The sequence below is a fragment of the Protopterus annectens genome, chromosome 13.part0 (genome assembly GCF_019279795.1).
Source record: "Protopterus annectens isolate FY-2018-M chromosome 13.part0, PAN1.0, whole genome shotgun sequence".
Taxonomy (NCBI): domain Eukaryota; kingdom Metazoa; phylum Chordata; order Ceratodontiformes; family Protopteridae; genus Protopterus; species Protopterus annectens.
Genome location: NC_056747.1, coordinates 811027687 through 811099775, shown reverse-complemented (window position 1 = coordinate 811099775; position 72089 = coordinate 811027687).

Genomic DNA, 72089 nt, shown 5'->3' with positions numbered 1-72089 from the left:
TGGGAAAAGCCAAAAGACAAACAAACAAACATAGGAAGAAAGGGATATCCTGTAGACAGAAAGATTTTCTTTAATTTATATTTTGTTGTTTTACCTCTAGGGGGCTAATCATCTATAAGTTCACACAGACTGTAGACAGGACAATACAGAGCTTATCTGAAATGATCCTGTATGATCCTGTATTGATCTGTGATTTATTGATCTTTCCTGTCGTAATGAGGTGTGACTACGAACAATTTAAAGGGAATCCATTTTTTGTTTGACTGGCACAGCTGTTATGGTAGGTCAAAGTGACAACTTAACTGTACTTAATTAAATATTTAGTTGTATATTGTTTGTGTGATTTTTCTTATAGAAGTGACTTAAAAGCTTTTTGAAATCTGTGGTAACTGATTTTTATTATCCTTTTCTTTTAGAATTCTTTATTCATTTGTAGCTGAAAATAGATTACTTAAATGAGTATGCCCATCAGTGATTTGCTAAAGCACAAATATCTTGTGTTATTTAAAGGTAACATGTGATAACACTGGTGAAGTGAATTACATAGCAAAGCATTCTCCTTTTTAGTATGGTGACTGCAGTTATGCAAAATAAAGTTAAGATTTGGATAGGGCCTACAGGATCTCAACAAATGGAACCAGAATTAGCACTGCTCATTAAAGACTGTTAAAATGTGGTTGCCATGACACTCAATGTAAAGATCATGATGGTAGTGAACTCGGCCACACCTCTCAACCTCTTAGAGCAAAAAATCTGGACAAAGCCATAAATAATGGGAGGACAAAGGCCCCAAAAATAGAGACAATTTTTAAATATTCCTCTTAAAAAATTAGAAAGTTGATAGAATAACAGGTTTTCCATTTGCATGAATTTTTTGAAGGGTACTAAGTCTGAAACTCAAATGCCTGTCATTATTTTCTGACTTCTATTTTCAATGATTTGCAAGAAAATCAAAATTTTATGAGGAACAGACTAAAATTATGAGACAAAAATCTGGACACTCTGCTGAAGTCTGGACAACTGAGAGGTATGAACTCAGCCATACCAAAGATGGATGATTTCCTTAGCATTATTAGTAGTAAATATAGACTAAATGATTCTTATTGCATTTGTGTAATTGGCACAGCTTGGACAATTTTTGTTACATATATTAATAACTGGAGTGATGAGATAAATAATATTAAGCATAGTGCAAAAAGAACACATTTAGGAAAGGAAGTGTCTATTGTCAGAAACGATCAGTCAACCTATATTAAGCATAATACTACCAATAACAACTTTGGAATTCAGGATGCAAGTATTCAGAAATCTGAGGATTCATATAGAAGAAAATAAAAACAGAAAGAAAGGAAAAAGTTCACAACAAAAGGAATAAAAATAAACTGATTAATGTCTATAATGCAAAGAGAATGAATACTAAAAAGGACACTGCTTTGTTATGTAACACACAGATTACAGGGAATCATAACATTATACTATTGGAAACCTGTCATCAGAAAAAGGCATACTTTTTCCAAAAGAAAGGGCAAAAAAAAGAGGCAAGGGACAAATGAAAAGGAAGAAATCAAAAACTGAACTTGGAAGGATTGAAGAACATTAGTATAAGAAAAAAAAGAGGAGAAAGACCAAAGTTGACAACATGGCTCAAGCTGTGGAAGTACAAAGTCAGCTGGATGATAACTGTATGCCTGTAAATGTAATAAGCAATGAAAACAGCAGGATTACTATGACTAATGGTGATGAGGATCATTCCTTTGTAACAACTGATAGAGCAGATATTACTGAATTAGAAGATGGAGATTCTTCTGATCTGGTCAGAAGTGATACACTTATAATTGGACATTCAATTATTAGATGAACTAATACTTACATTTACAGAGAAAATAAGGAATATAAAATAGTGTTATGCTTGCCAGGAGCAAAAATACAGTATGTGAGAAAGGCCTTAGAACACCTTAATGTAGGAAAGTATGGAGCTGTTTTTATTCATGTTGATACAAATGATCTCATCTGCAAGGAGTCGTTGACTGTTAGGAGGGAATTTACATCCTTCTTAGACAGCATAGCTTGTGCAAGTATTAGGACGTATTTTTCACAAACCACATATAGAAAGAAGTTTCAAGTCACTGTGAATGAAAATATTTTGGGGTAAATACATGAAAAAAATGGCCCTTTTAACAATGGAAATGTGTTGAGCACTCAAGCCTAATTTTGGGCACAAGTGTTTAGAAAGGATGAAATGCACATGTCAAGATCAGGGAAGAGATTTTTTGATATATTGCAATATTTGACAAAGACAAGACAGGAATATTGCCAGGTTGAAAATTTAACCATTCACAGGTAGCAAAATTTGATGCAACTCTGATGGTTGTTAATGCCAAGGACATTACTAATACATTTTATTTATTGAAAAAAAAAACGCTGCATTCTCACAAGATTGATATTGTTATTGTTTGTGAAACTTGGTTAAAGAACGATGACTGGAAACCAGTCCCGTCAAGATATAAATGTTTTTACTGTAACATGCATTCTAACAACAACAAAAAAAAAATAGGTGGAGGTGTTATAATATGGATTAAAGATTGTTACGAGACCTGTGGTTATTACATGTTCAGTGATGTGACAGCTAATGTAGATTGTGTAACTGTAACAATAAAGACAACGTTGGAACAATTGTTGGAGTGTACAGACCACCAAAGTCAAATGCTGATGACCTAGAGGAATTCATACATTTCTTGTATGAAATGCAGGAGGGAAGAATAATAACATCTGGGGACTTAAATTTACCAGAAACAGACTGGAATAATACTGATTAACAGCATTACTAATGAAATTATTTACAATGTATGTTCAGGAACAACAATTGCTTCAGACTGTCAAACAATGACAAAAAATGTCTGTTATTTCATATCAAGTTTTACTACCATTGATGTGCAGTGATCAAAGGGTTATAAAGGTTATTGCTAGATAATTCTGTCAAACTGAAATCTCAACCAATGTACAGAAGATTAATAACAGATTATATGGAAGCACTATATGAAACTAACTGGAGTGTTGCTTTCAGTGGAAAAAAACTGCAGAAGGAATGCAGCAAGTTTTGAGAGAAAAGTTATTTGAATGCAAAAAACATGTTTAACATCAGGATCTAGAAACACAAAGTCAACAGGATAGATTTCCTTAAGAACAAGATATCTGATTAAGGTGAGAGGCAAAAAAAATGTAAGAAATGGAAAATAGGTCAAATTATAAGTTAAATAATGTGAGATAAGATCAAGAAAAAATTGAAGAAAATGCATATAAAGAGATTGAGCATAATAGGGAACTATTTTATACATATATTGTAGACTTAGAGAAAGCATATGACAGGGTGCCTAGAGAGGAGTTGTGGTATTGTATGAGGAAGTCAGGAGTGCAGAAAAGTATGTAAGAGTGGTACAGGATATGTACGAGGGTAGTGTGACAGCGGTGAGGTCTGTGGTGGGAGTGACGGATGAGTTTAAGGTGGAGGTGGGGTTACATAAAGGATCAGCTCTGAGCCCTTTCTTGTTTGCAATGGTGATGGACAGGTTGACAGACAAGATCAGACAGGAGTCCCCGTGGACTATGATGTTTGCAGATGACATTGTGATCTGTAGTGAGAGTAGGGAACAGGTGGAGGAGACCCTGGAGAGATGGAGATATGCTCTAGAGAGAAGAGGAATGAAGGTCAGCAGGACTAAGACAGAATATATGTGAGTGAATGAGAGGGAGGATAGAGGAATGGTGAGGATGCAAGGAGTAGAGGTGGCAAAGGTGGATGAGTTTAAATACCTGGGGTCAATAGTTCAGAGTAATGGTGAGTATGGAAGAGAGGTGAAGAAGAGAGTACAGGCAGGATGGAGTGGGTGGAGAAGAGTGTCAGGAGTGATTTGTGACAGATGAGTACCTGTAAGAGTGAAAGGAAAGGTCTACAAGAGGGTAGTGAGACCAGCTATGTTATATGGGTTGGAGACAGTGGCATTGACATAAAGGCAGGAGTTTGAGCTGGATGTGGCAGAATTAAAGATGTTAAGATTTGCACTGGGTGTGACGAGGGTGGACAGGATTAGGAATATGTATATTAGACGGTCAGCCCAGGTTGGAAGGTTTGGAGACAAAGCCAGAGAGGCACGATTACGTTGGTTTGGACATGTGCTGAGGAGGGATGCTGAGTATATTTGGAAAAAGATGCTAAGGATGAAGCTACCAGGTAACAGGAAAAGAGGAAGGCCTAAGATAAGGTTTATGGATCTGGTAAGAGAGGACATGCAGGTGGTTGGTGTGACAGAGCAAGATGCAGAGGACAGGAATAAATGGAAACAGGTGATCTGCTGTGGCGACCCCTAATGGGAACAGCCGAAAGAAGATGATAATGATGATGATGATGGTAAGATGTAGTAGGAGTAAAGACATGCAAATTGCTAAAGTGTGTTGATTCTAAAATTTATTCTCAGACACAATAGATTATAGATATCTTTACAAAATCTTATGCAAAGCAGTTTAGTTTCATAAAGGGGTGATAATTTGTCATAGTAACACCCAAGTAACATCATATACTGAAATCAAAATTAGATTATATTGAAAAAATAACTATGCAAACTGGACCCAAACAAAGCACAGGGAGAAGACGGAATTAATAATGACCTGAGAACACTTCAGCATGAATTTACAGTATCATTATATCAGTTTATCACTAGGTCATTTAAATATGGAGAGATTCCTCAAGATTGGACACATGCACTTGTTAGAGCTATCTTAAGGGAAATGTGAGTAAGACAAACCCAGAATCACATAGTCATACATGTTTATATTTATGTTGTGGAAAAAATAATGGAAAAGGTTACTTTGAATAAATTATTGTCAAAACTAGAAAGACTGAAACCATGTATCATAGGATCATAGGTGGTTACTAGGCCAATGGCCCTTACAAGCCTAGCCAAGAGATTATCCCCAAAAAAGAAACCTCAGTCAGCACCTGTTGTCGCTGTCAATGAGGGACATAGGTGGAACCCCTGGGTCAAATTTGTGGTTTCCCATCCACTCATCAAGGTTGCACTTGAAGCGGGTCAGTGAGGTACTCTGTTTGACATGTATGGGAAGTCTATTCCAGAGATGGGGCAGCCTCTGGGAGACAAACCTGTCTCTCCAGCAGGTTTTGTTGATGTCGCATATTAGATTTAGGCCTATTGAGTGGGTAATGTGTGAGGAGTTAGACTTAAGGATATGGAGCTTTGTAGGCGAGTCACAGGTCACCTCTGAGCAATCGATATGATACCGAGTAGAGTGATAATGATTTCAGCCTGTCCACATAGGACAGATGTTGGAGGCCATGGATTCTCTTTGTTAGGTATTTCTGTGGCCTTTCCAGTTGGTGCAGGTGTTTGGAGAGGTACATACCAAATGAGGCATTATATTCAATTATAGGTCTAATGGGGGAGGAATACAGAAAGGTAATAACCTCCTTTTTTGTATGCGATCCCTTTACATATGAGATGAACCAAGTAAAAGGCTTTTCTGACTACTGCTGCCACATGATGGTCGAATGTGAGATTGTTGTCAACCTCAGTACCTAAGTCTCTCACCACAGGTTGAATGCTTAGGGGGTTGCTGTTGATGTGGTAATCAGCAGGGGCAGTGTTTTTGCCGAATGGTATTATAATAGATAATACATTTTTCTGCGTTTAACTTAAGGCCATGATTTTGACACCAGTTATTTGTAGCTGTGAGACCCTCTTGCAGTATGTTAACATCATTTGGGGAATCAATGACAACACCCAACTTACATTCATCTGCAAACATGGTCAGCCACAGGCTCTTTGTGTTTGTCTGGACCTCTGAAAAGTAGATGCCAAACAGTAAGGGTCCCAGGACAGATCCCTGGGGACCACCACTAGTGACAGGTCTGCTGTCATGGTGGTGGCACCTATTTTGACCTTGTGGGTCCTATCTGTTAGTCAGTTGGCCACTCATCTGATGAGATAGGGATTAACACAAAGTTGTGTTCGCTTTTTGATAATGCCCAAGTGGGGGATTGTGTCAAATGCCTTGGCCAGATCAAGGTAAGCTGTATGTACTGGCTTTCCCTAATCCAGGGCCTTGGTGACAGTCTCAAAGAAGTCAACTAGGTTCAATAGTCAAGATCTGTCCCTGACAAATCTGAACTGGGTGGGGTCAAGTGCTTGGAGATTGCCTACGTCCTTGTTTATGAGATCCACAATAATACGCTCCATGGCTTTACAGATCAGACTTGTCAAGCTAATGGGGTGATAATTTCCCGGGTCAGTAGTGGCACCATCTTTGTGGAAGGGGATGACAATGGCGGTTCTCCACTCTGTTGGAATGAGGCTTGTAATTAGGCTGTGGTTAAACAGGGAACTCAATGGTGAAGCTAGTTCTAGCTGGAGATGGTGCAGAATACAGCCTGGGATACTTTCAGGTCCCATGGAAGCTGTGTTCTTTGCCTTGGATAGGGCCTTTAATAGTTGATCTATGGAGATGTGAAGTGTGGGATAACTATCCAGGATGTCAACTGGGCCTTTGAGGGGTTGATAGGCGGTGAATTTTGTGCTGACCCTATCAGCTCACAGGTTGGCTAAGTCAACAGGATCAGTGTACGTGGTACCAATAAGTACTAATTCGGAACAAACTCGGACTTTGGTATGGAGGTTCCTAATGTAACTGAATAAGGACTTGTGGTTTCTCTTTGTTTTAGAGGCTAGTCTTGACTCATAATTGGCTTTGGAGGTTTTCACTAGTGATCTAATTTGCTTGTTGAGGCAGAGGAAGGAGTTTTTCCAATTTGAAATTTGCTCTTATTTACCCTTGGACAACAGTTTCTTCCTTTTGTTGTAAAGCCTGTTGATTGAGGATGTCCACCAGACAGGTTTGTGTTTCCTTAAGGAACAGGTTTTAGTTCTGTTGGGTATGGCTGAGTCCATGCAGTTGTATAGGTGCTTGTACACTGCACTGGCATACTGTTCAGCATAGTTGTTTGCATCCTCTGAGGGGGGTGATGGTATGAAGCTGCAGATACCCTCCCTTAGGAGGTTGTAGTCAACTTTTGAGAAGCTTTTTAGCCTGGTTATGGCTGGGTAGGGGCTGGGTGTGATAGAAACTTTGAATAAGACTGACTGATTATCTGATCTCACCAGGTAAGAACATACTATGGGAATGGTGCAGTGGTTGCTCATGTTGATGAGAACCAAGTCCAGTATGTTATCTCTCCTTGCAGGGGATGAGACCAGCTGCTCTAGTGAAATAGATTGATGAACTCAAGGAATCATTGGGTGACTGCATTAGTGCAGGAATAGTTCGCCCAGTCTATGGTGGGGTAGTTGAAGTGACCAAGGTCAGGGTGTTAGGGGGTACCTTGATGGAGTCAAGTAGGTCCAGGTAGGAGGAGTATGTGTCGAGTCATGAAGGGGGGGGTCTATAGCTGGCTATAACTTGGATGGGTTCCTTGCCAACTGTCAGTTGCACCTGGAGTAATTCCAGTGCATCATGCTGGTAAACCACTCTGGAGGTGTGCCTGTCCTTAATGAAGATAAAGACTATCACCTTGCATATTTTGAAAATAGTTCTATAACTACCTGTGACATGATGTTTTATAAAAATATAATAACAGCTATAAATGAAAAATTGTGGTGTGATGTAATTTATGTATACTTCACTTCAGTATTTAATAACATGATTCACAAAATACTGATCATTAAATTACAATAACTGGGTACTGATGTACTCTTGGTAAAATGGATAGTTGCATGAATTACAAATAGGACATAGCAAGTATCATACAGCAATTGGACTGGTGAAATTCTAGGTTACAGTCAGGGTGCTCCAAAGGGGCTCTTTCCTAGGCCCATACTTGTTTAGGTTGTATCTTTCATCTATCTTTTTCATCTGTGGTGTTCTACATTCTGTACTCAGTGAGTAACCTGATTATATATGTTACAAATAGGGCATGTGTGCAAAAGAACTTGACTAAGTTGACCATTTGGTCACGGAAGAATAATATACTGATAAATACATTAAAACTAAGCATATGAGATTTGGGAGAGCTAAACTGAAAGGTGAATATTTAATACAGCACACAATGATTATAACTAGATTAATTTAAGGACCTGGATATATGGGTAGACCCAACTTTGAGTTTTTATAATCATATCAACCAATTGGTTAATAGTTATGGGACTAAGGTTGTACAAAAAGATTTATAAGGTACCAAACTTGAGTATGAAATAACAATATGGAAACCTTATAAGAAAACAAGCATGAGTAAATTGTAAACAGTACAGCAGAACTATACCAAGGGCACCCATGGATGTTTAAATTTAAGTTATTGTGAAAGACTAAAATATCTGAACTTGTACAATGTCTAATATAGACATTTAAGAGGTGACCTTATTCAGGTATATTGGGCATTTAGAGACAACTACCTCTGGGAATGTTTGGGATTATCAAAAAGTAGCAGAGGATCTTTAGGCAACCTATTTAGAAGATTATATAAGCACAAGAGGTGTACTAATTGGTTCTCTGAGAGATGAGGCTAATGCATGGAATACACTATCAAATATACTAAAGCAAGCACTACTTTAGATATTTTTAAGAACAACCTCGATACTTATTATGGGAATAACTGTTTTGGTATATTGCAGGATAAAAGGCTTAAGCAAGATAAAGTCAGGATTTGCATAGGGCCTACACGATCTCAACAAATCAATCCAGAGAAAGCACTACTCATTATAGACTACTAAAAAGTGGCTGCCATGATGCTCAGTGTAAAGTTCTTTCAGTATCCAATGCAAATCAGGATTTTTTGGCAAATTAACCAAATGAGGCATGCTGTAATTTGTGCACTTTTAATACGCCCTGAACTAAGTATAGGTTTCTTTAACTACCTTTTGAGATTTTGTCAGCTGTAGAAGTACTTCAGCATGTGCTGCAGCCAACTGAGGGGCAGGAAGGTGTTGTAAATATTCTTGATGACATTCTAATTTGGAAGTGCCATAAAACAAGAGCATCAGAATGGATTGAGTAATCTGATACTCAGACTATGCTCATAAGGTTGGAAGCTAAGGACCCCAGTGTCATAATGAAACTGCAAATTTGACATACATGGGTCATCTACTTACTCCTGATAGGATACAGAGAGATGCTGACAAAGTACATTCTATAGCAAGCATGCAAATATCTATTGACAAACTCTCAGTAATGCTGTTCTTGGGGATGGTACAACAGCCCAAGTTTATATTACATTTGTCAGATATGTAACTGTAAACCTAAGTAAGCTGCTTTGTATGGAATTGGTTTGACAATCAAGTTAGAAGTTTTGAAATGCTAAAGATGATAGTAACAACAACTACTATGATATAGCTTTGCCAAGTACATTAAAGGACTAGGAGAAACGATACTGAGAGAAAGCAAACCTGTTACCTCTGTACTGAGTACTTTAACAGATGTATAGATCCAATGCTGGCATATAGAGAAAGAGATGCTGCCATTTCAGGGTGGGGGGAACCGCTGAACATGAACATGGTGAGGGGGGACAACCAGACACCAGGGCTTACTTTTAAAGTGCCATAATGGGCTCAACAGCAAAATAGGAATTTGCAGGGTGGGGGGGATGGGGGTTACAGTAGACCACCAAGCATACAGCTGTAGAGTGCCATACCAGCATCAACATTATTATAGGGACCAGGGGTGGGGGATACACTAAATCACCAGGGCTTACTTTACTTACCAAGATGGCACCAACATTACCACATGGGGATCAAGGTTGGTGGGAGGAACCACCTGACACCAGGGAATGCTTTGACTGCCATAATGGCAGCAACATTACAATGGGGATTAGAGAGGCAGGGAGGACCACAGGACACCAGAGAATGCTTTAAGTGTCATGGTGGTACCAATGTAACTATGAGGATCAGCAGGGTTGGAAACCAGCAGACACCATGGAATGCATCAAGTGCTGTGATGGCACCAAAGTTACTATGGGGGACACGGAAGCATGAGGGGAACCACCAGACACCAGGGAATATTTTAAGTGCCATGATGGCACCAACATTACTATGAGACTGGAGTGTGGGGGGATACACTACACTCCAGGGAGGGATTACTCCATAAAGTACCGTAAGGCACAAAACAAACAAAAAAGACTGGTGGGAACTACTGCACACACACTAAAGTTATGTAATGGCACTAATGGTAGTACAGGCATCAGGTGGTAGGGGGCTCTACTGGAAACCAAGGATAAAGTGAAGTGTTGTAATGGCACAGATTTCATAAGGGTGATGGTAGGTTGGGGGAACCATGGTGAGGGGGAACAACCAGACACCAGGGCTTACCTTTAAAGTGCCATAATGGACTCAACAACAAAATAGGAATTTGCAGGATGGGATAGGTGGGGATTATAGTAGACCACCAAGCATACATCTGTAGAGTGCCATACCAGCACCAACATTATTAAAGGGACCAGGGGCGGGGGGTACACTAAATCACCAGGGCTTACTTTACTTACCATGATGGCACCAACATTACCACATGGCGATCGAGGTTGGTGGGAGGAACCACCTGGCACCAGGGAATGCTTTGACTGCCGTAATGGCAGCAACATTACAACGGGGATTGGAGAGGCAGGGAGGACCACAGGACACCAGAGAATGCTTTAAGTGTCATGATGGCACCAACATTACTATGAGACTGTGGTGTGGGGGGATAAAGTACACACCAGGGAGGATTACTCCATAAAGTACTATAAAGCACACAACAAAAGAAAGAAACTGGGGGGAACTACAGTACACACTCTGGCACCAATTGTAGTACAGGGATCAGGTGGTGGGGGGCTCTACTGGACATCAGGGATAAAGTGAAGTGCTGTAATGGCACAGATTTCACAAGGGTGATGGCAGGTTGGGGGAACCATTAGTCCACTAAGGCCTAATGCATATGTTCCATAATCACACTTAAGTATTATGGGTTTGTGGGAACCACAGGAGGGTAGGAACAGGTACAGGGACTCAGATGTGTATGTGCATGCATGCATACATTTGTTCATGGTTATATAAGTGGGTGTGAGAGAGTGACTGGAGGGGGGATTCCACTGCCTACATAAACAGTAGGTTACTACCACAACAGGCAGATCATCCATGAACTGCAATACACAACAGTAACTATGATTCAGAAAAATATGAAAATTAGATAATAAGGTCTTACCTCATCATGGCCAGCATGACTCTGAATCGCAAAAAAGCCTGTCATGCTGGAAGGGACTTTCTAGCCTGATCCATATGACTCATGCTAGGAACATTGATGAATTTGCAGGTGTGTTTGTGGGAAACATAACTAAGGAGAAGCAGATTATAAACACAATGTATCTTCAGGAAATCATTTCAAAATGTGCCAACTAGACTACAGAGAATGCTACTGACTCTTCAAAAGTACAATGTGGAAGGGTAATAAAAACTTAGACAGTAGAAGCACGTTGCTGAGAAGGCCTGCCTCAGAGAATAATCTGGAGGATTTTTAAAATCATCTTTATTGCATCTATCAGATAACAGCAACAAAAAACTCTCATACAGTTATCTTGTCATGACTTGGCCAATATTACACAAAGGAAAGAAAATTCCTCATTACAGTGGTATTTAATTCAATTAATTACTACTTAATATGAAATTTATTTCAGAAAGCTGAAGAAAGCAGGTCCTTTTATCATTAACAAATCTCTTACCGAACACAGTAGTCCTAAAAATCTATCTGGAGTTCTTTAACCTAATACTATTAAATCAACCTTATTATCTTTTATACTCTTTGATAAAATTGATAAATACTTGACTATTAATATGCAAAGTGCCTTATTAGAAATTGATCTCATTCCCATTTAGAGCAATATAGAAATAATTGACTGCCCTACTGTGCTTTGACTCATTAGTATCATTAGAAATTATGCAAAAGGTAAGCACAACATAAGATTCAACAACTTTGCCAGAAAATAACTATAAACTTCCCTTATCTAACCATCATCATCATCATCACTGTCATCACCCTTTTTCCTATCTTTTCTACACGGGGTTGGAGTGTCGCATCAATCAATGCCATCTCTCTCTCTTTCTCTCTCTCGATGCAGAGCCACAGTACTACCTTCTATGATATTCATGTCCAACTATCGCATATCTTCTCTTACACAATCCATCCATCTCCTGGACATCTTCATTTTATGTTGCCTTCTTCTTGCCTCTTGCAAGTTTTCATCACCATATTATTTTCTGCTTCCCTGCATGTGTCTAAACCACCAAAACCTGTACCCTTTAAACTTTTCAGCAGTCGGAGCTACTTTGGTTTGTGCTCTGCTGTCATTTCTTCATCTGTCACACAGAGTGCATCCTACCACCCATCTCAGACACCTCACCTCCATCACCTCTAACTTCCTTGCCTGCCCTTCACTGCCCAGGTTTCTGTGTCATACAGTAGTACTGTTTGCACCACTGTTTTGAGAACTTACTTTTCAGCTTCTGTGTTATTATTCTGTCACATGGTACCCCTGACACTTTGTGCCAGTTAGCTGCAGCACCTCTCATTCTAGCTTTGACCTCTCCATTCAGACTTCAGATACTTGAAGCTGTTAACCTGCTCCACTGCTTTCTCCTCCATCTCAGTTTTTAGCTTCTTTTGATTTCCCCATTTGCTGCCATACCAACTGACTCTTCCTACGTGGCTTCAATTTTGTATTACAGTTGCATATTATTTACTGAAGTTCCTGTTCAGAGTCTACTTGTAGTGCCACAGTGTCTGCATGCAGAAGCTCTGTGGATCTATTTCTTCCAACATGTTTGCTAATGAAGTTTATAACCAGTATGAAAAGCAGTGGGCTCATTGCAGAACCCTGATGCTAATTCACTCCAACTGGGAACCTCTCTGTGAGTCCCAGCACTGTTCATACTTTTATCATTGGGTTCTTGTACATAGCCTGCACTAATTCTATCAATGTTTCTGGGATTTTGAACCATCACAGAAATGCCCATATCAGATTTCTTTGGACTTATCACATGCTTTCTCCAAATCTAGAAATGCCCAGTAGGATTTATTCCTCATCTCCAACTTCTTTTCTACTATCTGTCTCACAGCAAATAGCAGGTCAGTTGTGCTGCATCTTGGATCTGAATCTAAACTGCTCATTTCCTGTACTTTCTACTACCCTCAGTATCCACTGTTCAATTACCCTCTCCAGTACTTTTATGCAGTAAGAAAGGAGTCTGATACCTCTTCAATGCCGACAGTTGCAAATGTCCCTTTGTTCTTGTATACTGGCAATGGAATGTTTATTCTCCAGTCATCTGGGATATGTCTTCTTCTTTATATAGCTATGAGGCACATCAGAAGCAATTAATCCCCTAACTCATCCAACATCTTGATCAATGATTTCATCTGAGCCTGCTGGTTTCCCTAACTTCATTTTCATTAGTGCTTTTCTTACTTCCTCTACAGTGGGTTCTTCTTCTTTCATTGCCAGCTATACATAGGACAAGACAGTAGCACTTCTGTGATGTTTTCTTCATTCAAAAGCTGCTGGAAGCATTCCTTCCATTTACTTTTGATGTCCCATGGACTGGTGAACAAATTGCTGCTGGCATCCTTTATGAAGGTTGACTGATGGCTATCTACCTTAATTTTCTATCGTTTTGTTTCCTTGTTTTGTCATTACAACTGCCCTCTTAGTCTCTTTATTAGATAACCAGTATTCCTTCTTAACCTGTCTCATCTTTTCTATCTTCCACTTTTTCCGTCATGCCCACTTTCTTTTGATAACTTCCTGGACTTCTGAATTCCACCACCATCTTTCATTATGTACCTTATATCCATGACTGTAACCACCTGTGGTTAATGCTGTAGGCTGACAGTTTCACTGGGAATGACTCTGATTCTACACTAATTTAATTTCCTTTCCTTTCCTGGTGGAAGTTTACCTGTTTTGCATGTTGAACATTCTTGTATCTGATTTTGTGACTGTCTTTTTAGTGAAACAAATCCAATGAGCCAGCAAACTGTGACCTAGAAACTTGGTTTATTGTAGAAACATGAAAAACAACAAATAAATCCATGACTCTCATGACAACAGTTTGGGACAGCACCTACAGACCACCTTGACGGGTGAACCATTGACTGGTTGCTTTCCTTGTGGTCACTGCACCAATTGTGACAAAGTAAGTAAATCTAAACAATTTTCTAGTAAGAATTGTGCCACGGTCTATGATCTTCACTTCTTTGCCAATTGTAGTACTACTGACTGGCTGGTCTATCTGGCTACCTGCACTTGTGGATCCTTTTACATAGGACAAACTTCACGTCCCCTAAGACTACGAATATCTGAACATATAAGCAATATTAAAAACAAAAAAGTGAACGATGCCCTGTACAAACATCATTTGGTACACAAAACAGCTAAATTTTCATTCATGGTTATCGATGTGATAAAACGTAACAGATCCAACAAAACAGGTTGGCACTTTATTTTAAATTCCAAAGAAAATAAGTGGATTGTCAAACTGGGTGGATTGTTTCCACCTGGTTTAAATGAACAATTTTAGAATGAACCAATCACTTTTCAAATGGGTGTATTTAAACAACAACAATTGATCATGTTCTTTTACACTGAGGAAGGCTGTGCTTGTGTCCAGCCGAAACCGGTCTGGTTATTTGTTGTTTTTCATGTTTCTACAATAAACCAAGTTTCTAGGTCACAGTTTGCTGGCTCATTGGATTTGTTTTTGTATGGTTTGGTTTGAGCCGTGCAATTGCTCTCGTGCAGGAGGTTTCATTTGGATGTTTTCGTTTTAGTGAACCATGTCTTGTCTACCACCAAGCTATTTGCTAGAAAGTAGTCTAGAATGGATTCTCATTCTTTATTCTTGTTGCTTCACTAACATGGGCCTAGGCAGTCCTCATATACGTATGACCCAATATGAGTATTCAGGTCCCCCATTATTAACACCATGCAGGTCATCCTGCTTTATCTAGCAGTTCCTGCACTCTTTTTCCTGTCATACCAACCCTGCTGTGAGGCATACTGCTATGTTCTTACACCTGAGTCTGATTGCCATGAGTTTGTCACTAATTCTGAAGACATCTCTCTCTGCCTCCAGAAGACTAACCCTCACTACAGTTCCCCCCTCACTATAATTTTCACACAATTTCTAGTCTGTTCTCTCCCTGATTCTAGATCCCATGTCAAGTGACTTTGCTGCACTGCCCGTCAACCTTATCACCTGGATGCACAGATTGTCCAGTTTCCTCCTTCTTCTGCATTCTGTAAGTAATTCGCATATTCAGTGTAGCGATCTTTAGATAATTTTTGTTAGGTTTGTTAGGTTTGTTGGTTTTATATCAAGCTTTTGCTAAACAGACTTATCTCTGGAACACTAATCAATAGCTTATTGACCCAGGGCTGCTAGGCCTTATAGCAGAGACATACTGGTTACCTGGGGCCAACAGACTCTATCCACTGATAGAATGGGTCCCTGGCATAAGTTAAAATAGATCTAGTGCTCACCCCACTTATCACTGGCAAATACCTATCCCCATTTTTGGCGACATTAGTCAACATAACCAAATCACCAGTTTTGACATCATTAAGTGGCTTGCCCTGGCACAGCACACAGTCTGTGATCCATGTTCTCCAATCTACAGGATACTGTGCACCACAGTTGATGCCTGAAGCTATTGGTCTACACCACTCTTTCCTTCATGGGCACCACCTAGAGCCTGGGCTGCTGGTTCTGAATCCATTCAATTTTGGGTGCAGTCTGTTGGCATACCACTCGAGTTCAACTTTGAGGTAGCAGCAATCAACATTTTATTGGGAAGTGAGAGGAACCCCCCACAGACACAGGGCGAACATACAAACTCGACACAGAGGGTGGCTGGAGGCTTTGGAGGCAAAGACTATAACGACTATGCCAACCTTGTCTTGGGAAGTAATGTGTAAATTCTCTGTCAGTTCCTGTTGCATGGAATGTAAATAGCCTTACAGGTATAAATAAAAAGCAAACAGCATTGAATTATATTAAGAGGTGTTGGGTGCAAACAGCAACATTACAGAAATGCATTATATTAGAAATGATCATGTGAATTTGACAAAGAATGAATTTCAGGATGGACGTTCAGCAGAATATTATGGGCAAAGAAAAAGGGACAAATAATACTAATTGTGAGGGGAGCTTCAATAGTGAAAGAAGAGGAAAAAAGACACTAAAGGAAGGAGTTATTGGCAAAGAGGAAGGCTTATACTAGCATATATTTATATTCCACCTCAAACTACTAGTATGAAGTTTAGGGGAATTTGGAAGGGAAATAATAAGATTTTAGCAGGGAATATTATTTATGGGTACGGATTTGAACCTAATTTGCAATAGCGAGGATGCATCAGGGGGAGCTAAAGAGAGTAAATTTTTGAAGTACTTGAGAATATTCAGTATGGAACTCGGAGAGAACTTTCAATAGCTGATGTACAATAAAATTACCATATTCTTTTAATATTACAGTCTCCATACGGATTAACCTAGTAACATAGTCTAAAGAACATCGGTTTAATCCTCTGTAAATGATCAACTCACACACTTTTAACATACCTCTCCCTACCTGACCACATCTGGAAGGGTCATTTGCAGGCAAACCCAAAACATCATAAATTCCATTCTGTTATCACACTCAGTGCTCATAAACTGGAGCAATAATAATGATATAATTATTTAAACTGTATTTGTTTTTTGTATTATTTTTAAAGACTGTAAAATTGCTGTTCTTAAAATGTTTTGTAATATTTTGGAGCTTTTCTCCCAGGGCCCCTGCTGAAAATTGACTCCTATCTAGTCATACTTTCTTGGTAATCAAATGTCAATAAATAAATAAATAAATATACCCTTCAAATGATACTACTGTACACACACAGGATACTGCTCAAAAATCGCCTGTTTAATTGATGGCATCACCAATCCACTCCCCCCTCCAAAAAGAAAAATGGGGGACTTAATGGCAAAGTTGATTATTTTACTGTAGAAAACATTATAACTAGCAATACTCAACAAAAATGATGGCAAAGGTTCTCAATTCCACAATACACTGCATCAGGAAAAATTAATATCTGATCCATGGCAAAGGTTCTCAATTCCAAAATACACTGCATCAGGAAAAATTAATATCTGATCCATTGTCGATTAAGAATTCATAAATGTCTGCATTCCGCTCTGAGAAAAACACCTTCAGCACTGCAGGAAACAACAAATTTCACATACTCTTACATGTCTATGACACTCTTTAATGACCTGTGTAAGCTGAGATTTCTGCAACAAATTAGTTTCTCAGAAATCTTGGTCCACGTGCACTGGACAATCTTTAGTTTTGTGCTGTACTCGCCATCTCTTTTTCATTTATCATCTTTTCTATTATCTTTCCCAGAATTTAAAACCAAGAACAGATTCACAATTAATTCTATTTTATAGAAAACATGACTGATTTAACCATCTTGATTTGTATAAAACAGACCAGTTGGCAAAGATACTAACATACCTGTCAACTGGCCAGATTTTTGCCTCATATTTTTTGTCTGTACTCCAATGTTGGTTTAATATTCACTTGAAAGAGTCCTGCATTGTGGCAGGGCAAAAGCGCTTGTGTTTTAAGTCAATAAACACATTTTTTTATCATGAAGCTTGATCCAGTGTGCCCTAACCACTTTATTTTTTATTAGTTTTCCTTTTGCGGTTATTTCTGTTTTTTTTTTTTGTTTTGGTTGTCCCTGGGAGGTGGGTGTACTGGCTCATATGGTAGCACTAAATTCAGAGGAGGGTGTAGTTCAATCGGGCTATATAAATTTGGAGGCGAGAGTGGGTCATTCGGACCTTTTAAGTTTAGAATTTCAACAGTGTGACATGTTTGCAGCAGTTTACGAACTGAGTACAGAGATCAGGAATCTAAAAAGGGACCTCTTGTGATTGGTGGATTTTCTCACGCAGACTGGTGGTTCCCTTCCATGCCGGCAGGGAAGGTTTTCAATAACTAATCGGGTTGTTCAACAGGAGAAAGGAGGTGTGGTGGAGCTGGAAGATGGCTTGCTTCGAGACTTTGTGTCATGTACACAGGGAAACTCAGGAAGCCAGTTGTTCTCTGGGGCTACAAGAGTTTTTTCGAACCACGAGGAGCGGAGAAGGAGCCCTAATACTTCCAGCAGGGCTGATGTTGTTGTATTTACATTTGATGAAAATGGACACCAGCACCCTTTTAATTCAGGTACTGTTGGAGTTTCTATTTCTTCTACCAATGAGCTCACTCATGAGTGAACAGCTTATTCTTTCAATTCCTGTACTTTAAACGATTGGGCTCACAAATTTAACAACAAACGTAATGTTTTTGCTGAAGAAACTGAGATTGATAGGACAGTTAAACAACAAGACCATTCTGTTTCAATGGTTTCACTGCATGCAGGAATTAGGGACTTGGAGGACATGTTATTCAAAATAAAAAATGTCAATTTTGTCCCACAGGGTAACGTGTTTTTACATGATGGTGAAATGATTCAGGAATTTAATCAAATCTTTGATGAATGTGAGTTTAAAATCATGGCACTTATGATTAAATTTGCTAAAAGGAAGGTTGAATTGCTACTGGGGGAAGCGGAGAATTTGAACAGAGCTATTAAAAGTGATTTACTGTTTGAATTTTATAAAGATGTCTACGAACATTCATTTCTACGTATAGACAGAAAGTGTGAGAAAGTCATTTTTAAGGAAGCAGAAGAAAATATCAAGAGACTTGAAACAGTACAGAGACAATAGGGCTTACATTTTTAAAGGGAAAATAATTAGGAAAAGGACATATGATGTAGTATAAGCCACTATGGAAAACACAACTACAACTGAGCATAATACTGGTCAAGTCAGGGAAAGGACAGAAAATAACAGCAATGGTAGTGACATGGGAATAACAGAAGGAATGGAGGAAAATAATTCTGAGGTTAACGCATGCATTGGACTGAACACCCCTAACCCCATGGACCCCAAAGTTGGTCTTGATTTCATTGAACCCTCAGATGTAGGTGGGGAAGGGGATGTGAGTGATCAGGATTTTTCAAATGGCAGGGGGAAAGGGAAAAATCCGTCCAAAATGAAAAAGAAAGGAAAGGTATAGTTGTTGGGAACGATGGAGTGACTTACACCCATAAAGGTTTTCATATTTTCAACCTGAGTAGGATAGAGATAAATACAGAACACTTCCAACTCTTTGAGCATTTAAAATTTGTACCTTCTGATGTTTTTGATGTCTGTGACACTCTTACAGAATTGAAAATGTTTATTAGAAAAGTTAATTTAGCTTTATTATTCAATCAACAAACCCCAAGGTTAGACACACCCTTTAGACAATTAAGTACATACAACCCACCTTTGCACCCAGCCCTACAAGTGTTTGAAGCAGTGTATGTGTCAGATATATATTCCCTTAGTATGGAAAAAAAATACAAGAAAAAGTATGGTAAAAAATACAACTTAGCTAAAAAAGAAAATGAAGCACTGGATGAGTTGGTATGTAATAAAGAGATATGTATTATGAAGCCAGATAAGGAGGGTAGAATGGTCTTGGTTGATGCCACTGATTATTCATACAAAATGTTAGAAATTTTGAATGACACAAAAGTATATGTTCAAGCATCCATGAACAATGTCAATATTTCTTACATAAATATAAACCTCTTTACAGAGGAACTTATATTAGAAAATAGGTTTAGTCCAAAGGTAGGTGAGAGGTTAAAAATTGAGAAAACAAGGTTAACCTCTTTCTTTTGCTCCCCAAGGTTCACAAAAGTACCACAAATCCACCATATAGGCCAATTGTATCTGGAGAAGGTTCTAAGACATATCCAATAGGTACCTTTTTGGATTGGTCTTCACACATATTGTGGGGAAATATCCACACTTAGTAAAGGATTCCTGGGACTTCTTACACAGCTTGACTCCTGAGATCAAACCTAAGAAAAGGAATTGTGCCTGCTGAACTATGATATGTTTAGACTACTTCAAAGGTCCATTCTGCATGCTACCTACCTAAACTGCACACATACCATAGTGCACATGTATTTTTAGCATATGCCCTCACTAATCTGTGTAGTGGTCATATAGTCCTGATAATGTTTCTGGTTATTTTCCTGTTGTAATCATGTCCTATCTTGCAAACTGGTGATGGTTAGCTCACATTATATTAGTGTTTACTGTATTGTTATATATTAAGTATATATTTAAATGGTATTACTACTTAAAAATAAAACGTACACAGTTTTAATTTATTTAAATAGTTTTACTACCTTAAAGAAAAAACTTACAGTTTTTATACCTTAGTTATAATACTTACAGATACTTATTTTAATACATATAATACTTAATTGTGATGTGCCTTTCAAGCTCAGTTGAGTTTTGTACAACTATAGAGAGGTTCTTGTACAACTATTGTGAAAACTGTCTCTATTCTATTTGTTGATGTATTTCCTTTTGTTTTTTTTTCCATGCTAAACTGCTTCTGACCTTACTTCCCCTCTTCTTGCTTTTTAGCCCTTAGTGGACCTTCCCTGCTGCTTCCTCCAGGCCACTGAAAAACAATATCCTTGAGTGTGAAACTGATCCCCTGATGTCCATACTTGGTGTTTTCTACAGTCGAACCACTTGCTCTGCAGCCATATAATTTGTACCCACAAAGAGGTCCTAAGTATGTGTCTGTAGAAACTATTTGAAAGACTTGTGTGTGAACCTTTGAATCTACAAAGTTTTTACCATTGTACAACCTGGGGTAGTGTTTCACCATGAAACAGTCACTGTAATTATTGATTTTTAAGAAATGTGCTAGTTGCTTATGCTGATACTAGCTAGTGGAAAAGAATAAAACCCAAAGACACTGGCAACCCTAACCTGTTTATATACCTCTTTCTTTTTTTCTTGTTTTCACTGTCCTTTTTGTGTCCTCTCTTTACATTTTCTTCCCATTCTCATCACCTGTACTCTCCCTCTGCAAGCAGTCATACTGCGGATATATGTCCCTTACTCTGCTCTAGCATTATGCTAATAGAACTCCTGTACCTTCAATCTGAGCCAATCTGGGCAAACTTTTCTACTACTCCATTCCTGTCTGGCACAACATCCTTTTTCACTGCTTACTTCTCTCTGGCTTTATCTTTCCTGATTGTTTTATGCTTTCTTTGATTGTGAGCTAAACTCAGACCTGGGTGCTAGCCCCGCTCCGTTCCGCCCTCGCTACGCTCGGGCTCCACTTCACTCCCTTACCCTACCCCCATTCCCACACTCCCCCATTACAATTACCTTTATACCATCCTCTCCCACCCCTTCCTTTCCCAAACATCCAATAACAAATAACTTCCAAAACCCCCTGTTTCATCACTTCCCCTATTCAGCTACTTTCATAGCCACTCCTCCTCTACTTTTCACAGCCACCCCTCTTCTCCCCTCCCCTCCCCTCCCACAAACATGAAAGACCTTATAATTATAATTTAATTCCTCCTGATACTCTCCACCCTAACAACTTACCACACCTACTTCTCTCATCCATTACTTCTCTCTCCCAACTCTTCCACTATAAATAGCAACACTTCTTCCTTTTATAATATCTCCTCTACCCTTTTCAGTCTCCCATCTCTTGCTATCATAAACCATATAGACTACAAACACATCCCCCTACTTATAAACCCAAACTAAAGCTGCACAAACTGCATCTGCCCTTGCTTATATCTTCTCAATTCACCAACAACTTACTTGCCTCTGGGAACATCCACCCCAATCCTGGTCCCTCTGCCTCCCCACATAACCTTTCACCTTCCTTAACCACTCCCCACCAGTCAAAAATCTTTCCCTCCCCATTAACTCCCACAAACTCTACCTCCACTAATCACTTATCCATATATTCCCTAAACATCCAAAGTCTATCCCACAAAACTTCTGACATCCATGCATGGGTTGCCCACACAAACCCTCACATTATATAATTATCAGATACATGGTTGAAGCCACATATCTCAAATAATTAAATTCTCCCAACAGGCTATAACATCTATTGCTCAGATAGGCTATCTAAAAAAAGGAGGTGGTGTTGCCATCCTATACAAAGACACTCTCAACCTCTCCCAACTATCCACACCTTTACCTAACTTTCATCCTGCTGAACTCATAGCACTAAACTGCTACCTTGGCCACCATAAGAAACTAGTTATTGCTTCTATCCATAGCCCTCCTGGGAACAACTTAGCAATCCTTGAAACTATCCTATCCTGGTTTTCACTTAACATTCCATACGAAACCCTCATCTTGGGTGATGTCAAGTTGGACTGGTCCAAACTGAAAATAAACTCTCCCCAACTTAGTATTAACCTCCATGGTTTTAAACAACTTATATCATCTCCAACTCACTACCACAAAAACCCACAGTCTAACTCAATAATTGACTGGATACTCAGTAATTCCCCTCAACTATACCTCAACCCTACAACACACCCTGACCAACTTAGCGACCACCTACCCATCTCTGTCCTTCGTGCCCCCTCCCAACTTCTCAAATCCCACATCTATAGAGTCTGCCACAAACTCTCTAACTTCAATCTCATCCAATTTAACTCTATTTTATCTTCCATAGACTGGTCCATCCTCAAACACATCCCTCTAAATGATGCCATACAAAGATTTAATAATATTTTCCTAGACACCCTTAACTCACTGGCCCCCTCTAGAAAGATCAGAATAAAATCCAAGTATGCTCCCTGGCTCTCAAAAGAAACAAAGTCCCTAATGCTAGAAAGAGATAAAGCTTGGAAAGCATGGACAAAATTGAGGGACTTACCCCTACTCCATAGCTATAGACACCTGAGAAATCCTGTCAAAAAGCACACCAACAATGACAAAAGGTCCTACTATAACACTGCCCAACTTAATAACAAAACCAACCCTCAAAAGTTCTGGGCCTCCATTAATAATATTTTTTCCCCTGGCTCCCCTGCAACCCCCCCCCCAAACTCAACATCTCTTGAAACAGCTGTTTTACTCAATAACCATTTCATTGATACTATTAAATCACACATGGCTCCCACCAGTAATCCTACTCCTCTGCCTAACCCTCCTAAACCATCCAAAAACCCACCTTTTTCTTTGCACTCTGTTTCCACTTCAGTTCTCCTGAAACTCAAACCCTGCTCTCCCTCCACTGATAACCTACCTCATTCTTTCCTTAAACTTGCTGCTGATTCTATTGCCCTCCCAGTATCCATACTTATAAACAGATCTATACACGAGGCTACTGTCCCTTTATCTTGGAAATCTTTTTACACCATTCCCTTGCATAAAGGTGGAAACTCAACTGACCCTTCTAACTACAGACCTATAGCCATCTTAACCCCCCTCTCTAAGATTCTTGAAAAATGCATCCACTCTCAACTACTCAACTACCTTTTTGAACACAACCTCCTAACTCCCACCCAGCATGGCTTCCATCCTAAACATAGCCAACTACTGCCCTCCTATCTTTCACTCATACAATTGCTGAAGCCCTTGATAATAACTCTTCCTTGACTTAGCAAAAGCCTCTGATACAGTCTCCCACCCTCTCCTACTATCCAAACTTGCTAACCTCAATATAACTTCCTCCTCCCTTGCCTGGTTCTCTAGCTACTTATCCTGCAGACAGCAATCAGTAAAATGGCTCTCCTCTTCCTCTCCTTTCCTATCTGTCCCAACTGGGGTCCTACAAGGCTCCATCCTAGGGGCCCCTTCTCTTTAATATTTTCACCAATGATCTTTATACAGCTTGCAATACATCTTCTCTCATCCAATATGCAGATGATTCTACTCTCATTACTACCTCAAATAACATACTCCAAGATCTCACACAACAGGTCTTCCTAGATACTGAACATTGGCTATCTAGTAATCTCCTCATCCTTAAAAAAGACCAAACTCCTACTATTCCTCCCTCAATCATTATCCCACCACAAATCTTTCCTTTGCCATTACATCCTCAGATAACACTACTATTCAACCAGAATCCCACACTAAACTCCTAGGGGTCATCATCGATGATGAGCTCAAATTTAATTTACACATTCTGCAATGTATAAAAAAGACAAACCAAAAGCTTGGTCTATTACATCGCCATAAGAAATTCTTAACAACTAATTCCAAACTCACTCTTGCTCAAGCCCTTCTCCTTCCCTCCCTTCTCTATGCTGCTCCCGTACTCACCCATATTCAAATTACTATCTTAAACAAACTACAGCAGACTTATCATAAGATAGCTTGATTTATTACTAACTCTCCCTTTAATACTCATCACTGCCTACCTCTAAACTCTCTCCAATGGCTTGAATTCCCACAGCTATTGTTACTAGCCCAAATGCAAATGTTACACACTATAGTCCATAAACCTCTAGTATGTCCTTCTCTGTCTTCCTTCATTACTAAGTACTCTCCACCCCGTACCCTTAGGACATCAAATCAGCAACTACTGCAAATATACTATCCCAAAAAAGCTGTAGGCAAACTTCTTTACAAGTACTCCATGGCCCAAGCTTGGAACAAACTTCCTAGAGAAATTTGTAGCATTGTTCACCCATCTCACTTCAAGGAGAAACTTAAACTTCATTTACTTAACACCAAAACATGCCCCTGTCAAACCCCAACTTAACTTAACTCCTACTCCTTCATTTATTTCCTTCCACACTAGCTCTCCTTAGCTTAGTATTATGCCTACTTGCACAATATCTGTCTAAACATTTCTGTTGAATATTTTTCTCTGTTGTACATATTGTATATATTTCATGTATTTTTCTCTGTTGTACATATTGTATATATTTCAGGCATTTTACAGTACTTGAATTAGTGTGTCTCATATCTACATATGTCAGTTATTTCAGATGGTAGGTCTACATATGTCAGTTATTACAGATGGTAGGTCTAAATAATATTTCTCCACAAATTGCTTTTTATTAATTTTTTTCTCTGTGGTACATATTGTGCATACTTTGGTACTCTACAGTATTAGAATTAGTTTTTCCTTGACTTTAAGTATTGACTTTTTTTTTGTAATATTCTCCATGTGTCAGCTATTACTTATGGAATTGTAAAACTGTCCTTGCATTTATTTTTAAACTGTTTATTCTAAAATTGTATTTTTATTTCTCTGAGCTTTTCTCCTCTGGTCTCCACAGAAAATGGGCCAGAAACCCAGCTGAACTAACCCGGTTAACAAATGCCAATAAATAAATAAATCTGTACAGGAGAAACTTGTTTCATAGATATCGATGTAGTCGACCTGCTTTCCTGTATCCCAACTGAAAAAGGTTTGGACCTCTTCAGTGAAGTCCTAAACAACACTAACATTTTATCAGATATGGATGTGAATTTTATGTTGAACTTATGAGGACGGTGTTAGAAAATAATTTTGTATATTTCAAAGGGGAGATCTTTAAACAGATAACAGGAGTGGCTATGGGGGCAGCTTGTGCCACCATATATGCCAATTTAGTTATTCTACAATGGGAGAGTATACATATATTTAAAACTGAATTCTGGAGGCATATTAAACTGTACAGGTGATTTCTGGATGATATTTTTGTTGTTTGGAATGGACCAGAACATACTTTGGTATATTTATAGATTACTTGAACACCACTACTAATTTCTTAAGATTTACCGACAAATTTGATAAGACTGGGATTGATTATTTGGACGTGAGAGTGGACCCGGTAAAAGGGCAATTAAAATCTAGGATTCATAGGAAACTCACTTTCAGCCATTCCTATCTACTCTATTCAAGTATACACCTGCTTAAATAGAGGAAAAGTATTGTGAAAGGCCAGATGGTCAGGGCAGCTAGGATGACCTCACAAAAAGTGATTTTTTGGGAGAAATTGAATTTATCTCAAATTTATTTGCAGACAGAGGTTAGCCTAATTGATGACGTGGCATCGGAGATAGTTAATGGATGGGGACAAATTGAGTGATAAAGAGCAGGTCTTTGTATCAAATAAGGAAAATGATAGACAGCGATTTACGAAAGCTCTAGTGTTGGAGTACAATTATGCCTCACAAGGGATTAAAGATTTAGTTAAAAAAAAACTGGAAAATGTTAAAATTCAACACAGATATAGTGGAGAAAATAGGAGAAAACCCTAGGTTTGTGTTTAAGACAGGTATTAATCTAAAAAAAAGTCCTTGGAAGAAACAGGAAGGGGACAAACCCCACAGGGGAGAATGGAACTAGGAAATGTGGTAGATGCACACACTGTAAATATATTTATGAAAAAGGAAACATTACTTTGAGTAACAACATTCAGAGAACAATACACTTTAAGAAGAGTAATTATAACACTAAAGTTATAGTTTATTTGGCCTTGTGTAAAGGCTGTCCCAGTTTTTATGTGGGCAAATCAGAAAGAACATTAGGGAAATGTATCTATGAGCACACATAATATAAAGAAGAAAAATGTAAATAATGCCCTATATAGAAATCTTTCTGCACAACCAACACATGTAGGGTTTTTGTTTGGGATTTTAGAGCAGGTATTGATGGACCCTAGAAAATTGCCTTTGCTGCAGGGAAACATACTGGCAGCTTAATGCTACCACCCCACCAGGGTTAAATGACCATACTTCAATTAAACCTTACCTAAAAAAGAATGCTTCCAAATTGCAGGATTTTCATTTATTGTAAAAATGTTTAACATGAACAATATTTTATTGTACTACTTTATTATGTTGTAATTATTTACACTTGAAAAAGTCCTGCATTGTGGCAGGATGAAAGCTCTTGTGTTTTAAGTCAATAAAAACAATTTTTATCATACAGCCTGATCCAGTGTGTCCTAACTGCTTTATTTTTTATTATTTTTTATTTAATTAACATTTATTTACCGGGAAAGTCCAACTTGGAACAAAGCCAATTTTCAGCAGAGGCCCTGGGAGAAACAGTCCAGATGCATGTTTTTATAACGTGGGAGGAAACCGGAGTCTTTGTTTTAAACTTAATATCCTTCATAAAATGCATACTACTATTATTCTAGCAACTTTCTAAGCTTCTAAGAGAAATGTTCAACTTCTGCCCCTGATCTTTCCTTTTTGTTCCCCAACTAGTTTGGCTTTGTCTAGAATTCTTGCAGTAAGAGGCTGAGAGTTAGACTTACTAACAAAGTAAACTGCAAGAGACAATCTCTTGAAGCAGCACAAGATCACCCAAGCAAAGCTACCTGCATCATTTTCATTACTGGTACCATAAAACAGAATGCAAACATTAGAACCTCCACAGAGAAGACAACATAATTTTATGTCCAAGCTGCAAAGTATCACTTTTGAAGAAAGCAGAAAAGGTTGGAATAATGCTGGATCAGATTTGTAGTCAGATGTTACAGCTCTAATCAACAGTGATTGTGCAACATCCAAGCACAGGATCTTACAAGAAGATGATATATAGCTGTATATATGAAACTAGAAACACTTTTTGAAATTACCATGTCAAAGAATCAACAGAATGGATGCAATAAGGATTTCTCAGACACTGCAATAAAGTCTTCAGTGAAGCAGTCATTAGCTTCACTAGTGTCTGCTCAGCTGCTATAATCTGTCACCCATGATGCTGCAAGTGTGGTGCTGGACTGAACCAGAACAATCACTGATATACTCACTATAGTAGCCTGATTAAGAAAGCACTAAAATATCAAGACTGAAAACAGTTATAAATAAATAAATAAATAATTTAGTTCAATCCAGCTGCTTTCTATTAAATGCAATAGCACAATTACCTGCTGTAGTTGTAAAAATAGTGCTATTGGCACAGAATGATGTATGGTTATACTCACTGTATATTTACAAAGGAAGTATCTTTTCTTCTTATACAATGAAAACACTGCATATATGGAGTAGGAAACTAGTTTATGTTTAAGAGTACAAGTAGTCTGGGATGTGAGTCATGTGAGTAGGAAGGAGTCATCACTATATACTAAAGGCTTAATGGACAAGCTTTACTCTGAAATGTCTTGTGCATTCTGAGGCTTCCATGCCTCTGGATGATGCACTAACTACCAATGTCTTTTTCACTGCAGATCTGACAGTAAAGCTGGAATAGCAGCCCTCATAGGTTCATATGTAATTGCTAATGTTAAGTCTAACAAAACATACACAAACTTAGCTAAATTGTTCATAGAGTAACTTGCAGACTATATGCCTCTGGGCATAGCATTCCTTCTAACTAGCAGCGTGAATTTATAGTTTTCCATCCCATCATTAAGACTGACTTTGAAGACATACAAGGAGGATTCTGATGTGCAGAGGGTGTGTATTCCAAAGGTTGTGGGATACATTAGGTAATGGAAGTTAAGTTTTTTAGATCAGGTGTTTATTAGGCTGTTTGCACTTTGAAGGTAAACAAGTATAAATAGCAGAGAATCTTTCACTGTGCAAATGCAAAGTATAGGCCACCCCTCAAAAGGCAGTATGAGACAGAGTTGAGGGAAAGGCTTTTTATTCTATTGGGATAGCTTAGGTGATTTAAACTGGACATCCTTCTAGTCAAAAATCTTTGGGGCCTTTCAACTTGTACAAGATGTCTGGAATGTGCATTCTAAATGAGTTACTTTATTCAATGGAAAACCTAATAAAGGAGGAGTAAGTTCAGTAATAAGGAATTTCTTCAACCTGGTTGAGTTATATTACTGGCATTGTCTTTTACCCATGTTCTACATCTTCTTTTACCTGGAGTCTTTTTATTAATTTCTTGTTATATTACTATGCTCAGCATACATGATGTAACTTGTTTTGTGTATTATGCTGGATGTACTGTATTTGTATAACTTGATGCTGCAGCTTTTCTCCCCAGGCCTCTGCTGAAAATGGACCTGGTCCAGTCGGAATTTCCCGGTTAACAAATGTAAAATAAAATAAATAAATAAAATTAAAAAATAAATAAATAAATAAATAAACAAATATTAACTGTGTGAGGCAGAAGAAATTCTTAACCATGACTAAGACACATTAGTCAAATGACAGCTTGCTGTTTTATGCATGTACCCAATTCCCTGATGAAAGCCTGTATTGAAGGAGTATCAGCAATGTGATAGGAGGAGGAATGAGTCTTTTATCAAAGATAACCATATAGCATTTCTTGGCATTTAGGCTAAGTCCATGGTTAATATGCCAGGCATCAGTGTGATCCATGCCATGATGGAAAATATACGTGTTGTGGGGAGATCTGACAAATGCACCTAATTTGCAGTCATGTGCAAACTTAGCCAGAGATCTTGGATGTCTAATTTCACATCTGGTAAGTAGATGCTGAAAAGAAAGGGCCCTATGACAGGACATTGAGAAATACCGCTAATGATATTTCTATAACTAGAGAAGAAGATCGATCTTTATAACACAAGCTGTCATTAAGAAAATTAGCTCACTATCAAACAATGTTAAGGGTTAACACTGAGGAAGGAAAGGCTGTGTATAATATCTGCATAGGGGATAGTGCCAAAGGACTTGGAAGGGTTGAAGTAGGTGGCATGGATGGTTAGATCTGCATCTAAAGCTTCAGTAACCATGTCAAAGAAATCAACCAAGTTGAGCCCTCTCAAAGAAATCAACCAGGCTGAGTAGATGTAACCTAACTTCACCAAATCCAAATTAGTTAGGGTCAAAGGTCTGAATGTCACCTATGTCACTGTTAAATAGTTCAGAAATAATGAACTCCATCAGTATAGAGAACATGCTATTAAGACTATTGGGTTCAGGTATGGGGCCTCCTTTGTGAAGAGACATTGCTGTGGCTGGTCTCCAAATTTTAGGAACATTGCCTGTGGAGAGACTTAGACAGAAATGTAGGAGGGGCTGGACTATGAAGTGCTCAATACTTGCTAGCAGATAGCCTGGGATATTGTAGGGACCCACAAAGCCAGTGTTTTTGGTTTTGGAAAGGATGATGTAACTTGATGTTAGATGATTTCAAGAACAGTAATAAAGGAGGGAATGGGGGGGTGAAGCAAAGCATATGGGGGCATAATGATAGACCTAAACTTGTCTGCAAGGATGTTAACTATGGTTCTGGGGTCAGACAAGAATGTCATTTAGATAAATTAAGTAAAGAACTGGATACTGCATCTGAGTTTCCAAATGTACCTGAAGAAGACTTTACGGTTATCCTTTGCATTGGTGTCTACAATGAATTCATGACTGGTTTTCCATGCCTAATGTTTCATCTAAGGATTTTAATTGTTGTTTTAGGGTTACATTTCTAATAAACAGCTGCAATAATTTTCTTTTTCTTATAGAGTTGATTTATGTGGGAGTTCCCCCATACAGGCTTACTCTCAAATTTTTCACAATGCTTTTGGCAAATTGGGATAGACTCTTCAATCTTTGTATTTATGAGGAGTAGATTCTGAGGAGTGTATAGAAACAATGGTGGCATCAGGAATGGGCCTTTTCAGTGGAATATGCCAAATGTGTTTTCCCTGAATATTGACAAGTAGCAATAATTTGTTTTTTATAAATGGAGAGGCATGTATTAATGGTGAAGGTTACAGCTAGGTTGCCAGATTTAACTAGGGACATAGTAACATATGCGGTGTTACAGGAAAAGGATTAGTTTGTAAAAAGATCAGTAAGGTTAGTTACCCTGCTAGGGACAGGGACAATTTGCACTAAGGAGTTAGCATTAACAAAATCGGAATACCTGAGTATATATGATGCTAGTGGGTAGGTTTGTCAGTTTACTGAAAGGTGGTTAAAATATTCTATGATAATGGTATTTGACTTAATGGACAGCTTTTTGAATAAACTTAGATTATCAGCATGTTCTTAAGGGAATATGGAATGGGACCTGTAGTTTACAACAATGTGACAGTCCTCTTTATTTAGCTACACAGCAACCTGTGTAAACCTTATGTTCAAACTGGTATCCTGTAAGATTTGCTGAGAGATGATATGGTTCATAGTAAACATGGTTATACTCTCTTGGTTGTGAATGGACCTAAATACATTGTAGGCACAGTACCTTAATAAGAAGAGAGTGCTGTTGCGTTCTGACACCATGTTTTGGTGACTGAACAAATATGAATGTCTTTGAGGCTGAGGTAGCCTGAAATTCAGACATTTTGCTGCTTAAGCTTTTATCACTGAACGGAGCTACCATGATACTGTTCAGACAGCAATTTGCTAGGTGGGTATATCATGATAATAATCAACCCATTTTTTCCCCATTTTCACAAGGTGTCTGGATATTTTGCCACCTGTCACAATTCACAGTATATGAGCTACCTTCTATAGGTACTATACTGCAACTGAAGATACCTGTCTAACAGAAAGTGGTAAAGAATACTAAATTCAACCTGTTCTATACATGCAAAATATCCATTCTTAAGCCTAGACGGGGCAGGTGACAAACAAACTATAAAGAATTCTCATTTCTGATGTAGGATGAAAATGTTAGTTCATTACTACAACATTTGTAGATAAAGATAACATCATCCTAACAACTCTGTTTGCATGAAATGGAATATAAAATCTCAAATCTTGAAATTTGCCTGGCAAATGTTTTTGTATCCTCTCCAGTCTCATAATAGCTGACATATTATATATAAGCAGAGCCACTGTTTTCTATGAGAGGCCTAATTAATGTAGCATAGTACAATGGATGCAACACTTCTAATATTGGTAGAATAAAGAATATCCTTCATGATTGTATAACATTTCTTCATACTGCAATTGATATGGACTTCACATCTCAAATTGTCATCTATTATAATTCAAAAATCTTTGTCAAAACTGGCCTCAGGAATGATCTGGTGATCAACTGCATAATGTTATTTGTTATTCTCTTGAAAAAATGTAATGTGCTATATTTTTTTAATTAAAAACACCCTCCTGCTCTCAGTCCATTTATGAAGGTGTTCTACATAGGTTTGCAAAATCATTCTGTTCACCAACATTTCTGACTGGAAAGGATTGTAGTCTAGATGTACTCCAGAAGCAGCAACTTGGTCCTCTGTCTGTAGTTTTGCAAAGCACTGTTAACTAAATTTCTCTTCCAACTCTATGACAGGCTTTGCTAGGACCATTCTCCAGGGGTTCCTGGACCCTTCCACCTCCCAGCTGTTCTAAGCTATGGCAATCTATTCACACAGCTTAGGCTACTACAGTGGCAATCAGTATGAGGAACATAGTCCAGTTGTGTAAGTAAATTTGCCATAACAGTAGATGTTTAAATGATCACTATTGCAATAGCCACACTCTCCCTCCACCTCCCTTTTTACAGCAATGTCCTCTGAGTGCTTACCCTCCCTTTCTCAGTTAGCATGAAATCTCTAAATGTCTTGGTACTCAAAAGACTTTTTTAATTAGCTGTCTAATGGTTTGGCCACATAGATGGTGCACTGAAGCTTTGGAAGCTGCCTAGCTCTTATACCCTATGCAAGATATAACCCATATAGCTTAGGCTACTGTAGCAGTGATCCATATAAAGGACATTAACGTTTCTTCTGTGACTTAGTCTCAGCATTTTCATTTACATTCATACAGATGGATAACTGTCTATCTGATAAGTAATCGCTTAGCCCAGCCTTGAGATCTGACGTATCATGGTGTGAGAAGGCAGCAGTGGTGAGGAAGAGAACTAGAATTAGACTAATATAACACGGTGTGATCAAACCAATGCATTTAAAGAAGAAATCATTATTTAACAGATACGTTTTTATGTTTGCTTGTTGACTAAGCAAGTGAACTGGTCCTTCTCAGACATTTTTCTGCCATGACCCAGATCAAGAGTAAATGTTGCTAAATCACAGTTCCCTAGACTGTGTTTAAGCAAACACATTTCACTGAAATGGCATGGCAACACAATTCTCCAAAAGAAGACTAGGCATTTCAGAGAATTGAAAATACATAGGTTCTGTTAGAAACGCCAAGTAATTCCTTTTTTTCCAAAACATTCCAATGTTAAACTGTGATAATTTAAGCAGTAGGGAGTGATGGATGAAAATTTTCATCATTGGGTTGCAGGGGGCTTGCAATATGCCCCCTCCTCCACAGGTTAACAGTTGCATTGGCACCTTTTGAATGAACATGTTCACCTCGACACACTTCACTGAAAAGTGATATAATGAACTGCACCTAATCCAGTGTTTGATTCTCACTGAATAAATGACAGGAGAACCTGTTTACATTTATTGAAAATGCAGGATAAAAAAAAAAATTAAATATGGCCCAGAGCACGAGGAACTTATACCACTGTGAACACTGCATACAGAGACTGTCTGCTGTAAAGTTATTTTATTGTATTACTTTTTATTCAAAGATGTAACTAGTAATACTATTAGCAATGAAAGGAAAAAAAACTGGGTGGTGTTGAAGTGCATTTCATCACAATTCGTTTCTTGTCACTTGTTTTGATAGCAACAAGAATTAATCTTCCCCAAAGGGTTTTAAATGTGTGAATCAACTGACTTTAAAACTGCTCCTAAACAGAATGTAATTTGTGTAAGTTTCACATTAAAAGAATTCCCATGGGCAAACTCCACCCATGACTTCTCCAGCTCAAAAGCTTCTTTAGGTAAAAGGTGTGTCTCTTGGGAAAAAGCAACTAAACATTCTAAAGGATTTTAGAATATCTCAAAGTAAAAAAGGTTATTTATTTGAAGTATATAAGAAATTAAGAACTTAACTTTGTAATGGGGCCAAACAGAATTATTTTGTTGTTCTACGATATGCGATTAGCAAAACAGATACATGTGTCACTGTAGTCTTTATTATTCCACAACATGACATCTGGAATTTCGCTACTATATAGAAAAGTAGTACTGCACTTTACATGTGAATACGTGTAGATGTCGGCAGAAAAAGACTTAAAAGTATTAAGTCTGTCTGACTGCTACAAGTAATCCTTGTGTAGCAGCTCCACGCTTTTGCCCTATATTTTCATTGTGCTGCTTCAGGAATTGTTGAGCCCATCTGATGACTGGTTCTTCTATGAAATGCCGACTTCCTGAAGGTATATGCTTCAACAGAATGAAAAAAAATGCCTGAAAACCAAAAGGGTAAAAAAACTCCCTTTTTCACACCCAGACTTACACTGAGGTCACACCAATACAAGGAAGGGAGAAATCTCCCTAAAAAGTGAATCATTGCTGGCACACACTTAGAAATTACATCAGCAATGGAGAAAAGCATTCGACCTTATGCTGTTCAACTTTCTTTTTTTTTTGCGAGCTACAGAAATTTCTCCTCAAGCTTGTGTAACTATATTACTGACTCAGGCAATACATCCCTGGGCCCACCATGCACTCCGTTAAGTAGTATTCCATACTGTTGCCTTGAACCACCCTTTTCAAAATGCTGACAAATCCTGTATTTTAGATTACCTGAAAGAGACAGCAAGACTGTAAGTCAGTACCCAGAAGTTATCATACAAAACACACTGAATATAAGTGCTGAAGTTACATAATCACTGCCAAATACGAGGAACTTAGAACTCAGGAAAAAGGAAACCTTCAAAAACATCTTACTTTACAAAAGTTAAAGAACAACCCTTGTTGTCTGAATAACTCCAATGGAATCATGGAAAACTCAAGACTAAAAATGTGCCTGATGATGCCATCACAGTGATACATGCAACAGCATCTACTGATGGCACAGTTATTTAACCTGTGAACTGCTCAGAATTTTCAGAATGTCTGTTCCCAGAATGCTATCTGTTTTGGGCTGTTTTTGCTCTTTAAAATCCAATGTCTCAAAATGGTTTAACATTTATTCATAAAACTTTCAGAGATGGTTACTGGCAAAATTTTCTATAAAACGTTATCGGACTGGACTCGTACCCTCAAAGAAAACATTGCAGCAGCTAAATCCTAAAATTTAATGAAAAATTTCAATTTTAATGTAATTTTTTATACCTCAGCATATACAAAGGATGAGAAGTTCACTTTTATGCTCAAAAGCTCACTTTAGGTCTCTAATCATACCAACACTATGTTTATGTTTTTGGTATTTTTTTGTTTTAGTTTGAAGAGAACTGAAAGAAACACAGTTGTTTTCAGCTGTTCAGTAAATGTTTCACTCTGTCAGTTTACAAGGCAAGGGTACAGCTGCTCAAGTTCCATGTGCTTGAAAACCACTGCTCAAAGCCAGGGACTTCAGCACCTTGTAGCTCAGGTGGGCTGCTGCTTGTGCACAAAGTCAAATATGAGTTCAGGCAAGCAAGTCGAATATGAGTTCAGGCAAGCAGCCATGGAGAGGAACCTGGATGGAGATTTTAGACTTACAGAATGGGAGGAGGAGGAGGTTAAGCTTAGGAAGCAGGATTTCAGGTTTAGAGAACAGAAAGGGAGTTTTAGGGTTGGGGAAAGGGAAGGAATTTTTAGGTTTAGGGAGTGGGAGAAGAGCTATAGGGTTAAGGACTGATTGAGAAATTTAGGTTTACAACAGTGGTTGAAGTTTTAGATTTAGGGAGTAATTGGGGACCTTAGAGTTAGGGAAGTGTAGGTTTAGGGTAAGGGAGTACTCAGGCTGAGAACTGGGTAGGAGTTTAGGACTTGAGTTTAAGATCTGATAGGGCTATATAGTTTTATAGGGTCAGGTGTCAGGAGGGCTATGTAGAAGTGGGAGTTGAATCACTTGCAGAGTGTTTTGGGAGCTACCAGCATGCAAGAACCTGTATTAGATCTAAATTATAAAGGCTATTCTGGCCTAAATTCTACTCTAATTTTAAATAATAATACATCTTTACTGTTTTAAGATTTTCTTATTAAATGTTTGGACAAGATCCCCCTTGATAATCTCACTTTCATTTTGTTTTACAGAGTGAAAATATGCAAAGGGATCTCAATATGGGCATGTCTTTCATTACATGTAAAATGCTCATATTTTGTTATAACATATAAAATGAGAGAAAATATTGCTTTTTCTCTGAAAATAGTGCTATTTTTGGTTCTCATTTCTTAAAAAACACTCCAGTAATATAATTTTGATACACACTGACTTTGTCACCTTGAAAAACTATCAAATATGCATCTCCCTTTTGCAGTTCCAAGAAACAAAATGAAACTACCAGAGAACAGCAAATGTCAAACATCACTGTTCTACTTTTTGTTTGTTTTTTGCAGGGGGCTGCTTATTGCAGGTCCCATCCCCTGATCGTAGATATATATATATATATATATATATATATATATATATATATATATATATATATATAGATATATATATATATATATAAACTCCAAGAACATCATACTTCAGAAGAAATAAAATACTCCAAGAAACAGCATTATATGTAAGTCAGCATTTTCACTCATTCATTCTTGCTATTTCAAGATCTACACTAATTAACCTTGGAAAATCAAATATACATTGTCTTTACTAAATGTCAGATTGGCAGTAAAGGCACATGAACTAAAGCTATACTGTCCTGTCTGAAAGGCTATATCTCTGTTACACTTTAAGATTTCATTATAAAACTTTCACCTAATAATAACAGGATAGAAAACACACATCACAATTATTTACCTCACAGCTCACATTGCAGAGAACATCTGAATTTGACTCCACAGCTTTAGCTGCTTGAAAGCATGGCATCATATCAAAGTCATGCTGTAGCTGAAAAAAAAAATTTTTCTTGAGAAATCTATAGGAGTTTTACTTCTGATATAATGGTAACTTTGTACACATATATTCTGGAGATTAGTTTTACCTGGCCTTTTGTGCAGAGGTCAAACAACCCCCAGGTGGAACTCAGGCATAATGCTAAACTGTAACCGTAAAAGCCTTTTGAAAAGCTGGAAGTTTGTAACATGCCATAAGGAATTCACAATAAAAAATCCAGGGATGTCTAATAAGATACTTTGGTATAAATGACATACAAATTGACACAGCAGAATGTACTACTTCTAAGATGGTACACTACCTTTGACTGTGAAAGAATCACATAAATATCTGTCAAAGAGCAACATGGTTATTATAACTGTCTCCTGTAACTGCAACTTCCTTTCTTACAATACCTTTCACCATAAAACAATATTGACAATTTATGAATTCTGATCTTTCATTATGAAGAAAATATAGTACATAACAGCCGCAGTTGTGTATTTCCAGTTGCTGCTACAATGCAATTCACTCCCCATGTTGACTGTGATAAAAATTAACTCAAAAAATAAACAGAGATCTATTGTCCTGGAATAGTGTGTATTCTTACCACTGCCCATAGCTCTATCTGTTTTTTCTCCCCCAAAAAGTGAAAAAGTATCCAGTCATAGTAAAGAACTTCAGATATGAAGTTTCAGACATGAAACTCTCTTCCAAACCTCACCAAGCCACAGCAAGGATAATTTTAATATGATTAGCTTCAGCCTGTCATTTTTATTGTTCCATTGACTGCCTCCAATAACTCTCAATCTTCAGTCTCTGCAATGTGGAACACTACTCACAATGTGGGACAAATGGACAAAATGTGGAACACATGAACACTAAAACTTGAAATAGGAAATTCAAAGTATAGCTAGTAACAATTTCCGCTTTCATGTTTACTAAAATATTATGTTGCTAAAGTAATATAATGTGGCATAATTTACCATGGCTATTTGTGTAAGAAATGTATAACAATGAAAGTGTGCCAGACCTCTATAGTATGGGACATGGTGGAAAATGGAATTTCAAAATGATGAATGTTACCCATAATGGCATATGGTTGGGAACTATGCTTCCAGTCCTCTCTTCTCTAAACAGATAGCTACTTAATGCGGTGGGATGATGGTTTCTCTGTAAGGAATTCATGCCTCTCGAATGTCCCTGATTTTGCTTCATATTTCTGCCCTGTCCTGTTAGATTTCACTAAGGATTATAGTCATTCACTAATAACAGTCATTAGAGTTTCATACGTCATACTGTTTAGAAAATGCACGTTGATGCAAAACCTGTTGCTTTGTTAACATTATAAATTAAACACAGTAAGATTTAAAACCTTTGTCCATTATTTTTGGCTTTGTCCAGATGGCCCCAGAAGAGCCATAGGTTTGCAGCTCCTGACAGTCACTAGTCATACAACTATTTGATTAGAGATTATATGACTACTTGACTAGAGATCATTGGGGAATCACTGCAATCAGTTGCTATCAGCAACCAATCACAGGCACATTGACTGCACAGTAACAGGAAAGGGGTTAGCTATCCAAGTCTTATTACTATGACTATGTCATGAGAGAGGGAGAGAGACAGTCTTTAAAGAAAAAAAAATGGTCTTTGCATTTTACTGGGGCACTCACTGAGCACACCATTTCACAGCTGGGGCATGTGCTCCAGTGTGGTGCTGCCCATGAATGCAGTGCAATTTGGAACTCAACTAGGAAGGTAATCTCCTGCAAAACTCTCCTCCAACATTTAGACTGCACTCAGCAGTGAAGCAAAGGGTTGCCTCAATCTTTTCCTAATCTTTTTGCCATCGCTGTTAGCACAGGATAATAAGTATAAATAAGAGTGCTCCCAACCACCTTCAGTTATTTACCACTGGAGAATATGGCTCTTTGATGCTGATTTCTGCATTTTTGCAGAATTTCACTGTAATTTTTCAAGTTAAACAGTTTTCTATTTAATAATCAGACTAAGGACTCATTTCAGACTAACTGGCTTTTTAAGCCATCTGTCTATTTTTAATTCATGTCATTATTTTTGTGAATTTTCTCTTTGAAGTTTGTGTTATGCCTTCAAAATCTCAAAAAGTCTGTCTTTTAAGTGTCATGAACAAAATGAACAGCAAAATATGTACATTTTTTGAGGACCTTAGCACAAGTGAAGACGATACATTGCAAAGAATTCAGTGCTACCACCGTATATAAAGGTGCATGAGTACAGTCTAACTCTGTGGCAAAGTGGGACAAAGTTATCATCACAACCCAGTTGACTAAGAATCATCTAGCAATCTAAGCACTGTATGAAATGAATGGGAAAGAGAGTGAGAATGAGTGGACAATGTCTGCTTGGTCATCTTTGAGAAGGGAGAAAGCCTGATCCATGGTACTGGTGTCTCCTGGTACAGATCCAAAAGGCAAGCATGGTTCAGACAAGCAATACATTGTGTTGTAGCCAGAAATGGTGTGTGTACAAAAGCAAGCTTGCAGTAGGGGCCACAGTGCTGCTAGTGAAAATAATAAGTTTAATCTCTAATGTTGAAGCAAAGGTGACATACATCCAGAAATAACCTATCTTTTCTCATACCAGCTTTAGTAGAAAGGTGTTCACCTCCTCAAAAATCTACCACCAAGAGAAGCAGCCCTGGTGTGGGAGGGGAATCTAGACATTATGACCTAGTTTAGGGGGGTTCTTGGGGGATGTAGCTAATAGAGTGCCATGAGAGGTAAAGAACAGATTACTGTGACAAAATAAAGGTCTATGTGTATTCAGAGAAAATCTTTTTGAACCAAATCCATAGTTGAAACAACTGGGTAAAGTCACTGAATAAGTTGGAACAATGGTATCAGGGCAGAGAATCACCATCAGGAAGAAGTTCCAGGAAAGATTCTTCATTTAAAAAATAATCAGCAGGAGAAAAAGCCTAAAACAGCATAATTTGTTTAACTGGCAGCTCTCTTCCGATCCTCAGTATCATGTTGTAAGTGACCAATTACTGAAACAACTGTGGAGACTTCATCACTGAAGCCCAACACCAATGTCTGACAACTTTGTTATTAAAGAGGCAACACACTTCTTCTGTAGAAAAAATGGCTGCTACACCCACTAGGAACAGTACCTATCACATTACCTTGGTTTCTTACTCTATAAACACCATTGCCTCTGCAGGAGTCTGAGAGTAGGGGGCAGTCGGTAGAGCTATTATTTGTGCAATTTACTCGACTGATTCTGGATATGGGATCGTGTTGGACTCCAGGAGTTCTTTAGGGAATAGCTAGTAGCTGCCTTCAGTCATGAATTAAATATCCAGGAAGGCTCTAAAAGTGGCCCTGCCCACAGATGTGTCTTCTAAATCTACAGAGTTATCAAAAGTAGTCAATGCAGTAGCCACATTGACTAAAAAAAATGAGCGTCAAGCATGGTCCATCCTATCCCCAATTCAACACAGTAGAACCACCTGTTGATTGCCCTGCAGATACCTTAAACTTAGAAGATCAAAAGCAATAATCTGACTTTGAGCTCAAAGATGTCCCAGCCCCAGTCAGTCCCCTTTGCATTTTTTAGAGCAAGAGATGGCTTCTCCACATCAGTAACCTTCCTTGGGGACCTTTTCTGAAAGTAGATGAGCAGCTGGTTTCTAGAAACTCTAGTCAAAAGGAGAAAGAAGGAGGTAACACAGTACTTATACATCATAGAATCTAAGCCTAAAGTGTTTCCAGCCCTTCCTATAACTGACAATCTGATGATGAAATCTGCATAAAGGATCCTGAATAAGTTGCCTACTACACTTCATAGAATGGATGAGAGATGTTGCTTACTCATGGGGCACCCGGGTACTATTTCATGGATCAGCACCTCCGCGGTGTCTGCCATGTTGACAAGCAGCACAAATTTCATATGAGTGACTTATCTCTGATCAAGGACTCTGAGTGCTTAGATCTCTGGATCAAAAAGGTGTATGTGACATCAACACTTACTTTATGCATTACAAAGCATAATGCTCAGCTCTCAAGATGCTTAGCTTAGCAAAAGAAGATTGAAAGAGAGCTCAAAGAACCACTGCTGGATTCAGAGAGACTATGGCCAAAGATCAACAAAGCCTTCAAGCTTGTGGTGAGGCATGCTACAAATCTCTGAAGTCATTGCTGGTAAAGCATACACTCAGGCTTTGGCAGCCAGGACATGTGTGGTACTGAGAAAACACTCGTGACTGCATGTTTGTTACAATGCCATTACTGTGTCCTAAGTCTTAGATGATAATCAATTCTCCCAAGTCTCAGTTAATATCTATAGAATTTGACTTATAACCTTCCTCTGGCTTCTTATGCAGTCCTCACTAGACAACATTTCTTTTTAATTCAGGACACCCAGTAGTACATAGGACACTGGTGTCTGAACCAATTGTTTCCAGTCAATATATGTTTCCAGTTTCTAGACTCCTGCCTGCTGTTATTGTGGTAGTTATTTTATCAGACATTTCCTGAAGAGGTTGTAGTTGAACCTTTCTTTCTCCTGGAATGAACACAAGTAATCTCTTCATGATAGAGTAAAGCTAAGCCCTTTAGTGCTACAGTATATCGTGTAGTGTTCCATTATTACAGCTATTCCAGAGGACTCTTGAAGCTTTTTGTGTACTCATTATCTGGAAAAGTGTTGAAGTGTTTTTTTTATATATTTAACAGTGGCAATACAGAGGATCTTGTTAGTTACTAGTCTGTCAGCCTGGTATTATATTTTAAAAGTCAAAGAGCCACTTTAATTGTAAAAATAAAAGTAAGTAGCACAAAAAACAGTGATCTCCATGTGGCAACCAAAAAACTATAGAAAAACAAATGCACTTGTAGTGGTATGACCTGTGAATCAGCAACGGTACCAAAATGGCAAAAGTAGAACTTTAATAATTAAAAGAATCCAGTGTTTATTAGTATATTTCTAAATGCAAATCATTTTATACAAATATACTTTCAAGAATGTACTAATCCTTATATAAGAAAATGTACACATATGTTTACAATACTAAAAAAGTATAAAATGTGTAAAATTCTAAAATAATGTGGCATAAATTAACTCTCAAACACTATTAGCATGGCTTAGAAAAACATATCTCATGCAATATAGCATGAAACAATTTGATCATTTTACAATGGATTCTTTTAATTTAAAAAAAATTTAATTAGTTAATAGTTCCATTAGTTATGTAAGCGGTCATGTGATAGAGTTATGTATACAAAAGTTGAGTAGAAACTTTTTTATTTGTTCCGATGAAGTCCTAGATTAGAGGAGACAAAAGGGCTTAACTTTGGATTATTTTGTTGTTTTATTAAAGTTTTATTTTTGCCATTTTGGTGCTGTTGCTGATTCACAGGTGAAAAATAAAAGTAAAAACACACACGTAGTAAGTGCTTTCTTCTTCAAAGGTCCCACCTTCGGAACCACTCAATAGGGATGCCCTTTTTTCTCTTTTGCAGCCCCATGTACCTCTTCAAGGATGGAAAATACATTTTGGCTAGATGCCAGGCCAGCATGTCAACAATAGAAAATGTGAATTGACTCACAACAGAATGTGAACAGCAGTTTTCTTGAGTTTTCCGTTTACTGCAGTCTACAAGATCCTTCAAGCCATTTTGGCCTTATCTGCATGGCTCAGTGCATATTTGCAAAGACATTACTAAATCATGCATTACAGCAATAAGCATGGAGAGTCCAGGACACCAACCCACCCAGTTCAGGAAGCAATTTCTCATTGGGCATGGAGGCAGATTATAAACTTTCTCTCTCTCTCAGCCCTTGGGGGTATTATCCATAATAACGGGATAATAATTTAGGGAGTCAAAAGATCTGACAAATGTACATGTAAATTCTTCACAGGTGTTAAGCAGACAGAGATTAATAAAAGGAATGTTTTAATTAAAGAACAAGAGTATTGTTTTATTAATAATAAAAATAACAGGTGCCCAATCAGTTTTTATAATTCAGTTTACTTATATTGTTCATGGTGATTTGCACTCTGTCCTGCATTTCATATAGGCGCAACTATATGTAATCTGCAGCTTAGAATATATGGACATTATTACACTGTTTTCGTACTCACAATGAAACTTAATAAGGTTCTAAATTAGTAGCAAATTCCATTTTCCCATTCAAGAGTACATAAAGAATTATGTAAATGGTGGGTGACACAGGCAGTATATTAGAATACAATGTGTGCATCCAGCAAATAAAGCTATATTCTTGTCAAATTCATATGTGTGTTGAAAGAGAATCTTTAAAAATCAGCTTCTTATTGGTTGTCTTAATTTACAAAAGTGTCAATGTATTTACAAAGCAGCTGTTTTATTTTCATACAGCCTGAAGAAGTCTTAGTTTGAAGAAGAAAGCTCTTAATGTATGTGTGTTTTTATTTGTATTTTTACTATTAAAGTGACTCTTTGACTTTTAACATATAACATTAAGCTGACAGACTAGTAATTACTAGGATCCTCTGTATTAACACTGTTAAATATAAAAAAAAACACTTTTTCAGACAATGGGTACACAAACAACTTCAAGAATCCTATGAACACGATGTTTTAATGGGACACTAAATAGCCCTTTGCAGTGCCAAATGAAGCACCAAGTATTTTGTCAGATCTCAATTAGCATGTTTTCGTCATCTTACTCAAACATTAAAAAACATCGAGTTTCAAAAACTAAAATTAAACCCTGGTTTGTTTCTCATTGGTGAAATTAATGTTAAAATTATCATCAAAATAGCTGTCAGGACATCAGTGTTGTCCCTTTTTAAATCCAATATCTTCCATTAAAATAAATAATCCCATATTCCCGATTAATGTTGTAACTAATATACTTAAAGAACACTCTCTTATTTCCTGATTTGCTGGCCAGGCTCACCTTGTAGTATTCTTAACAGTTCAAACTGCATATTTAAGCTTATTGGTAGAATGTTTTAGCAACATTAAAAGTAGTTGGTAACACCTTCTACTACACATATCTTTTTTGTCTTCCTAACACAAGAGTTTAAGTTTTCAATTTTATTACAGTAGTTTTCTAGAGTGTCTCTTAAAATTAGCTTTGTCTATCTTGGATATATATATATATATAAATATATATATATATATATATATATATATATATATATATATATATATATATATATAAATGCATTTATTTTTGCAAAACTGTAGAAAATACATAGCAAAAAAATATCCTGTGGGAAACAATGCCCCAAATGTCTGCAGATATATTTTTAGAAATAATTGACCAATTAATTTTATGAGAGTTACAGAATGAACCCTGAGATTTCATTCACCTCTGTGCTTGCTAGTGTTCAAACTATGCAATACTGTGGTCAGAGTTATTTATTTATTTATTTATTTATTTATTTATTTATTATCCATGTATAGTAGAATAATACTTTTCTCCTTCTAATATACCGTTGTAATTTAAGTAAGATGATGTTTACTCAATGTATCTACAAATATATTTTCATATACAGTAGCTGGTTATTTAAAGATGATTTTATGAATGGATAATTGAAGTATTCCATAATGACTTTGTTATAAAGACTTGATTACTAGAGATAGATCTTACAAATCCTGTATGTATTTCTCTGGAAATAAAAATGAGGATCTATAACATACAACCAAAACAAACTTTTTTAATAGCCTGTTTAATTACCATTTTGATGATTTCAGAATCAATAAGAAAACAAGTCATATTAGTCATTAAGATATCTTTCAGTTACACCACAACACCACCACCTGTAGAATATTCAGTTTATCTGTGTAACAACATATATCCATGTACAACTGGCTGTGGTTTAGTATTGCCAAACCAAGTTTCAGTTATTACATAAATAGCGCATGCACAGCTCAGCCTGCCATTCCATTGCCTTATTATTCAAACCTCTGCCATTTAATACTATCACTCAAAGCTGATTAGGTTCAAAGGTTTACAGAGATATACTAGACTAACAACCACTAGGGCCTTTGTAATCCTAGCCGGTTGTGTCCCTATGTATCATGGGTATTTATAAGGAGGGGGTATGTTAGTGAGGAAGTTTCTAGAAGTTACTGTGGGGGTTAAGTTAGTTTGGGAATTACTGTCTGCCTCTGTCTATCAAAACTGGTGAGAAAGATCTGAGGCGAATTTCCGATTTTCCATTCATTGGTCAAGGTTACACTTAAACAGGGTTAGGGATGGATTCTGCTTCTCATAAATGGGAAGCCCATTCAAAAGCATGAGGATCCTCTGAGACACATATCTGTCTCCCCAACATGTCTTATTTATGTTGCAAGCAAAATTTAAATCTTTGGATCTATTAGTTCTAATGCTGTTCTTTTTGTGTATGTGCTAAATGGTTCATCAGGCTGGATCTGAGGATGCCCTGTATGTCAGGTACAGATTAGATCTCAGTAACATGTAGGAGACACAGTACAGAGACAGGACTTTAAGGCAATCCATATAAGAAAATGTGTTTATACCTTAGATTCTCCTGGTAAAAAACATAGGTTCATAGGTTCATAGGTTCATACTAGGCTATCTGCCCAAGGGCATTTACAAGCCTAGCCCATAGTTTTGTGGCTTACGCCACCCCTTTAGTATGGGGAAATATACCCATTATTTTGCTGTGCCTCTGTCGAGCAGTGACACTGAGGTAATCCCTGGGGTATATCTGCGATCTCCCATCCATTGGTCAAGATTTATCTTGAACAAGGCCAGCGAGGTGCTCTGCCTCACATATACCGGGATTTTGTTCCACAGCATAGGGAGTCTTTGGGTGATGAATCTATCCCTCCAGCACGTCCTATTAATAGCCGTGTCGAGGTTTAAGTCTCCGCCCTTGTGGCTCTGATGGATCTAGATTTTTGAGGTGAAGCATATTCATCAAATCTGGGTTTGACATGGCCTTGTATGTTAGGCAAAGGTCACCTCTGAGCAAGCGTGCGACTGAATAGAGCTGGAGTTCTTTCAGTCGGGCAGCATAGGACAGATTTTTGAGACCATTTATCCTTTTGGTGAGGAACTTTGTGGCCTCTCCAGCTGCTGCAAGTGTCGGGTCAGATACATTCGAATGGGGCATTGTACTCGATCATTGGTCTGATGAGTGATGAGTAGAGGGAGACAATGACCTCCCTTGATCTAGATGAGAATCCCTTCATGATAAGGTGGGCAATGTAGAAGGTCTTCCTAACTACTTTAGCTACATGGGTGTCGAATGACAGACTACTATCAACCTGGGTCCCCAGGTCCCTGATAACTTCTTCTGTGCTCAGTGGATTGCCACCTATTTGGTAGCTAGGGGTAACCTTGTTTTTCCCGAAGGGTATGACTATGCATTTTTTGGCATTTAACTTTAGGCCATGGCTCTGGCACCAGTTATCCATTTCTGTGAGACCCTTCTGAAGGATATCTGTGTCAGATGTGTTTTCTACTATGGCCCAGTTTGCAGTCATCTGCAAACTTTGTCAGCCATAACCCTCCTGTGTTTGCTTGTACTGGAGAAGTAGATGCCAAACAAGAGTGGGCCTAGGACTGAGCCCTGTGGGACACCACTTGTGACAGGCTTTGAGTCTGACATGGCGCCAGCAACTCTGACCCTGTGGGTTCTGTCACTCAGCCAGTTTGCAACCCATCTTGTGATGTATGGGTTAATATTTAAGCTGATGAGTTTTTCAATGATACCCGAGTGGGGTATTGTATCGAAGGCCTTTGCCAGATCGAGGTAGGCTGTATGGACTGCCTTTCCCTCATCAATGGCTTTGGTGACTGTTTCGAAAAAGTCAACCAAGTTTAAAAGGCATGATCTGCCTTTGACAAAGCCAAAATGGGTTGGATCCAAAGTCTGCAAATTCCCTATGTCTTTATTTATGAGGTCCATTATGATCCTCTCCATGGCTTTGCAGATAAGGCTTGTCAAGCTAATGGGCCGGTAATTTCCAGGGTCGGTGGAGGCACCGCCTTTGTGAAGTGGGACCACAGTTGCAGTGCGCCACTCCCTGGGTATGTATCCAGAGGTAAGGCTCTGATTAAACAGCTGTCCTAGCTGTGGGTTTAATTCCTCATTGAGTTCGTGGAGCACACAGCCGGGGACACCATCAGGTCCCATGGATGCTGTGTTTTTTGCTTTGGAGAGAGCAGTTCTCACTTGGGCGTTGGAGATGTTTGGGGGGCTGCAATCATTTGGTATAGATATCTCTCCTTTTGGGGGGCAGGGGGGGGAGAAGTTTGCACTGAACCTGTCAGCCAGTATGTTGGCAATGTCCGTAGGATCAGTAATCTTCACATCATTTTGAACTAGTTCTGAGCATATCTGGGAGTTTCCTCCCAGGTTTCTAACACAGCTAAAGAAGGCTTTATGATTGTCTTTTGAGTCTTTAGCTATTTTTCTCTCAAAATTTGCTTTGGATGATTTTATGAGAGCTCTTAGTTTTTTACTTATAGTGATCAAGGGTGTCTTACCTTTTAAGGATTTTGCTCTATCTTGTAGTAGCTTCCTCCTTTTGTTGTAGAGTTTGTTTATGGCTGGGGTCCACCAGACTGGACGCTTGCCTTTGGTACACAGAGTCTTTGTTTTGCTTGGGATTGCCTTATCCATGCAGTCCTGCAGGTGCTGGTAGAAGGCATTTGTAAGTGATTCAGCGGCATGTGTACTGTTTTCCGCCGCCTCGGGGGCCTTAAAGGAGACCACACTAGTCTTTAGAAGTGTGAAGTCGGCTTTCGAGAAGTTCTTTACTGTGGTCTTTTTTATTTCAGGTGGGGGTGGGATGAGGACCTCCAGCGAGATTAGTTTGTGATCTGATCTCACCAGTGAGGGGTATACTTCCGGTGTTGAACATTGTGCTCCCATGTTCGTGATGATGAGGTCAAGTATGTTATCTCCTCTTGTGGGGATGGTAACTAGTTGTTCCATGGCATTTGAGTTTATGAATTCCAGGAACTTTTGGGCTAGGGTGTTTGGGCTTGAGTAGTGTTCCCAGTCTATATTAGGGTAGTTGAAGTCACCTAGTATGATGGTGTTTGGTGATACATTTATCCCTCTAGTGTTTTCAGGAAGGCCATGTGAGGTTCCTGAGTTTGTGAGGGTGGCCTGTAACATGCTACAATTTGCAGAGCAGTCTTGCCTATGGTTAATTGCACCTGGATGGTCTCCGATGCATCATGCGTTGCAACCAGTCTTGAGGTGTGGGAGTCCTTGATGAATATGGATACACCCCCTCCTTTCTTGGTATTGTCCGGATTTTGGGGCCGGAACGCATGATATGAGGTAAAACCTGATAGTGCTGGGGTGCTCTCAGGAGCCTTGAACCAGGTTTCTGTCACAGCACAGACATCGATGTTCTCCATACTGAGAAGGGCCTCGAGTGCGTGCATTTTGAGATTCAGACTTCTGGCATTGAGCAGCATTACCCTTAGTTTTTTTTCCTTTTTTGTGTTCTAGGGTGGTAGGTTTAGAATTTGAGCCTTGCCTAAAAAGGCACTATGGGGTGGCAAGAGCCTTTGCCAATATCCGAATCCCAGGGGTGACAGGTGCAAGTCGTCCCTTGCGAAGCAGCGTGGCTTGTCCAGCATGTCATCCCAGGCAGACAGACACTGGATCCCCTTTGAATGACATCAGTGTTTAAGCCAATTGTTAAAGCTGATCATCTTATCTCTGTATTGTGGCATCATTCTTGGTGAAGGTACGATACTGCTCAAGGTCAGGGTCATACCTGCCTGGGCTACATAATCAGAGAGCTCCTCGATGTCTCTTTTCATGTAGTCCAAGGAGGTACGTCTCAGGTCGTTTACACCAGCGTGGACAATGACTGAGTCGTATTTGTACCTGCTGTTGAGAGACCTGAGTGCTTGCGTTATGTGGCGGATTCTAGCGCCCGACAGGCAGCTTACTGTGACCTTCTCCTTACTCAGTCTGGTGAGCGGGACGTCAGTGTGTCTGACTATGGAGTCACCAATGACTAATGTGTCTGGCATTTTGTTTGGCCTTAAGGGCTGTGACTGTTTGACACTCTGACTGTGAGGTCTATGTGTTGCAGGTGATGTGTTCTGAGGTGGTGGTTGTTTGGGTGTCTGCTTTGGTGGCCTCTGCTGTTTTGGTAGATTTTTGTCTGACCAGGTACATGCTGTAGGGGGTATTACAATCAATGACAGGTTTGATAAGGGCTGAATAAAGTGGCACTATAACTTCTTGGACCTGGATGCCATGCCCTTACTTATACATTGGGCGACACAGAATGATTTTCTTATTAACTTAGTCACATGTTGGTCAAAAGCCAAATTACTGTCTACATATGTTCCAAGATCCTTGACAGCCATGTCAACTCTTAGGGGTGTGTTACTGATGGACTAATTAGCCTAGAAGGCAGTTTTACCAAAAGGCATTATAATGCATTTCTTGGCACTGAGTTTTAATCTGTGACTTTGGCACCAGTCATGTGTCTGTGTTAGACCCTCCTGGAAGATATTTTTGTCATGGAATCTATGATAGTTCCCAATCTACAGTTATCTGTGTACTTGGTCGGCCAAAGGCCCTTGACATTGGCCTTTACCTCAGAGAAGTAGATGCCAAATAGCAGCAATCCCAGCATTGAGTCCTGAGGTACACCATTGGTGACCAGTCTTTTAGTGGAGGTTGTGTCAACAATCCTGACTTACTGAGTCCTGTCTGTGAGCCAACTCGCAATCTAGCAAGTTATGTAGGGGCTTATGCCCAGTTTGGTGAGTTTTTCAACTATACCCTAGTGGGGTATTGTATCTTACTCCTTAGCCAGGTCCAGCAAGGCTGTATGCACCATTTTCCCATCATCTTTTGTCTTGGTGACCTTCTCAAAGAAGTCAACCAGATTTAATAGACATGACCTTCCCTTGACAAAGCCAAACTCGGTTGAGTTCAGTGTATGAAATTTGCCTATGTGTATGTTGATCACTTTCATGATAATTTGTTCCATGGCTTTGCATATTAGGGTAGTCAGAATAATAAGTCTGTAGTTTTCGGGATAGGTTGATGGTCCACCCTTGTGAAGGGGGATAACCATTGTAGTCCTCCATTCTTGTGGTACAAAGCCTGTTTTGAGACTATAGTTGAAAAGTGACTCAAATGATCCTAAAAGGTCATGTTTCAAGCTGTTTAGGAGGCGTGCTAGGATATTGTCTAGGCCTATCTAAACTGTGCTTTTGGTCTTAGCAAGCATTGCCAGGACCTGTTAATAGCTGGGGTTTATGCTAGTAGGTATTTCATGGGGGGAGGATGGGGGAAGACGGGTGAAGTTTGAGGTGAATTTATCAGACAGCAAATTTGCTTTGTCGCTCTGCTTAGTGAAAGTGGCACCACTGGTCACCAGTCCGGCACACTAATTTGTGCTGCCTTTGAGGTTTCAGACACAGCTGTTGAAGGTCTTGTAGTTATCTTTACCCTTTGAGGTCATCTTGACCTTGTAATTGGCCTTGTTGGACTTAATCAGTCCTCTTAATTTCCTGCTTAGTTTTAATTAGAGAGGTCCTATTTTTATGTAAGTTGCCCTTCTTGATTTTAGCTATGACTTTTTTCCTTTTGTTATATACCCTATTAAGGTTAGGATTCCACCAGTGTTGTTTGTTTTTAAGCATTTGTTTTGGGCTTACTTCTTTTGGTTACACCAGCCTCTATACAGTCATTTATATGGTTGTACAGGGTCTCTGTGAACAATTCTGCAAAGGTTGCTCTGAATCCAGGGTTGGGAGGGGCACTGAATTTTGACAAACTACTGCTTAATAGGATGGAGCTTCCTTTGGAATATTTAACTGTTATACAATTTGCTGGGGGTACCAAGCTGATTTTTATTTTGAAGGAGACAGCTTTGTGGTTTGACTTCAGTGGTGAGGATGTGACACTGGGGGGAAGGGGTTGCAGTGTTCTCCCACTCTTGGTGAGTTAAATGTCCAGCATGTTTGCACCTCTGGTGGGTGTGTGCACTATCCTGTCAAGGGTATGTATATTAACAAAGTCTAGGAATCATTGTGCCTGCAAGTATAAGGGAAGTTTATGTTTCCCAGTCTAAGTAGGGGTATTTAAAGTCGCCCATGAATAGGGTGTTTGGTTTAATGATGAGTGTCTCCAGTAGGTCTTGGTACAGGCTATGGAATTCTAGGGACATAAAGGGTCACATATAGCTTGCTAGGATATGGTATGGGACTTTGTCTAAGGTGATTTGCACATGAATAAATTCCAATGAGTCATCCTATTTAATCAACACAGAGTTAAGATCATTGCTAATATAGACTAAGATTTCACAACTTTTTGTCCCATTCTCTAAAGCTGATGTGTAGAAGACACTGAAGTTTTGCAATGCCTCAGTACTTTCTGTGGATTAAAACCATGTCTCAGTAATCCACAGATATCTATATTATGAGGAAAGCTTTATGTGTATAGTTTCTTGTTTAGGCTGCAAGCATTGAGCAGTAGCACTTTAAGTTTCTTTGGATTTTATTTGCTGTATCAGTAAGTTTGTCAGTTTGGCATTACCTAAAAAAGCCTCTAAGAGAGAGGACAAAGTTTTAGTCAATATTTAGAAGTCTAGGGGAAAGAGGTAAAGGCCATCCTTTGCAAAGCAACATAGACTATTAACCATGTACTCCCATGCTGACAAATATTGAATCCCCCTGGTAAAAAAACAGAAACTTAGATAATTATTGAAGTCACCTATCTTTTGTTCATACTGTGGCATCATCCTTGGTAAAGGTAAGATGCTGCTCAATGTAAGGCACATACCTGCCTGAGACACATATTCAGAGAGATGAACAATGTCTCTCTGTATATAGTCTAGGAAAGTAAATCTTAGTTCATTAATACCCACATAGACTATGATAGAATCATAGTGACACCTGTGGTGTAGTGATTTGAGTGCATGTGCAACTTGGCAAAACCTGGCTCCAGATAAGCAACTAACCATTATCTTCTTGTTCAGTCCGCTGAGTGGGACATCTGTGTGTCATACAACAGAGTCCCCTATGACAACAGTCCTGGGTAATGTGTTGCCTTGCCTTATGGACTTTGCTGTTGGAGGCTCCACTGGGTGCAGGTGTATGTGTGGTGTTTGGAGTTGCTTTTGGTAAGTGCTTTACAGATTGCTGAGTACAGGCATTTCCATTTATAAGCTTACGAAGTCTATGAGGTTTGGGAAGATTGCTTTTTAGTATCTCAGCACTGGTTGGTATATGTGTGTGTGGTGGACACTATGTGTGGTGGCTGTACTGTGTATGTTCTTGGCAACCTTGTTTGTCTGCAATATTGTTACCTCCACTGAAAATGTATATGTACATCTATCACATACATAAGGATTAAATGCTTGCCTGTGCACATGAGACAATTGCTACATTGTCTCAGGATGCCCATGTCTACCAAGCTAGCTATGGAGATATTTGTAAATGGTATATCCATGCTGTCCAGACCTGCATTTGGGTGGGCTACTGTATGTCATGGACTGAGTTATACAGAGGTCTTCTTGGGTGGTCCCTGGGTTTGCCACTAGACTAGGTTAGATTGTGCTAAAATTTGATAATAGTTCTGTTTAGTTTCTGCACAATGGCTTTGTTTTAGCCACATTAACTTACAGGTTTCAGTTCTAAGGAAAGTTTTATAGATACATTTACTTTCTGGGCATTGGTGTCTGTACAGCATTGCCAACCTCTTGATGTAATAACACCTAGATGGATTGCTTGCAAGTACAATGCTACAATAAAACAACTTAAATACCTTGACAAGGCAATTTCAAGTATTAGGGACCTTTTGAATGATTTAAAGGCAAAATCAGCAAATAAAGCAAAAATAAAGCAGTAGCACTCTAAACAGTTAACTGAAGATTAAAACAATAAAACAAATATTTTCTCTGCCAAAAATGGAGCAGGATTAACTTGGGATCCCCTCAGAGTGTGGCTATACAGCCAAACAGTTGTCAGCTTTGGGAAAATGAATAAGAGGCAATTTGTAATAAAGGAGGTTTACTCAAATGCTGTAGTGCAATATTGCTTTGTTGGGTAGGCAATTAGTACTATGGATATATTGGAAGCAATACATGGGAAACTACTTAAATAGATTACACAACAGACAATAGCAATATAAGACAGGAGGGAGGGACTTTGGAAGTCAGATTACCATAAAGGGTTTTGGGAGGTTTGGTAAACATTTCAAATTGGAGGCATATTCCTATAGTGGAAGTACTAATGATAAAACTGAATTCACTTTAGCTAAAAAATCAATTTGCTTTCAAAAGCTGAGAAATAGATTCTATATATGGGACACATGAATATCATCATTGACATTTTTAGTCTATACACTCTAACATAAAGGACAGAGCCTATGATATTCTTGGAAAAGACATCATTTCAAATGAAAATTCAATTTAAGGACATTTTTTTAAATCAAACTAGGAGTTAACTTTGTTAAGGGTAAGACATAACAAAAGGAAATTTCATTTCTGTAAACAATAAATAATTAAGCACCTCAATATATCCCTTGTTTATGCTAATATTTAATTTGTGTAGGCTGTGATCAGCATGAAATATAACTAAGTCCTGCTGTTTTAAATCTCTTCTTTGTGCCTTAGTAGCTGATGCCTTAGCCTGAAGCTGGGTCCTAGCTAAGCTTGTGAAGTTTCCGCTGCAACTTCCAAATTCATCTAATCTCATCCTTTACACTAGCATTACAGTTAGTTGTTATTACTTGATAGTGGAGCTGTACAACAATACTGACATTATTATCCTGTTACTGTAAGAATAGACCACATCCTTTATGCCAGTACTACTGCTTGATGGTGGATCTGTATACCAGCAGTACTAACATTAATATCCTGTCACTCTAAAAACAGCCCTGCATTAGTATTATCCATTATGCTAGTACTATGACCCAGAATTTATTTGTTGTGTATTTACTTCTTCAAGAAATGCAAACAAATATGTTGCAAAAAATATTGTTACAGGCCCAAGGTTTACTGGCCTCAACAAAGAACAAGTACATCTTGCATTTATTACATAGCCATAATTTTTTCCTTTAATAAGGCTTCCTTAATTATATCTATCACCTCCATTATAGTTGAGAGAAAGTAAAAAGTAAGCACTACCTACTGTAAGAATATTAACTGTAATAGTATACCTTCTACCTAACTAAGTAGCAATTCCCCAAAAAATAATTTATGATAAACATTGTAAACAACTAATCATAAGCTTATCTGCCTCAAAAATAGTTACTAAGACCTTGAAGTCACTGCAGGTAAAAATATCAGATGTTAAGATAATAAATAAAAATCATATTCACACCAACTAAATGCATCTTCTTTGCCTCTCATGTGAATGAGGAGGCTTCTTTCAAAAGGATGTACTACATTTCTTCAGTAAGAGAAGTAAATCCTGCAGCCAGTAACTACCACATATGCAGTATCTCCAGATAGCACTCTAACTCAGACCCATCCACTTAAACTTATAAAAAAAATCACATTTAGACATATTTAGCATCCTATCTGGGACTACAAAAAGAGAAACTGCCTACCAAGAGAGCTTAGGATCTTGTTCCATTAACAGGACAAACACCTGCAGGCACCTACCATACACATACTCCTTTTGTAACACCTCCATGTAGTACTCTAAATCCATATTCAGCTTGTTGTCCTGTTAATGAACAAAATTCATAGCGGTCCCCAGAAAGTAAATCAAAACTTTGTGACAATATAATATACTATAAATTGTTAGACTGAGTGAAAATATAGCATATATTAATTAAAAGAGTTTCACTTAAATTTGACTTAATTTAAAAATTATGTACAGTTATTGAATGGTCAGCAATATATTATTGAATAAAATACAACTAAACAAAACATGCAAGAACTAAACAAAATGTAAATAGCAAACTGTCAGACACAGCCCTCTAGTACCATGCTGACAGACAAAAACCCAATCTGTAGACACATTCTCAAGTAAAGAATAAAGTACACCACTGCTCTACTTTGTAATAAACAGGACGAATGACCAATAGACAAACAGAAGAACACTTATTTTGATGTAGAAAATAAGAATGCATTTAAAATGAATGTGAGGGCTGAAGAGCAATAACGTTTAGTTAAAAAAAAGGCATGAATGGTATACAAGCACAATAAATGTACTGGAAACGCACAGCCATACCAAATATTTCCACATACTTAACAATTTTGCAACCATGTTGATATGAACACATATCCTGCCACTGATCACCACAGCCCATCACACAAATGAAGACTTGCTATCAAGTAGATGGTAAAGACACAAACACTAATAGCTGCTTGCCTCACTGGAGAAGCACCAACAACAGTAACTTCAGAGACATGCTTAAGGAAAACATCCACTTTACAGCTTCCACAGAATAGCTAATTTCCAATGACATCCAAATGAGGGAAGGCATCCAACAACTGCAGTAGACAACATACCACAACAACACTGTTGGGCAATTCACCTGCTATGACTCTTGCACACTTTGCAAATTACAGATAAGAGTTACAGTTTCTTAGTACTTCAAAATGAAAATTGTAAAATAAACTTACTGAAATATTAAACATAACAAGCAGACTTCCTCAGACCAAATGGCTCAAAACATCAAACAGAACAGTATGTCTTGTATGCTCTGTGCCACCATCTGTTCCTTGAGACTTGGCTGAAAATAGTCCCCAGTACACCAGCTCATTTTGTGTTTTTTCTTTAACACACACTGAAGAGCATCTTCTGTTTTTACTTGACATGTCATCGTGCAATAATGTGATAAAATATAAAATTATCACAGTCTCCTGTAAGTCTACTTATACCATGTTCTACATTATGCTGTCAGCCTAGTTTTTGTTTAAAATACTTCACTATCTTCAAACTTATGGATACTACATTGAATTCTGTCTGTAATTTTCATTCTAACATCCCTTCCCTTTCTGTATTAGCTAACATGTGCACCCTGAATACACTGCATCTTAGTTCAGCTTATTCATTATCACTGTACTAGTTTAGCCTGTACTCTAATTGTTACTTTTGTTCATTTTTCATCATGGTGAAGGACATGGCTGATGAATCACAGCAGGAAGTGAGTTAATATACTACAAAAGCAGAACATGCAACCAATTGCTGAGTAAGTTCAGAGTTTGGTCAGTGCCATGTGGATGTTGTGCAGCCCATTCTGCATGAGGTGTACAACTTCACTGCTGGCCAGCAGGTCATAACATGAAGTATTTGGTACCTGCCTTATTCTATTTGGGAGATAAACCTTCAGTGGGATGTGGGGATCGCATTCTCAAGTGGTTACCACCTTTTCCAATCTCCTGTACCAGGATTCTTATAAATTATCACAATACCAGGGTTCCCAGCAACTGGTGTACAGTATACTCTTGGTAGCAATGTCCGACAATGATCTTCCTTTCATCTGCTTCTGTGCAAGGGCTCATTCCACTTCCACTACCCCACTAGGTACCATCATCACCACTACCAGTAAGGAAGATGCTGGAGTGAGTAGTCCATACACAATGATGAGCAGGAATAGGAACAACAGATATTTAGCTGTCAGTTTCACCGGCAGATTTACCAATTTTTCATACTTAAAATATTTTGTTTCATAGCAGATTACTTGCATTTAGATTATGCTGCACCTCTTTATTTCCTCTTGCTTGTTACTTTATATGGCTGCATGTGAGCATTGTGTCTAGTGTAATGCAAGAAAGGTTTTCCTATAAGTCAATGAGCTGCCATATTAGTTATTCTCTTTAGATCACTTATGTGTATATATGTTATTAGGCCTTTGTAGGTGTGTGATATTATGCATGCTATATATGCATCTGTGGGTATGACATGTAATAATACTGCACCACACTGTGTGTAACATATATCTGGTGGGTGCTAATCAATGCTCAATGTAATCGCATATTTGTTTTTAATTTTTTGTGGAACATCCATGACTTGTGACACATCGTATTCAAAACTGTACAGAAATATTCTATAATATGCATGCTTATTTCTTGCATATCTTCTGTAACAACCATATGTGTCATATGACATGTGTTCCCAGTACCAATAAGAAAACATAATTGCCTAAGGAAGATGCTACTATCCTTGGTGCTAAACTAGCATTGCAGTGGACAAACACACATAGTCATGTTTACTTAAACAGAACTCGTGTAGTCCATGTATTACATGCATGGCACTACAGCTGTACATAATTATGTGTGGTTTCCTATGTGTCCTATTTTGTTACCTGTTTTTCCTGCTGAGACAAGATGCATTGTGCTACTGCAGCAGTGAAAAAAAGTCATTTTGTTTGTATGTACGCATCTGTTTTACATGTCCTCTCTTTTATATATCCCCTGACCATATTAAACGACACCCACTCATTCCCAGAAAAACATGTTTTTGCAGTCTAGGATATAACACTAGACATGGTGGGGAAATGTCTGTCCTCATCTGGTAACATGCCTCTTGTAATGCCTTGCTGCCAACAAGTGTACATATAATATGGCCTTATGTCTGTATGTCCAGCTCTGTGCCCTACACAACACCTGAACCTTTGTGCAACACAAATCATGCCATATGCTCTTAGCTAACAGTTTGCTACCATAGTATTTGCAGGTGCAGTGGACACACCTTGATATGCAGTGTGTATTGCTCTGTACAATGAAAGCAGTATGGTATTTTGCATACTTTGTAGTACACATGCAATCTGGCTAGTGTGCTTTCTGCAGCGTACTTCTCTTCAAGAGATTCAAAATTTTTTTTATGTGTACTGCATTTTAATCATGTTTTTCTTTAGCTGTATTCTAGCAGTTTGCCTGCCTTTCTTGTTACACAGTGCAGAACACAAATTTGGTGTGATATTTTTTCAGATCAAAATGTTATACTAAGGTGTCTAGCATGCGGCATGATCTCTTTAGAAAGCTGTTTTCAGAACTGGGTCTCTATAGATGGAGTAAACAAACAATAGGCTCGTAAATATAGCAGAAACTACAGACTAGCAGCAAAGAAAAAAAAGAGCAAATACACATACCCTTTTAGATTAGATACAGTGTATACATTATTTGGGGTCATTACAAACTTTAACAAAAATAACAAAGCATCTACATAAAAGCAGAAATCTAAAATAATTTGATGAAAAATGGGTAAACCAATAAGCAAACACAAACAAATAAACAAATTGACCACTTAAATTCTACAATAATAATGAAAAGCTACAAACTTAGCTATTAAAATATGTCAAGAAAAGTAGTAAACGTTTTCAGCTAAAACCCATCTTCTAAAGTAATGGCAAATGAGGTATGTAAATTAGCTACCGAATAACTAAAAATGAAGAGACTGAAAAGCTTTGACATAAAATCTGTTGGATGAAGATGATGATAATTGTCATTCTTTGAATTTATCCAGTCTTACAATAGCTGCTTCATTAAAGGCTCACCATTAAATCCACAAAATGATTTAATAGTTGCATGACTAGTTTATACCTAAATGTTTGCATTACTTTACTTGAAGACATTTGTCAAAGTGAATTTCAGTTATTTATAATCTACCCAGTCAAAGAAGTTGTTTAATATTACCCTAAGAAAATGAGTAAGAGCCATTTGTTTGGATAAAGGTTAGATTCCAAAACACTAGGGCAGCTTTGTGGCCATCCAATATATGAGGCATATCAGTAGACCAAACTGTGAAACTGAAATGCTTGTAAAACTCAGCATTTGGTAACTGCATAAAATAATCTGTATATCAATTCCCCTTTGACAGTTCTTTGTAAAGCTTTCATAAAATTATCCCATTGCACACAGGCAGAAATATACCTAAGACTATTACCTCATATTTAAAGATCTGAAGCTGCCGTGATCACATTATCAGTCTCATTACAGGTAGTTTAACTGGGAGAATCTTTCTAGGACAGACGACGCTCCTATTTTTTTTTAGAAATATATATTTTTTTTATTTTAGTACAGATATAGTCTGGACATTTATGGTATTCCCCACTATAAAAGGAATTCATATATCTACCCCTAGCAGAACCCAACTATGATAAAACATACTAGACTGTGACAGAGAAATGCCTGTGCCACATTATGCATTAGTGGCAACATCTCGATTCTCTCTCAACAGTTTTTAATAAATTCTTCAGTTAATTATGCACAGACACCCATACACATTCTAAAGGAAATACTGTCATTCTTCACGTAAGGACTTAGATACAGCTTGGCACTAAACTTGGCTTGGTAACATTGCCTTTGTTAGTACATAGCATATTATGGTGGCATCTTTCCAGTGACAGGAGATGTTAGTATTCTGGAAAAATATATAAACATTTTATTTCCAATGTATTCTCAACTAAATATACATAAAATATAAACAGATACTGCATTCCTGAACACAAAAAAAAATGAATATAGCCACCCATAAGACAGTGAAATGACTGTTCATGCTTAAAAATGAGATATATTATCTTAATCCAACTTAGCTCTTAGTAAAATTTTCAAAAAAATATATGCATGGACATTCAGCTACAGACCACACCAAAGGCAGCCATTTTCCATTAAGGACTTACATGCAGCTTGCAATTAAAGTGGCTGGGCTGCATTACCCTGGCTTATAAAGAAAATGTTACTAGTGGTAGCTTCCAAGTTTAGAAAATGTCACTTTTGGAGAGAAGTCTGTATGATTGGTACTTCTGATTTGATAGCAGTTTAGTAAAGATAAGGTCAAAGCCTGAACTATATTCCCACCCTGCAAATAAATCCTATAGTTACCCATTAAAGTAATAAAACTTGGGAGCTTGACATATTCAAACAGTCATACAAGCCCTATTGGTGGTAGCTGTCAATATATGGTTATAGTTCTAAAATACCACCAGACACCAGAGAAAACCTATGTTATTAACATGACAACTAGTAAACCTACAGTTAGAGTCTCATTGAATTATGCACAAGACATTAGTAGTGTGAAAGAAATAATTTACAGAAACTGGGGAGTCCTAACAACAGACCCTAGGTTAAAGGAGATAGTAGGAGAAAGACCTGCATTTGTATATAGAAATAAGTCTAATTTGCATAGATTACTTTGTTACCCTAGAGGTCCAGCTATACTTGATAGAGAAAATACAATACAGTGTACCAGACCATGTCACAAATGTAACTGTTGCCCATTTGTGTCTGGGGATACCTGTTTTATACAACCTGTCGCACTGAAACAGTTTCATTTTAATATTACAGCTAGTTGTGACACACAACATGTGATCTATCTAGCTAGGTGTATGGCATGCAATGCATTCTATGTAGGGAAAACCGACAGATGATTACGTGAAAGGCTACGGGAACATTTGTATAGTATACTTGTAAAGTCCCCTCATAATGCGGTATCAAAGCATGTAATGAACACAGATGACACACACAATTTTAAAGTTCAGGTATTACAAATTAATACCCAAACCACACTATCAAAACAGAATAAATCCAAATGACAAAGCCAGCAAATTTTTCCTTTTATTAAAACACACCAAAACCTCTCTAGCGCCTCGGCTTAACAGCCTTCCAGGAGATAATACAAACAGAGAAAAATATCTCTTATAAAGATACATCAATCACATTAAAATTCACCAATAAAACAATTAACCAATTTCATCAACACTTTATAAAAGAAACTTCCAGTTACACTCCTGATTTAATCCACCAGGAAACTTACAAATTAATACACTCAGTTCTAAGGGTGGGGACATAAGAAACTTTACAGAAAGGATAGAGGCTAGATGGATTATCATGTAAGGGTAGATCAGAGACCTGGACTCAATGATAGGGTCCCTATCAAACTGACCCTAAAAAAGAGAAGGCTAGCTGTTAGATAACATTTTTTAAATTATTTCATTTAGATAGGATACTACATTTGGACATGTTTTGTAATGTTTTATAGAGTTTTTATATAACTTTGTGTAATGTTCTTACAATATCATGTTGCATGTATAATAGTTTATAAATGTTTGATATATATGCATGTATTTATCACACACATTTTTTTAAATGTTTTTATATACATTTTTATATACATTTTTTCATATACTCTTTATATAATATATATATATATATATATATATATATATATATGTGTGTTATGCATTCTATATTTACTTCTATATTAGAAGTTGTTTCTTGGTTGAACATATATATCTTGATTTTATATGGATTTCCCTAGGTTAACTTGATACTATTTTAATTAATAATTAACAATAGCAATTAATGATGTCACAAAGGATTTAGTTTAAATATTGGCAGTATCTGCTATGAAATGTAATAGGTCTGAAGAAGCCTGTGGGGTTGAAAGCGCTAACCTGAATTATTTTATGTATGACTAATAAATTTTGGTTTGCACACTCTGTGGTTGGACTTCGATTTAAAACTGTAATTGGATTCTGCATGTGTTCCGGTCGCTGTGGAGTGCTCTGGTGCTATTTTTAACTTTAATAGTTCTAAAATAGTTTGACATTTTCTAGAAATATTTTGGACAACAGATATCAATATTAAATTATAAACTACATTTATTTGTTGGAAAAGTTGATGCAGCCGTGTTATGCATATCTGAGTGACATTTCCTAATTCCTAATATTGTGTTCTTGTTTTCTGTATGAAAACTTCAAATGCCTGAAAATGTCACTTTGAGGGACATGTAAATAGTGATTTTAGTTCTGAAGTTATAACAGCATAATATGTTTATAATTTTATGTATTTTATATTTGACCAATAACAGAAGGGAAGTGTGCATATTTGCTCTGAACTGCATCTAATGACATCTGCATCATATAAACATTGAAATTGCAATAAGGAGCCGTTCTGAAAGCAAGAGCATGGGATCTGTTTTCTATCTGTTCATGAAATACAATTAAACAATTATATTGGCTCCTATCACACACAGATTGCTTCAGTTGGATATGCCTGTTCTGAAAAAAATAAAAATACCTACAAATAAAAACTGTGATTAATATTTCTTCACATACAAATACCCCTTCCCACACATAATGCCTCTAAGACTGATGTCTACCAGTAACCAAGTGAAAGGAATTCTGACAGACATATGCACACACATAAACTCCTGCTAAAAAGTCATGCTGATGACCTTTTTTAAGTGTGATCATGTATGTACTGGGATTTTTCCTTCAGAGACAGAATGTCTTCCCATTCCCCCAAAAAAGTTATCACTTATGATGTTTTACTGTAACCAAATGAAAGTTCTCACCTCAGTAATTTATTGTAATGCTTCTCTCTCTCTCTCTAAAACATGTAAATATACACATACATATACATGCACGTGTACATGTACACACACACACACACACACACACACACACACACACACACACACACACACACACACACACACACACACACACACACACACTCACTGTCATTGATAAGCCAGATGAACAATCTTTTGATGTTCTGGTCCTCATTACTTGTGCTAAAATAACTCATCATGCAAAGTAAACAGATTAATGAACTTTCACACATAAAAGTGCAACCATACAATAACTTTGTGTTACAGAATGACATTAACTATTTTGACATGAAAAAAAACAATCTTGTTTCATTTGAAAAAAGAAGTTACAATAGCATAAAGTTGCAACTTTCTTTTTTAATGGTTGCTGAAAGTGACTGACATACCATATTACTTTTTATGATGAAAACAATAACCATCCAGTGGGTGGTTGTAAGCCATGGAAATTAAAAGTTTTATGTAGTACTCTGTGATTATTGCTATATATTTTCAGTGAAAGGAGACATTTCAACCTAATAATAGTACATTGCAAATGTGAACAGAGTAGTACGTTACCTCCAAGCCCCATCTGTCTGCACTGGTAAAATCCCATTAGTGAAAGAAACAGCAGAGGCTACCATCATTACTGAATGAGTGATGTTGGTACAAAATGATGAGTCTAGAAAAACTTCATTTTCAAACTTCATCATTCAGATTTAGCCACTTTAGGATAAGCAGCCCTACATATTGCTCTAGAGGCTTTGAAAATCAGACTAGTCAGTCTAATGGGTTTATAATTTCCAGAGTCTGTGGTAGGGTCACCCATGTGTAGGGGTATCACCACTGAAATTTGCCATATGTCATGGACAAAGCCTCTACGTAACCTTAGATTAAACAATTTAAGGAGAGTTCCCACAAGGACATGATTGACATTATTTGTTTGGCACCCAGGTAAATTATCAATCCACATGGAATAAGAATTTTTGGACCCATAAACAGCCTTCAGTAACTGTTCCTTTATGATATTAGGAGGTATAAAGGATTCACGAACTTGTGGAATTAAGATAGTTGCTTCAGGGGTAAAGTTTGCATTAAATTGGTCTGCTGACCAGGTGGTGTCATTTTGCATAACTTCAAAACGCTGCTGGTGTTACTTCTTAGTTTCCTAATGTAACTAAAGAAGAACTTATAATTATCATTTGCATCAGAAGCTAATTTGAAATTCATGATTTGCCTTATTAGCACTGATACTAGTTTTTAGTTCCTCACTAATATTCTTAATGCAATTTTAGTATGATGAGTTTTAGATCTGTTGTATAATTTAAGATTTTTTTATCTCATTTTAGAGATTATTTAAGGTGGTGGACCACCAGCAGGGTTTTTTTTTCTTAAGCTTCCATTATATTTGCCTCTAATAGGGAAAACCAGGAATAGACTCTTATCTATGTGGGAATAATATATTTGTCTAAACAGCAGCTATGTTAAGTATCAGGTCTAGTGATGTTATATGTGAATTTTAATAACTCATCACAGAGTTTTGAGTTTGAGGAGGTTTGGCCATTCAAACTACCTGAATTCAGAATTACTGACTGGAGGGGGTTTAGAGATTTTGAAAGAGAAGATTACAAATTTATGGTCAGACTTAACCAAGGATGGAGAAATTATAGGAATGATACATGTAGTGGCTATTTTAGTTAGATCAAGATCAATAATATAATGCCCTATATTTGTTTGTTTACTATTTGCTCCAGAGAAATTTTATTTATTAAGTCTAAGAATCTCTGAGCACAACCAACTTTAGATGTGCAGGTACTAGAATTTATTGATGGGTATTTGAAATCTTGCATTATAAAGGAGTTTTTGTTAGTAAGTAATTCCTCAGGTACATAACAATCTTATGGGGTCATCAGGGGACAAGTTGATAGTGTGTCATGTAAAGGGTAAATTGAAATTCAGTGAGTTCAGTTTGTGGGTCTCTGGAATCTATCCCAAGGTGATGTGGTACTTGACAGCTATGGAAACACCTTCACAGTTTCCATCAGAACTATACCTCTCAACTGTACAGATTTTCGCAAAATGTTCAGATTTTTGCCTTATATTTTTGGTCCATTTTTCATAAAATTGTGGCTTTTTGGCAAATTAGTGCAAATCATTAAAGACTGAAGTTAGAAAATAATGATAGACATCTGAGTTTTACACTTCATACCCTTCAGAAAATTCATGCTAATGCAAAACCTGTTATTCTATCAACTTTCTATGTCTGTAAGAGCAATATTTCAAAACTGTCCCTATTTGTACCACTTTTTTATGGCTTTGTCCAGATTTCCTACTCTAAGAGGTTGAGAGGTATGCATGGTGGACACAAAATACAGATATGGGAGGAGTGTTATCTTTACATAGACATGTAGTTGTTTGAGTCACAGGACAGCATCAACATCAGGCAGTTTGTTGTACAGATCGCTGGCACTGAGAATAGCCTCATGATAAGGTCCAATTTGGGGTTGGAAATGGTTACATTGATATTTGGTACATAAGAATGCCCATTAGCCATACTCTGCCAAAAAAGGCATTATGGAGGGCCATTATGTGGAATCCATGGAATGACAGATGTAGGTAATCCTTAGAGAAGCAAGTTGAACAGTCAGCCATCTCATCCCATGTTTATACATACTAGATCCTCCTAGAATGACACCAAATACTAAGCCAATTATTGAAGCCAATCATCTTTTCCTTGTATATGAATATTATACTGGATGAAATAAGTATTCCACTCAGGACCAGTATATTGGCACATTGGTCACATGCACGGTACGATCCAACATATCTCTCTGCATGTCCTCCAAGTTGTGCTCTTGAGTACCTTCATTGATTTCCACTAGATTGTAATCATATTTGTCTGGAGATAGGAAGGGACATTAGAATGTTTGTGACATCATGGATACTGGCACCAGAAAAAAAACTAAATTAAACTCTGTCTTAGGACAGTCTTGTGAATGTGGAGTCAGTGTGCCAACAGAGTCATCAATTACATAGCCATTACTGTTTTCACTCATGGAATCTGAAGTGTTAGATGGCTTGTGGTCTACTTCCTGATGACCCTTTACTATTTACCAGCATGGCACTGATATTATAATGGACAGCTTCTGAGACCTAGTTTTCTTAATCCTAAGAGGCTTTGGTAATGACCTTGTTACAGCCTCAGCATAAGTCAGCTTAGTGCAGTTCTGAAGAGATGTGGATGTGATATATGATGCTCACAGGCCATCTTATGGTACACATTTAAATCCTTTCTTAAATAGTGTAAAATGAGTTTCATCTAGTACCATGTTTGTGTAATTAAAAATGTTGAAATCCTGAAAAGTGTTAATTTTACCTTCATACGCTGTTAATATTTTATTATTTAAAATGTCTTTCTGTGATTGTAAAATATTCATTTCCTCCCAGTTTTCCACCTCCCTCTGCCTTGTGCTCCCTGCGTAGTATGGCCTTGGGGTAAAAAATTATTTTTTTTCTTATTTTCAATTCTTTCTGATCTTCTGAGGTGTGGGTAATGGGTGTCATATTCCCTAGCAGTTTCATTAACATTATTCAGTTATATAATCATTATACCAAACTTGGTCATATCCTTCTTTGGATACACCCTGCTCCCTATCTTTAAAGTTCCCTTGATAAGATTCAGGCAGGGGATAAACTCTATTTTTTACTACATTCATTTTCATCCCTAACTAATTTTTTTGTTTACGTTTCAAATTATTTTTAGCATTAAGCTCAACTTTCTTAAAAAGATTTTTATATTTGTGCTTATTTGACTGAAACATTAAATCTTGCAACAGTGCTGAATTGAGTTTCTCCAAATCATCTAATAAACTTTTAATATGTGCATTATTATTTTTTATAATAAAAGACATAAGATAAAAAAAACTGGTCAAACATCTCAGTTAGTTCGATATCAATTTTTAATTACACAAACATGGTACTATATGAAACTCATTTTACACTATTTAAGAAGGGATTTAAATGTGCACCCTCTTTTAGAATGGGGGTTGTGGTTGTTATAACTGAATTTAAGTTGTTCACGAGAAAGTTACATTTTCAACTGATATTTAAAGAACAACATAATAAAACTGGTAAGGTTGGCTATGATATGGCTTTAAAGAGGAAGAGCTGTTTTAACCCCCTTTGCATTTTGTTATTTCGGCTTACGAAAAAGCATGTTTGTCAGAATTTCATCAAGCTTTGGCTTGTAACAAAAATAGATTTTTCAATTTAACCAAGGATGAATTTAGTTTAATGCAGGAAATAAGGAAGAATAAAACCTTAAGAATCATGAAGCCAGACAAGGGAAGGGGTATAGTGATATTTGATAAGATGGATTATGTTAACAATCTATTATTATTATTCCATGATACTATTAGATGTCACAAAGCCTCAAAGAATTAAGTCCTTTTAGGTCATAGGAAAATACAGTTTTTCTTAGCAGATTCCCATTTGCAAGGGGCTATTTCAGAAGATCTATTTGATTTCCTGAGAAATGAGCACCCCCTGATTCCACTGGCTTTTGGCATTCCAAAAGTCTATAAAGACATAGAACAGCCACCTTTTAGGGTTATTATTTCAGCTCACAACAGCCCCACTTAGTATCTGGGGGTGTTTATTGATAGGATTCTTAAAATTTGTACTGATTTGGTCCCTTATTTACTGAAAGATTCTTGAGATTTTCTTACTAAGATAGATATGAATTTGTACCGTGAAACTTTTCTACTGTCGATGTGGTTGACTTATTCACATCTATCCCCCATAAAGAAGGCTTAGACTTATTTTATGAAGTGGTTCAGAGCCTTTCAAGGTTTAGTGAAGAGTTGATTAATTTTGTCATGTCAGCTATGGAATATGTTTTACTTAATTTCTTCACCTTCGAGGGTGAATATTTCATACAAATTTCAGGGGTAGCTGTGTACCCATTTACGCTACTTGAGTTCTCTATGTCTGGGAGAAAAGGCATTTTTTTGTTCCACATATTCTAAGAACTGGGTAGCATATTACAATTTTTTTGATAATATTTTTATTTTGTGGAATTGTACCACTGAGACAGCTGATTATTTTGTAGATTATTTAAAGAACATCTGTACATATTTTAAGTTTACTTCCACCATGAATTGTTAGATTTTATTAATATTAGTCTGAAATTAATTATGTTGTAAATATGCTGAAAGAAAAGGCTTGCTTAAATGCAGAAACAAAGTTTAAGTAATATGTGATCAGCAGTCATACTAAATGACCATGGCTTGGAAAAGGAATCTGCTGAATGGACATTCTTCCCTTACAGACTCAAAACAGGATGTATGCAAGAGCAAAAATACAAAATCTGCTTTTAAAGAATGGACATTTTTCCCTTACAGACTCAAAACAGGATGTATGCAAGAACAAAAATGCAAAATCTGCTTTTAAAGAACAATGACATGTTATTCTGCATGGAAAAACAGGATATGACACAAGAATAGATGTTTTATACAAAGATCCAAATAAAATACAGGATGTTCACACTGTCAGAAAAGCTGATCTCTGACAATGTGTTTTCTCAAAAATATGTTTTTCTTCATAAAAAACAGGATATGCTTATCAGCATTGGTACAAGAACATATGGTCATATACACAGATCCAAATAGAATACAGACAATGTGTTTCCTCAAAAATATGTTTTTCTACATGGACATTAGGACACTGTTACAGGATATTCACACTGTCAGAAAAGCTGGTCTCTTACAAGACATTGTTAAACAAGGAAGTTTAGTATTGTTTCTACAGGATAAGCAATTCTCCAAAATATGTTTATGCATGACTAAAAAGAGTATATAAAGAGCTGTATAAATCCAGCTATGTTAGAGGGGTATGGTAGGAACACATTTGGTGTTCTGAGGTAAATGTTATATCTCTCACATCATCTGTACTATATGAGAAGTAAAGTTGGAACAGTACTTTTAAGCTGTAACGTGTTTCCGTTTGGTTTATTATAAAAAGTTATTTGTTACTGCTCTCTAAAGTTGATGCTGCAAAGTATATTCTCTCATCAGTGTATATTCTGCAAGTTTCTGTATGCAACAGACTGTGAATGCAATTATAACCAGACTTTGATTCCAGCCAGCAAGACTGAGTGTCATAAGAACACTGCAGATCCATCACACCAAGCAAGTAAGCAAAATAAAGCTCAAAATATTTTTTCAATGGCGAGGCAGCTGAGTGACTAGCTCCATGTAATTTTTTCAATGGCACGCTAGTCTGCATTTGAACCTACAATCTGCATTCAAACACAGGAGGAGTGATGGTAAGCCCTGCAGAGGGTCACTTCAGTCAAATTGCAGTAACTAACATTTGTACGTATGTGTCAATTCTGAACAGAAGTATTCCAGTTTATGCAGCTTGCAGTAGTAAAGTTTTTTTAGACGTCTACAATCCGGAGTGAGACTAGTTCAAGAAATTCGCAGTGCCATAAATTCTTCAAGAAAAGGGGGATATCCACTAGCCCATCAGTCCACTGCCTGTTGTGCTTTCCCAGCTTCTCAAGTGACTTTGAAAAATTTCCAGCCATCTGCAACAACAGCCTGATCACCTGTTTTCTTGCTCACTGGTAAGACTTTTTTCTACGTCACATTTTTTAGTATGGTTGCTATTCGACAGTATGGATATTTTCATGCATAATTTAAGCAAATGTAAAAAATTGCTATGTTGGTATACACAGCACATTAGTAAATGTAAAACCTTATTAGGGCAGGTTCATAGTAAGGCATTATGCAAATGTATTACAATGTTTGGCTGGTATCTCAAAGAAAACCATGTGAAATATGACAAATGTTTATTGTGTGCTTCAACAAAAACTGCATTTTGTGTATTATGCCATAAAATAATATTGCATCATATTGCGAAAAAAATAGACTGTAAAGACAGATCTGAAGAATTAACTAAGGGTAAAGTGTTTCCATTACATTCTGATGTTGAACAGTTATGTCCTGTCACCACATGTGACTCAAATCAGTTACTGATAGAAACCCTAGTACATTTTGTTACAAAGGAATGTAGTAAACTTCTAAAAGACAGACACAATGAGTTCAGGAAGCTTAGACAAGTTATACACACATCTTTTCAAAAGTGCATAGGAGTTTCAAATTCAGCAGAACAGCTTACTAAAGAATGTCAGAAAGACCATGCAACATTACTGGAAATTCAACAGAAGTTGCAGGATAAAGGAAATAAATTAGCTGAACTGACAAAGACTAAAAATTTCCTGCATACACAGCTAATCTGTGCAAAAGAAATATATTTTATAATATGTTTATGTTTTGAAAATGGTTAAACATACATGGTAGGATGGTAGGATCTGATGTCTAGACAAATCATTCTTAAATGTTTTATTTTCATTCAGTTAAAGCAAGACATCTATCAGTACTACAGTAAAATAAAGCATATGAATGCCATTCCTTAGCATAGTCAAAAGGTAAACAAAACTGTTCTAGTGTATAAAATTAAATAAAAATAGATGAGTAAAAATTTAAAGTCACAAGACTGACATGCTTGTATAAAGATATACAGATACAAGACAGACATGCATGTATGTTCTTTTCATCTAGAGTACATCTGTTACAATACACAAGAATAACAGTCAGACAACAGCAAATATAAATAATATAAACATAAATGTGTTGGTTAAACTAATATCTATTTTGTTTTTTACAATTTGTTTATAATTATATAGTAACACCAAACAGTTAAAGTTCTGAATTTTAAAAAGAAAATCACAGATGGTATTATTCAAACAGTTTTTGTAAAATTAATGGCAGGACAGTTAAATAGTTAGATAAATAAAAAAAAAATACTGAAATCCATGTAAGGTAATTGTAAAATAATGTCTATTTATGTTGTATAAATGCATAGTTATGCAAATCACAATTACATTAAAGGAAAAATGCTAAAAGAATTAACTATAGTTTACAGAGTATGAAATGTGAGCTCAGACCTTCCTAGACTGAATGAATAGTTACAGGAAATGCTGGAAAGATAAGATAAACAACAAGACTGATTGCCAGATAAGTAGCTTGAGTTTTTCTAAAGCATCATTGTTATTAAAACATAATTGTTAAAATGTTTACAGGCAACACTATTTAGTAATTGTCATAAAATGCCACAATTGTGCATAGATGTCACTGATAATCTGTTTGCAAATAAATGTTAAAAGGACCAAAAAAAAAGAACCTCAGTTGTATCAAGTACAGCCAGCAAATGTGCTATAGTATACATACAGTTCAAATCAATTGTGCAGGAGGGTGTAAATACCTACTAGAGGTAGAGGTAGTAAACAGCAAAAGCTTTAGAAAAAAATATCAAATCAGACAGGGGTCTATAGTTTGGTAACCTAATAAAATAAATGTATAACCATAGTGTTAGGCTGACATACATTCTATTTTCACAGCATAGGGCAGGAAAACAGTGCTGAAGTACTACAGGGGGAGGGGCACTTTCTCAGTTTTACACTGACTGTATAAGCAATACTGCACAATGGTCTGAAATAAAGCTACAGAAAAAAATAAACAACAAGGGTCTAAAATAAAGCTAGAGGAAAAAATATCTCATTCCTTCTTGACAATACTCTTTTAGGGAGAGGAAAAACCGGTATTAGTGTATTAGAAATACTGGTAAACTGGATTAAACCTGACAGGATAAGATATTTTACAAGCTATCATAATGGTTATTATTGTATTGTTTAGTATTAAATTGTATTTACAACCTGTTAAATTGTAAAGCTATACAAGAGATGGTTTAAAAAACAAGAGATGATTTAAAATTGCTTTATTAAAGCTATACAAGAGAGAATAAAGATATGCAAAAATGCATAAATGTTTCTAATAGCAAGAATGGTCACTATTTTTAATATGTTTTTGGCAAAACAATGTTGGTATAAAAAAGCATCAATGTTTCTAATTGCTGAGTATGTAGTTTAAAATAACATGGCATATGCATTTGGTGCCAGTTCCACTAGATATTTCTAAAGAGACAAACATTTTCCAAAATTTTGCTTAATATTAATGTTATTAAATTTGTAAGATTAGACTAAATGTACTTTATAGTCATTGTATGTACAAATGCAGAAGAATTCAGTACAAATGAAATTAATGTCTAGTAATGAATATGTGTGAAAAAAAACATATTTAAAGAAAAAATAGGTCCAGGATACCTACTAGATTGAAATGTATGAACAGCAAACAGTCTGTGTAAATACATACTGTAAAGAATACATCGTGATAAGTTCAAAAGTAATTTGTCAAGTTGTAATATCATTGGTTTTACCCCAGTAAAATAATTGCTTTCAAATATTTATTATCTAAGCCCAGTTCAGTACTTTATCAAGATGTTAATGGGCAGTTCAAAGACATGACCACAATGTTATGGTTAAAATGACATTGAAACTGTGTGTTTTCAGTAGTGTATAAATGCTTGCAGTAGCACATGGTTACTGTCTCTTATAGTTAATTCAACAGTTGCAAAGAGTTAATGAAACAATTCTAAGTCATAAATTAAATTCTGTGATTGCAAAAGAATAAATTGATCATGTTAAAAAAAAAATAACATTAAAGCAGACACAGCTCATAACTGATAAAAAATATTTTCACAGAATGGTCTGCAAAAGAAACAGTTGTTAAATACATTCAGTTTTGGTAGTAATACTTTAATATCATTGTATTAACTATGTAAAATTGCATTTTGACTTGTATCAAAAGAAGACTATAGGTTTGTTTTTTAATGTGTTTTCTATATAAAATGTTTTGAGTATGTTTAAAAACAGAGGGAATTGTTAGATTTTATTAATATTAGTCTGAAATTAATTATGTTGTAAATATGCTGAAAGAAAAAGCTTGCTTAAATGCAGAAACAAAGTTTAAGTAATATGTGATCAGCAGTCATACTAAATGACCATGGCTTGGAAAAGGAATCTGCTGAATGGACATTCTTCCCTTACAGACTCAAAACAGGATGTATGCAAGAGCAAAAATACAAAATCTGCTTTTAAAGAATGGACATTTTTCCCTTACAGACTCAAAACAGGATGTATGCAAGAACAAAAATGCAAAATCTGCTTTTAAAGAACAATGACATGTTATTCTGCATGGA